Consider the following 72,089-nt stretch of genomic DNA (forward strand, 5'->3'; position numbering starts at 1 on the left):
ATATATATGAACGCATATATGTATATCAGCATATATATATGTATGATATCTATTTTATCGATATATGTATAGGATATTATTATAAGTATGTGAATTATGACATTCGAATGTCACAAAACACACGGTAAATACGGCTCTGTAATACCCAGAACATTTTTATCTGTGGATACATTATAATGATGTATAAACATTATTAATAATTTGTTAAACACTTACTACTATTACACTATTAACACAAATTTTGTTCCTGAATAGCATGTGTTATTTCTTAATTGCTTATGTTGTAAAAGTACAGAAAATGGCCATTATTCCCTTCAAACTTTGCTTTTGTGACCTGGATAATGAAATTTAGAAATTAACTTATTTTCTATATAAAAATGGACAAATTTGCACATTTTCATTTACATAAGGTCTGAATAAAACAACATATGAATCAAGATTTACATGTATTTATACTAAAGTTATACAAAAATGTTTAGAAGTGAGTAGTTTTTCGAGATTTGCGACTGTAATGTAAATCACTTTCACATATCAGCTCCTAAATATAGTCTCCCACCATGTTTTTGTTATATGCTCCCAGATCACAAAAGTAAACTTTGAGAGAAAAATAGGTCTTTTCCATTTACTTTAGGCATAAACAATTGGGAAATAACACTTTCTGTCCAGGAACACGAAAAAGTAAACATTTTATTACATAGTGTTATTACTACAAGTCCTACAACGGACGTAAATATCAGAGGTTCGATTCACCTCGGTGGGCTCAGCAGATAGCCCGATGTGGCTTTGCTATAAAAATACACACACACGCAGCAATCCTTACAATACCTAATTTTGCGACTAAATAAAATACAGTGTCATTTTGTATATACAGAAAAGATTTAAACTAAAAACCAATATAACCATAAAACTCAGTGCACGTGTAACTGACACTTCCTGTAACAAGAATTACGTGCTCTGAACAAAAACGAAGGTGCACAAACTTAGAATATTGGTACGACCGGCTAATACACCATTAAATGTTCCAGATGTATTAGTTTCTGCGTATAATTTCAGTGTTAAACCGAAAAACTGCTGTGTTGCAAGCGCTATGCCAAGGTGTTTACAGTTATAATGTATTGGATTGTAAGTGCTATTCGTATAGATGTCTTTTTTCTATATATACGTGTTTACAATAACTGCGTATTGGTTTACATATGGTATGATGTGCTTTTCATACAGGCCCGGCATGGCCAAGTTAAGGCGTACGACTCCTAATCTGAGGGTCGCGGGTTCGCATCCCCGTCGCGCCAAACATGCTCGCCGTTTCAGCCGTGGGGGGCGTTATAATGTGACGCCCAATCCCACTATTCATTGGTGAAAGAGTAGCCCAAGAGTTGGCGGTGGGTGGTGATGACTAGCTGCCTTCCCTCTTAGTCTTACACTGCTAAATTAGGGACGGCTAGCACAGATAGTCCTAATGTAGTTTTGCGCGAAATTCAAAAACAAACAAGCTTTTGATATTTTTAAGGTTGGTATCTCTACAATAATTACGTATCGCGTACTGTTGCTATTTGCCTTTGTGTGTAAATATTTAGAGGAATTGTGTATTTGATTACAGGTGCTATATGCTTATCAGTGCCTATGTGTCTCTGTGTATGTTTATAGTAAGTGCCTTCATAGGTATCTCTACTATCATAATGCACTGGTTTGCAGATGTTTATTGACTTACATGTCCAATAACTACCTATGTGTTACAGATTCTATATCCCTAAGTGTCTTTGCGCATACTTACAGTCTTAATATATTGAGTTACAAATTCTATACTTCGAAATGGGAACGAGCGTGTTTACAATCATGACGTAATCATGAGTTTTCTCTTTAAAACGGCTCGGCATGGCCAGGCAGTTAGGACCCTCGACTCGTAATTCGAGGGTCGCGGATTCGAATTCTTATCACACCAAATATTCTCGCCCTTTCAGCCGTGGGTGCGTTATAATGTGACGATCAATCCAACTATTTGCTGGTAAAAGATTTGCCCAAGAATTGGCGGTAGGTGATAATAACTAGCTGCCTTCCCTCTAGGTTTACACTACTAAATTAGGGACGGCTGGTGCAGATATCCCTCGTGTAGTTTTGCGCAATATTCACAAGAAAACAAAAAACTCTTTAAAAAATCCAAAACAAAGTAGTTCGAGCTGTAATGTACCACCGAACTATGTACCACCGAATTGCTAGAAATTTTCTTTTATTCTCAATAAGCTCTAATTTACTGGGAAACGTCTACATCATCAGAATAACACTTTTTCGGTTGAAATAAAAAATTGACTTATTGCGTGTCTTTCTTACTTCTTAAAATCAAGAACATTTTCTCCTAAACGTATAAACTACCAATCAAATACGGTTCGTGCAGCAGTAACATTCAGTTCAGCCAATGAGATTAAGATAAATGCTAATATCCGCCTACGATCCCTTAAAAGTTACTTTTAGTCAACGTTTATGACTAATAATATTCATGGCCCTGGATTTGAAGTATTGCCTGAGAAACGACGTGAGCTTTCAAATAACGTATTAAAGGAGTAGTTAAACACATGTTAGATATCCACAACAAATTACGGCCTTAATAGAGACCATTTATATTTTATCAGATGCATCTAAATCCGCTGTTTTTCATGATCGATTAGTTGTAGATAAAGTCTGAAGTGTAGGAAACGCATCTAAACATGAAGATTAAAGCGACACCTGCGTAAATTTTAAATAACACAGATGTTTAAAAAAATTAAAACGTCATTGTATGTTATCTTTATGTAGTTAATTCCGTTTGGATACCGAAACTGTTTTATTTTTAAATATTTAATGTATATCATTAAACGTCGTTTATTAAAGAGTCTGTATTATTAAGTTTCATTAATATTATTATTAGGTAATTTTTAATATATTTCTTAACAAAATTAAAGCGATTTATTGAGCGTTGCAATAAAAATGTTGAATTGTCTTTTACACATGATGTATTTATGTTAGAGTTGCTGTATGATTCGTTGCAATTTTAATAGTCAGAAAACGTTACCACACGTGTTGTTATTTTCTTAGTTTACTTTCTTTTACATGTAGTTTAGGTATAATAGAACAAGCTATTGCGTATGTAATTAGCTTAGTTTCTGTCGTAATAAGGTATTTATTTACTTCATTAACTATTACTTGTTACAGCAGGTCACAAATCCTCTCTGCCTTGACCCTTTCGGTCAACAGGAGGCCGAGGGTACTTCTGCTAATATTGCCGGTGATCAGCTGGTTTCGTGACATCTGTTGTGGCTGTCACGAGAGATACCAAAAGAGTCCTGTCACTGAGAATTCTATCTGCTTCTTCTGAGTGCATGAGAGACTCTTTTTTGATGCTCTGGCGTGCTGACTTCTGTTACAAAAGTGTTATATCTTGAGGAAACAGTGACATTTGGTATGTTAGTTCTGTTGCTGCTGCAAGTTGGTCAGCCTTCTTATTGTACTTGACACTAGCGTGACCTGAGACATACACAAATGTGGGAGATTTATCATGGAGATAAGGTGCAGCCTCTCTCCATCCAACAGGTAAGCCAGCCACTCTGGATTCTCTGCAACACTGCCATGGAGTCGGTGGCAAACACAGTGACATCAGGGGGTTCTCGGACAAGCCATCAAAGAGCTTGCTTGACAGCCTCAAGTTCCATCCTGGTACTACTTGTGTACAGGGTACATGATTCAGACTTCTCAGTTATGGGTGTGACATCCAGAAATGCAGCAATCCCCAACCTGCTCTCATGATCTTTGGTGTGAACGAGCTGTCTGTTGCAATGATGAGATTTCCCTACTGACCAAGTTTCTGGAACATCCCCTGGTATGCTGCTTTCTCTTCACCTTTAGGTCACTCTCTACAATCTCTGTTGAACTTGACATGCACTGCAGGTTGGCACAGCCATTCCTCTTCTGCAAACCAAAGCCATGGAGGTTGATTGGAAAAGGAATATGAATTGCAGATCTTCTTGCAAGCCAGTGCAGGTACTTCAAGCCATGACTTCTTCTTTAGATGAGACCTAGGTGCTACTTCAAGTCTTGTGTGGCGTAGAGAACGTCTTTGTTGGTTGGATGGTTCAGCAGTGAGAGAATACTTCCTTGTAAGAATGTGAAGTCCACGCCTTGGATTTTGCCAAGCCTTGGCAAACAATATGGCTCTTCGTGATGCTTGCCTGTCCTTGATACTTGGGAATCCAGTGAGATGATGGAGTAGTGGCACTGGAGTCGATTTGGTGCAATCTGTGATGATCCTGATACGTGCGTTCTGCAGCCTTTCCAGCTTTCCAAGTTGGTTGTCGCTGAGTTGTGCCAGGGGCAGTGCATAATCAACCACTGAAAGCAGCACAAGGCTTCTGTACAGCATGTTCAAGTGACATTCTTCAGCATGTCTGCCTGCTGCAACATGAAAGACCTTCATTCCTTCTGTGGCCCTAAAAATGAGCTCATCCAAATGCTTGAGAAGATCAGTTGCCTGTCAAACACAATCTCCAGATAGCACAATGAGCCTTCATATGCAATTCTGTGCCTCCGAAGGTTGAAATGGGAATATCTAATGTGTCAGCATGGTTGTTAAGAGTAAAGAACAATGCTTTGGCCTTCTCTGGATTAATAATCATGCCATTATCTTTAATGTGGTCCAGTCTGGGTTGAATCCTACTTGTGATCATTTCTGTAGATGTCCCACTGGTATGAACCAAGATGTCATCAGCAAAGGTTTTGATTCTGATGTGAGGTTTGTCCACGTGTACGTGTGTGTGTATGTGTACGTGCGTAAGTGTGTGTAAATGTACGTGTATATGTGTGTAAAGTGTACGTGTATGTGTGTGTATGTGTACGTGTGTATGTGCGTGTATGTATGTGTGTAAGTGTACGTGTATATTATGTGTAAATGCGTGTATATGTGTGCACGTGTGCATTACGTGTGTAAGTGATGTGTAAGTGTAATGTATATGTGTGTGTATAAGTGTACGATGTACGTGTACGTGTATGTGTGTGTAAATGTACGTGTATGTGTGTAAGTGTACGTGTATATGTGTAACGCGTATATATGTGTGTGTATAACGTGTATGCGTGTATGTGTAAGTGTACGTGTATGTGTGTAATGTGGTGTACGTGTATGTGTGTATATATGTGTACGTGTATATGTGTGTGTAGTGTACGTGTATATATGTGTGTAAGTGTACGTGTATATGTGCGATGTAATGTGTAAGTGTACGTGTAGCAGTGTGTGTGTAAGTGTAGTGTATATATATGTGTGTAAGTGTACGTGTATGTGTGTAAGTGTACGTGTATGTGTGTAAGTGTACGTGTATATGTGTGTGTAAGTGTACGTGTATATGTGTGTGTAAGTGTACGTGTATGTGTGTAAGTCTCCGACGCTATAGATACCTTAAAAACCAAAAAACCGCTTTATAATTCCTAGTGCTAAAATTTCTATTTTTGTATTATTTGTTGCTGCGTAAGGTCTGATGGTAATAACACGTTTGTAATCAACATGGTTTTAAACGAGACATATTTTCTTATTGATGCTACATTAACTTAAGTTTTCGAGCATATTAAAACTACAGACATAATATAGGGTTCACAACATGTTCTATGAGATCTTTCTCTTTTGATCTACTAATACTTTAACAGCATACCAGAATTTTGACCTAAGCGCTACTAATACTTTAACAACATACCAGAATGTCATACTCGGAATGTTCAAACGACTCCTTTGTCAAAACCCGACAAAGCATTATTTATTTTATTGAGTAAAAATTCGTAGACTATTCCTCATCAACGGTAATAATCATACGAAAATTGCCTCGGATTATAATTAATCAAGTGACTTGCATATTGTGTTATACAACACGTAATTCAACATCTACGATATTAGGGTCAGCCCTCTCGTGATACGTAAGCTAGGATACAACCAGATCACATAAGAGCAATGTCTTCGAAGTTCTCTCAGCAACTGAAACAAGTATTTTTCCTTCTTTCTTTCTTTCTTTTACCTTAGTTCTCAATTTTGAATTAAAACGTAATTCTTTGCTTTTCGATTAACGCTACGAAAATTTTCTTTAATTGTGTAAACACTTTGGATAAACATTAAATCTGAACACTTTTATATCGATTCAAGTCGGTATTCACTTAATTACATAGGTGGCTTACTTCTAAGACTGAAGCCTTACAACGTCGAAATTCGGAACTCGATTCCTGTGGTAAATCCAACACAGATGAATCCGAGGTTCGAGTTCCACTATCGCAGAACAATCTGCGCACATTGCGAACAAGGTGCGCTATATCACTGACACCAAAACTCCATTATTCAGTATCAATAAAATTCCACTAATCAAAGTTAGTGATATATGCTTTTAATTACATAGTTACCTTCCTTCTAGTCTATCAGTTCAAAGCCATTGAAACCTACATACAGATAGTTTAGTCTTTGTGTAACTTCGCACGAAATATCTAAACAAAAAACAAAATGAATTTAAATGAAAGTTGTTTAGAATACAAGAAGAAATGCATTAAAATTGTTTGTTATTTAAACATCTGAGAAGTTTAGAATAAAATATGTGGCTGTTAATTTAGCCTGTTGACTGCCAAGTATTTCAGCTGCTATGGCAACTCTGAACCAAGTTAAAAATACAACTCGAATGCTTCTCCATTTTGTAACCTTTTCGTGACGCCATTTTGGATCGAAAGTGAAACAATTTGTAAGTAAGTCAAATGAATGTATGGTACTGACATCTGGCGTTGAAGTTAGGTATTACTGGAACGAATTAACTCGTCCGTGGCACTGTGTTACCAATCGGCTTGACGAGTTATCTCGCCTACGGCACTGAACAGGTTAAATACTTCGTCAAAATGAAATTGTCGGTTGTTGTTTTTTTTTGCTGTGTAGTCACTGTGGCGTAATTTGTTTTAAAACATTCATCTTGAAGTTATCTCTCGAAAATACTTTGGTGGCAAAATTATTCTCATGGACAGAAGTATCTTTAGGAAGTGGAGTCCTATCGTTTGAGTCTATGAGGCTAGTGATATATGCTGCACACTAAAATATTTGTAACAACTTTTTTACTCGCTTCCAATAATAATAAAAGTTACAATACTGATGTAGCATGCTTGTTTAAACTGACGTATCGTATGAGAGTTTTCATTCACTGTTTAATATTTATAGGAATGAGACCTAAAATCTTGCAAAACATGAACCTCAGTTTCTGGGAACAAATGTTTTTTGTTTTTTTTTATCTTAATGGTAGATTGTTTGTTTGTTTGTTTTGAATTTCGCACAAAGCTACTCGAGGGTTATCTGTGCTAGTCGTCCCTAATGTAGCAGTGTAAGACTAGAGTGAAGGCAGCTAGTCATCACCACCCACCGCCAACTCTTGGGCTACTCTTTTACCAACGAATAGTGGGATTAACCGTCACTTATAACGCCCCCACGGATGAAAGGGCGAGCATGTTTGGCGCGACCGGGATGCGAACCCGCGACCCTCAGATTACGAGTAGCACGCCTTAATACGCTTGGCCATGCCGGGCCCTTAATGGTAGAGAGTTGAGCTAACTACGATCGTCTACAACTGACCCCGAAGCTAATGATTAGACGGGCCTCCAAAAATATAAATATTACATATTTTATAAACTGGACTTTTAGGATTCATTCACTCGTGTGTCTCCCTTTCTCGTTTCTGCGCATGTGTCGTAGTAATTTACAACTACGAGTCTTTGTCTCTGGAAGACGCAGTGTATTATAATGCTACCTGAAACACACACACACACAATTGTTTTCTAAATCGCGCAAACACATCATTATCCATGAGATGTCCATAAACCGAGGACAAGACTTCGAAATTATCACAAATAGACTTTCCTTAAGTAGAATATTTATTTTCTGGCACGTTTGGGACATATGACCCACAAAAATATTCTAACTAAACAAACATACTCTGCCAAAACAAAACAAACCTAAGTCTTCAGGTTCCACTGTCTACCTAGTGAATGCAAGAGGAAGATCTTCTATCAAAGTTCTAGATGTCTCGTACTTGGAGTAAAGAATTATAATAAAAACTTAACGTTTTCTTTAATGTAAAACATCAAGAGTTCTTAACTTCTTATCCACAGTAACAATACTTGAAAACCGTATTGAAGTCTCGGTTGTGCCTATTGGAGCAACATTAGATATCTAGATATATTATCTTCTTAAACTCGGGGAACGATATCCAACGTAAGACGGAAGCAGTTCTCTCCACAAGAAACAACATTTAAAAATAATGCCTTTCATGTCTTCCACAGTGAAGAACATGAAATCTTCGAGACCACAAACAACATCGAAAACGATTAAGTGCTTTTTTGTCCCAATTATCCGTAACAAGGATGAATATTGTAATCACGTTGTTATAATTCTTAGCAGAACAAATATAGAGAAAAATGATGACAATCAACTGAAGATTCTATTCTACCCAGTTTATGATGACGACAGTCCACTAAAGGTTGTATTCTTACCAGTCCATGATGACAATCAACTGAAGATTGTATTCTACACATCCCATGATTATAATCAACTGAAGGTTGTATTCTACTCAGCCCATGATGACAATCAACTGAAGGTTGTATTCTACCCAGTACATGATGACAATCAACTGAAGGTTGATTCTACCCAGTGCATGATGACAATCAACTGAAGGTTGTATTCTACCCAGCCCATGATGACAATCAACTGAAGGTTGTATTCTACCCAGCCCATGATGACAATCAACTGAAGGTTGTATTCTACCCAGCCCATGATGACAATCAACTGAAGGTTGTATTCTACCCAGTACATGATGACAATCAACTGAAGGTTGTATTCTACCCAGCCCATGATGACAATCAACTGAAGGTTGTATTCTACCCAGCCCATGATGACAATCAACTGAAGGTTGTATTCTACCCAGCCCATGATGACAATCAACTGAAGGTTGTATTCTACCCAGTACATCATGACAATCAACTGAAGGTTGTATTCTACCCAGCCCATGATGGCAATCAACTGAAGGTTGTATTCTACCCAGCCCATGATGACAATCAACTGAAGGTTGTATTCCACCCAGCCAAAATGATATTAAAATATTGACACTCCAGTCATAGTAACGTATCATAAACATCACATAACAATGTCCCCGGTTTCTGAAAGTGAATGGGACGTAATAGCAGTCATAATTACTTGTATTTTGTTTATGTTTTGTAACAGTAAACCAGAGACAACGGCTGTCAGTGTGAACACGAGATTATAATGGTTTATGCTCTCTGTCCTCTTAATTTACGATTTCTCGTCGGTTGTTTATAAACTACATACTGCATCTTAAGGTGGTCAGGGCGCTTGATTCGCAATCTGAAGGTCGCAGGTTCAAGTCCCCTTCCCACCGTGCTCATCCTCTCAGCCGTGAATGCTTTATAAAGTTACGATTAACCCCACTATTCGTTGATAAAAGAATAACCCAAGATTTGGCAGTGGTGACTAATTCCCTTCGCTCTAGTCGTACAATGCTAAATTAGGGACAGCTAGCTCAGATATCCCTCGTGTAGCTTTACGTGAAATTAAAAAATAAACCCCTTGTACAGCAGAAACTAATTGTCACTAATATCAGATACCTATTACAACTTATCGTTCTTCCGAAATTAAGGTGTTCTACACCCTAACATTTGTTGTCTCATATATGAATGATAGAAATGACTTTTAACTGAATATTTATGTGTTATATACTGATAAGTTCAGATGCTATGTGGAGTGTATTACTGACAACGGCATACAAGAAGAATTATAGTTGAAGCAGTGTCAAGCATTCACTTAACTGTTCATCACCAGTTCAGGATATTATTTTATAGCTCAAATTGTTCATCGCAAGTACAGGAAATTATTTTATATCTCGAATCGTTCACCGTTAGTTCAGGAAATTATTTTATATCTCGAATCGTTCACCGTTAGTTCAGGATATTATTTTACATCTCAGGATATTATTTTATATCTCGAATCGTTCACCGTTAGTTCAGGATATTATTTTATATCTCGAATCGTTCATCTCCAATTGTTCACCTTTAGTTCAGGATATTATTTTATATCTCGAATCGTTCACCGTTAGTTCAGGATATTATTTTATATCTCCAATTGTTCACCTTTAGTTCAGGATATTATTTTATATCTCCAATTGTTCACCTTTAGTTCAGGATATTATTTTATATCTCGAATCGTTCACCGTTAGTTCAGGAAATTATTTCACATTCATAATCAAAAACATTTTTTGCAAATTTAAAGTCATAATTCTTCTTTGTTTTGCCCACAAATGTGAGCCTTAAACATTAAATCTTAATATTTATTGTAAAAGTTACATAATAAAAATGTGTAAGCTGATAAGAAATGAAACTGCTACTTTTACATTTTTTTTATTTCTGTTACAAGATAAGCGAAACCGTTTTTAAACGTAGACAACGAAACCAAACCAATCAACTTTTTGCGAAACTTGTACTTTTGTTTGTTTGCCGGGCCAGTAGAAGTAGTAAGCCAAGAAAGATTGAAATTTGAGGGACTAGAATACAGAGCTTTCTCTGTAGAGTCGCGCCTGGCATGGCCAAGCGTGTTAAGGCGTGCGACTCGTAATCTTAGGTTCGCATCCCGGTCGCGCCAAACATGCTCGCCCTTTCAGCCGTGGGGGCGTTATAAAGTGACGGTGAATCCCACTATTCGTTGGTAAAAGAGTAGCCCAAGAGTTGGGTGGTGATGACTAGCTGCCTTCCCTCTGGTCTTACACTACTGAATTAGGGACGGCTAGCACAGATAGCCCTCGAGTAGCTTTGCGCGAAATTCAAAAACAACCAAACAACAACCAACTGTAGAGTCGATATTTTATATTATACTTTTGCTTAAACATAACACGGTCAACATATTAGCCTAGAGCTTTACCTAAACAGCTCCACAATGGATATCCCCGTCGCACCAAACATGCTCGTCCTTTCAGCCGTGGGGACGTGATAATGTTATGATCAATTCCACTATTCGTTGGTAAAAGAGTAACCCAAAGGTTGGCGGTGGATGGTGATGACTAGCTGCCTTCCCTCTAGTTTTGCACTGCTAAATTAGGGACGGCTGGCGCAGATAGCCCTCGAGTAGCTTTGTGCGAAATTCAAAACAAACCAAACCACAATGGACTATGGGTAAATTATTTTTGAGTTTGCCTTGAATGAATATAATGATTGTTTTCGTTGTCATTTTTGTTTTCCATCAAGAACAATATTCGGATAAGTCGCTCATCTTGTGTTCTAAATTAAAAGAAAGTAGATTACAGCAGATTTCAAAACTATTCGATTATGTTGGAAAACTTACTTCGGACGAAGTTCTTACGGTATTCAGGTGCACGCGCTATTCACGTTCAGTTTCCTAATATTTAAATTTTTAATTGACGATGTTTTGTAAGCCAGATTTGTCAGTAGAAAAAAACAACAACACAAAAGCACAAGTAAATACCACCTTAACATTGCTGTTTCCTTTCTAGCTTCACAGAAAAATTCCTACATCGAGCGCCAACGGATTCGAACTACTTTTTTTGTGTGCAGAATATTGCATGGTTCGTGCTGTACGGATGGTTTTTTTTTCTTCTCGAATTCCATTTGCAAATCTTTTATATTTTTGAGACAGGGTTATTCTGTAGGAGCAGATAAAGAAGTATCCCGTCTGATGGTTAAATTTCATATAAGCAACTAAATCCCTTCGGGGAATCAAAAACCTTTTTATATATTTTTCCCCTCCTCTTTTTTCCATAATATATACTTCATAACGAACACAGAGTATTATTTAATTAAAACGATTCGTAAAAGAAGATTACAGGACTTTCTATTCCACAAAAACATTGTTGTTTATATAAAAATAAAACTTTCGATAGGCGCTAACCAGATAAAGTGAAACTTCTTACTCGGACGGTGGTGAAGATGATGATCGTAACGTCTACAAAACAGAATTTGTGATGAGGATGTGTCATATAAACAGTTTACGTACAGCTGTTTGTTTCGTTCTGCTCAAAAAACTCAATGAACCCAGTGTAATAAAGGCGTAATCCAAACTTTATTACAGGTGAGTAGCTGAGAAGAATTCCCGCAGAGAATCGAATAGAAACACATCACTCTTTGAAACTGACATTAAATTCTTACTTCGTACATAGTACCGGGAAATGTCGTTTTCTAAAACAATAATGTAACACTTACTTTATAAGTCTAGTTACGCATTTGAAAATAGATACGATGGAAGTACACGTAACAAACTAATCAATCACAACAGTGTAGCCGGCATATCGTGAAAAATAAATCGTTGTTTGTTTTAAATTTTGTAAAAAGGTTTATTTCCACTTGCAGTGGTAGACTGCAAGAAAGGCACCAACACCCCACGATAATACTTGTGCTATACTCCTTTACCAACTGAAGGTCAGGTGGTTAAGGCACTCGACTCGTAATCTGAGGGTCGAGGGTTCGAATCCCCGTCATACCAGATATGCTCGCCCTTTCAGCCGTGGGGGCGTTATAATGTGACGTTGATAAAGAGCAACCCCAGAATTGGCGGTGTGTGGTGATGACTAGCTGCCTTCCCTCTAGTCTTATACTGCTAAATTAGGGACGGCTAGCGCAGATAGCCCTCGTGCAGCTTTGCGCGAAAATTCAAAACCAAACCTTTACCAACTAAGACTATATCTGGTGGTGGGAATTCCAACTGTCAGTTTAAACTGATATAGAGTAGTAATTATATGAGGTTTTGTTAATTGAGATTTTGCAAACGGTAAATAAACAGAATGTTCTTCCTCCCAGTAATTCAGCGGTAATCTTGCAGGCTTATAACGCTAAAAACCGGGTTTCGTAACACGTGATGGTTACAGCACAAATAGCTCATTATGTCCTTTGCGCTTAAGAACAAACAAACAAAAAGTATGTAATTCTTTTATACGTTCACCAAATCAAACAGTTTAATACGTTTGTTTTTGTTTTTGGAATTTCGCACAAAGCTACTCGAGGGCTATCTGTGCTAGCCGTCCCTAATTTAGCAGTGTAAGACTAGAGGGAAGGCAGCTAGTCATCACCACCCACCGCCAACTCTTGGGCTACTCTTTTACCAACGAATAGTGGGATTGACCGTCACATTATACACCCCCACGGCTGGGAGGGCGAGCATGTTTAGTCGACGCGGGCGCGAACCCGCGACCCTCGGATTACGAGTCGCACGCCTTACGCGCTTGGTCATGCCAGGTCTAGTTTAATACGACTGGAAATGTAATTGAAAAAAACAGGATTGTGTTAATTTAGTTTATGTTTATAATAAGAGGAAAAATAGAATGAAATAAATACATAACGTGTGGCATTCAGTAACTTGTATTAATTATGATAAAACAGAATATTATTGAATCTTCGAAAACTAGTGTAAGGTAAAGTTACATTAAAAATTACACCGATGAAGATTCCATACATTATATTGCTTGTACTTTTTTTACCTGCTTTTCCAGTGGCTCAGCGGTATGTCTGCGGACTTACAACGCTAAAAACCGGGTTTCGATACCCGTGGTGGGCAGAGCACAGATAGCCCGTTGGGTAGCTTTGTGCTTAATTCAAAACAACAACTTCTTTACCATTGAGTAAAAATTAAGTTTGTCTTACGAAATAGCTCCCGAGTGGCACAGCGGTATTTCTGAGCACTCACACCACTAAAAATCGGGTTTCGATACCTGTGGTGGCCAAAGCGTAGATAGCCATTGTGTAGTTTCTTGCTTAATTCAAAACAAACAAACTTATAAAATAATTCATCCTTTATATTTGCACCTGTCTTCCATACTTTCATTATCCTAACAGCTAAACTAAAACGTGTATTTTACACTAACCATGTCCCCCTCCAGTGGCTCAGAGGTACTAAACTAAAACATGTGCTCTGTATTTTACACTAATCATGGCTCAGAGGTACTAAACTAAAACATGTGTTCTCTATTTTACACTAATCATGGCTCAGAGGCACTAAACTAAAACATGTGTTCTGTATTTTACACTAACCATGTCCCCCTCCAGTGGCTCAGAGGCACTAAACTAAAACATGTATTCTGTATTTTACACTAATCATGGCTCAAAGGCACTAAACTGAAACATGTGTTCTGTATTTGATTACTCATCTTGTACAATAGTTTCCCAACATGTAATGAAATATTACCCATACCCCAATTTCCTAAACTTATACAACCATGATTATTACTTCAACTAAATAACATTGTTCGATAAATCAAGAATCAATAATAATTTCAAAGTAATTTTTCTATTACCTTGAAGATGAACGGCACAACAAAAACAGCGCATCATTTTTATCTCCTATATTAATGTCAGTCACGTTTCTGTAACATTTTGTTTGGATTATTTAATCTCTAAAAGAACAGCTTAAGATATTTCACATTTACATTTTTCTTGTATATGAATTGTTATTGCTGTTAATGGAAATGTTGAATAAAACAAAAACAGCTGTGACAGAGCTACTAAAAACGTTTAGTATATTAAAGAAAAACTAATTAATTTAACCTTCATGGAAAACGGAAAAGTTATGGAACCACGTGACTGATATTTGTTTGTAATTTTGCGCAAAGCTACACGAGGGCTATTTGCGCTAGCCGTCCCTAATTTTGCAATGTAAGACTAGAGGAAAGGCAACTAGTCATCACCACTCACCGCCAACTCTTTTACCAACGAATAGTGGGATTGACCATCACATATTAACGCTCACACGGCTGAAAGGGCAAACATGCTTGGTGCGATGGGGATTCGAAACCGCAGCTCTCAGATTACGAGTCGAACGCCTTAACTCACTTGGCCATGCTGGGCTGTAAAAGATACCCTTGATTACTGAAATCTGTTTTGTCTACCGCAAAGTTACACAAAGAGATACTGTTTTTTTTTTATACAACGTAAACTCGAACCCCAGCTTTTTTTACGTTGAAACTTCGTGAACTTGCCGCTAATCCGCGGAGTGACAATAGGAAACGTAAAAATAAATAATAACATTGAAGTTAGAATAAATTTCAGTAGACAACTATATTTTGATACATTTCGTGATCACTTTAGAATTTTAGTCCAGTTTGTTGCACACTTACCAAATGTTTTCATTTAATGTGAAGGAACCTTCGTTGTAGAAAATAAAGTTCGGAGACGACTTTAATGGGCAATGAAAGAAACTTTATTATAAATGTATATTTCAACACGTTTATGTAACAAAGTTTCTTTCATCACCCATTCAAGCCGTCTCAAAACTTCATTTACCAAATGTTCTATCCCAGTTTATTTCATATAATTTCCCTTTTACTCTATCATAAATTGTTACACTTCATTCGCGTGCTTTTAACAGCCCTGCGAAACCTGAACAACACCGAAAAATTAGTTTTATATTCCTGTTTTGCTTTACGTAAAAATACAGCGTTCAGCACGTGGAACAAACAAAAAATACAACGTTTAGCACGCGGAATACACAAAGCCTTGGGAATATTGCTCTCTCCAGGTGGACTGGTAATGGTACACACTCAACACGTAGGCAGTTTAACGTTGTTTAATCTTGTTTACTTCGTATTAAAATCAAAGTGAGGACACCTTGAAGGCCCTTGGGAGACAAGATTTGACAACAGAAGTCACAACCTAAAAAGAAATGCTGAGATCTGCCCTGTAACACTGCACAACAAAGTTTTTGCTTCTTGAACACTGGTGGGTGTTCCTTATAGATTTTTGGCTGCTGATCACAAAAATCACATCCAAAGTTGCCCATCACGTACCGTTTCATCGAAATCCTCAGTTTCACCAGGACATTGCTACAATGGAAAAACAATATCAGGACAACTGGAATCCGTCAATGCTTGCTGACTACTGTTGGACATTGCAACGTGATGCACCGGACATTGAATACAAACTAAAATCAGGAGCAAAACACTTTTAATTATGTTGAACTTAATAGCATATTAGGAACATAAACGCAATTAAATACGTTATTTCCGGTAAACAGTTAAGTGTCTATTTCTCAGAGTTCCTACGTGACGAAGCAAAACCAAAACTATATTTGTGCATACCCACCAGGTACCTGTCACAATCAGCAAAAACTTTTCAGGAAGCAAAACTTAAAAAAAAAAAATTGTTGTGCAGTGTATAATCGACAGACAAAAGAAAGCTTGTCAAAGTTTACTTATGTCATCGATTTAACTCGTCTACCTAACTTTATTAACTACAAAAGAATATATATTCTCAAAGTTGAGAAACTAAAATACTTAACATTAATTAGATATATACTACTATTATTATATCAGTTTCGGACTAATGTATTTTACTTCTCAGTTAACTTGGTAGCTTAAAAACCTTTAGGGGAAAAATTCCAGATTCAAATCATGTTAGTAAAGTAGGATTTCAGCCCCGCAAAAACTGGTAGAAGAAAGTACGATTAAAATGAATGTGTCTAGTGTACCCATATAAAGCTAAATATTTGTGAAACATAAATATCAATCGTTAAGTCTGGTGTAAAACAAGCCTGAAATATCACTAGACACTTGTCTTTCAGAGTATCACTCCCAAAATAGAATCATATTTAAGTGATGACTTTCGATTTGATTAATTTTGTTATTTACATTTCGTGCAAAGCTACTCGAGGGCTGTCTGCGCTAGCCGTCCCTAATTTAGCAGTGTAAGACTAGAGGGAAGGCAGCTAGTCATCACCACCCACCGCCAACTCTTGGACTACTTTTTTTTACCAACGAATAGTGGGATTGACCGTCACATTATAACGCCCCCACGGCTGGGAGGGCGAGCGTGTTTGGTGCGACCGGGATTCAAACCCGCGACCCTCGGATTACGAGTCGAACGCCTTAACCACCTGGCCATGCCGGGCCCATATTGATTGTTTGTTTGTTTTGAATTTCGCACAAAGCTACTCAAGGGCTATCTGTGCTAGCCGTCCCTAATTTAGCAGCGTAAGACTAGAGGGAAGGCAGCTAGTCATCACCACCCACCGCCAACTCTTGGGCTACTCTTTTACCAACGAATAGTGGGATTGACCGTCACATTTTAACGCTCCCACGGCTGAAAGGGCGAGCATGTTTGGCGCGATGGGGATGCGAACCCGCGACCCTCGAATTACGAGTCGAACGCCTTAACCACCTGGCCATGCCGGGTCCTGATTTGGTCAAAACGATCAATTTAATTTTTATTGTAACTTCTTGCTGAAGCTAACTTTGCTCGTTTGAATTTTGATTTCATTTTTTTTTTTAGTATTCAAGTACTTGTGTATTTTTATACGTGTTGAACCATATGCCTCAGTTTCTCCTTCAGCTGATTAACTTAAGAGAGTTCTTCCGTTTTGGGACAAGGTTACTTAATCTGTACATACATTTCATAAACTACAACAATGGTTTGTTTGTATTACTTTACCTATTCAAAATTCCACACAGTAATGGGAGGGCAAGGCATGGCCAGATGGTGAGGGCGCTCAGCTCGTAATCCGAGGGTCGCGAGTTCGAATCCCGGTCGCACCAAACAATCTCGCCCTTTCAGCCATGGTGTCGTTATAACGTGACGGTCAACCTCACTATTCGTTGGTAAAAGAATAGCCCAAGAGTTGGCGATGGGTGGTGATGGCCAGCTGCCTTCCCTCTAGTATTACACTGCTACATGTATATTGAAGACGTCTGGCACACATAGCCCTTGTGTAGCTTTACGCAAAATTTAAAAAGATATATATAGTAATGGGAGAACTAGCTCCAATGCTATTGGTCCAAGAGATAACAACTACAGGAACATGCAGCCGGAAGCGTTGTTTAAATGATTAAAACAATAATTGTAGGCTAGAGTTATAGAAACATTTCTTGATCATCTGTATAATTGCAGTCATAGATTTGTCAAACTTAATTGTCACTCGTCTCGTAACGAGAGAGCAGTCAGAAACTTAATGAGCGTAATGAACTAAGAGGTGGCAAAGTGAAGGCCAAGTTCATATCCCGTTCAACCGCGCCAGTCGGTTCCGAGCATAAGACAGGTAGAACATTCGGCACCTGTCCTGCGAAAGAGGATTTTCTCGGGGCACTCCACCCCCCCCCTTTCCCTCCACACACAACAAATTCTGAGGCACTTGGATTTATAGATCCCAGCCACTCCGTGGCCCTGATGAGGGGACGATCCACTGATTAGTGTGGGGTTGGTCTTCAGCTTGCTTCTTTTCTGTCGGCGGACTCCGGATTTGTCCACTTCCTTTTTGAGGCCTTTGTCTCGCTCTCCTTTCACACTTGACCTTTTCATACTGACCCTACTTCACTTCATTGCCGCAAAAATTAAAATACAAGAAAACTCCCACGTACAGATATATATTCTTCCACGAGCGGGAAGGTTTGTTTTTTGTTTTTTGAATTTCGCACAAAGCTACTCGAGGGCTGTCTGTGCTAGCCGTCCCTAATTTAGCAGTGTAAGACTAAAGGGAAGGCAGCTAGTCATCACTATCCACCGCCAACTCTTGGGCTACTCTTTTACCAACGAAAGATACTCTGTATTAAGTATCTGTCGTTATTTCTAAAAGAGTACTTTGTAGTGAATACGTCATTATCTTTAAAAGAATACTCTGTATCAAGTATCTGTCATTATTTATAAAAGAATACTCTGTATTGAGTATCTGTCACTATTTATAAAAGAATAGTCTGTATTAAGTATCTGACATTTCTAAAAGAATATTCTGTATTAAGTATTTGTAATTATTTCTGAAAGAATATTCTGTTTTAAGTATCTTTTATGATTTGTCAAAGAATACTCTGTACTAAGTATCTGTTATTATTTGTCAAAGAATACTCTGTACTAAGTATCTGTTATTATTTCTAAAAAATACTCTGTATTAAGTATATGTCATTATTTCTAAAAGAATTATATGTATTAAGTATATATCAGTATTTATAAAATAATTATATGTATTAAGTATATATATCAGTATTTATAAAATAATTATATGTATTAAGTATACATCAGTATTTATAAAATAATTATATGTATTAAGTATATATCAGTATTTATAAAATAATTATATGTATTAAGTATACTCTTCAAAAAAAGAAACGCAAAAGGCAAAATTTGAAACATATTGTTAACAAGTTTATTCCGGGTAGTTCTGTATGACATGTGTGAAACTTTGCACATTCACTACTGAACATCCAAAGTTAACAAAGGCGAAGTCCACGCTCACTAGTTGAAGTTTAACGTTACTCAACGTTGAAAACGAGTATGCCCCCGTGAGCTGAGGTAGAGTCTGTGGTTGAGGTTGTCGCCGTCGCAGACGTCGGTCCAATTCATCCCAAAGATGTTCGATGGGGTTTAAATCTGGTGATCTGGAGGGCCAGGGAAAAACGTTGATGTTGTGGTGTCTCAAGAAGACAGTGGTGAGTCGGGCTGTGTGAGGACGGGCGTTGTCATGTTGAAAAACGTCGTTGACGTTCACCATGATGGGTTGCACATGGGGCCTAAGAATCTCGTCGACATTTGCGTACGGTCTGATCGGAAATTCTACGCAGCCCTGGTATGGTTGAGGCAGTAGACGTCACAGTGGTAGTCCTATCACGAAGGTGACGTAACCGGATGTAGCGATCTTGTGCGGGAGTGGTCACACGAGGTCTGCCAGATCGTGGACGGTCACAAGTTGATCCATGTTGGTGGTGACGATTCCATAGCCTTGTGATGATTCTTGGGTGGACTTTCACAGCTCTGGCAACATCTGATCGAGATTCGCTTGCTTCCAAGCGACCCATGGCGTTGTTGCGTTGTGCTTCAGTCAGTCTTGGCGTAACTGTATTGCGTGTCGGTGGCTTAACACTGAGCTATGGAAACCGAGAACCCGTCACTTGTATAGGGATTTTGCACATGTTGCACTTGCAGAACATGCAAATCTCTCAAACAAATTTATTGAACACGCATGCGTTTTGGCGAAAAATCCGATGTTTTCCTCCGTTTTCAAAGTGCACAACTTTTATTGTCATTTTGGTCTGACAATCAGTGCCTTAACACGTGTAACATCACATACTCTGAGCTTGTAACGGTATTACATGTATTTCTCTCTAAAATAACAAAAATATCCCTTTTGTGTTTTTTGTTTTCAAGAGTATACGTGGTTATAACAAAAACGTTTTTCGGGTGTATGTCCTTCCTTGGGCTTAATGACTAAAATTCTGTACATTCGAAACGTAGCAAGTAAAAATTTTTGTTATAAGCAGTATTTTATCTTCTTCAGAGTACACAAGCTGTTCATAATTTGGGCATATTAACTCTTGAGCCACGCCAAGCTAAAGAACAAATGCTTTATGAAGAACAGACACAGGCTATCAAATCAAGTCCTTTAACTTAACGTAAAACCTATGAAAACATATTTGTGATCGGAAACTGTCCTGAAAATTAATTATAATTAACACTGTTCTTGCAGTAGATTATTACGTGATAGTCCATTAGTGATAGACTATTGTTAATAATAATTAACACAATTATTGCACGAGATAATTATGTGACAGTCTGATATCTCCACAGGATGATTAACCCTAAGTATCTAAACGTAATCTACTATCTGTATTGGACATTTAACCCTAAATTTAATCTGCAATATCAAAACTTTAAGTAGGCCTGGCATGGCCAAGCGTTCGACTCTGTAATTCTTGGGTTCGAATCCCTGTTGCACCAAATATGCTTGCCTTTTCAGCCGTGGGGGCGTTATGATATGACGATTAATCCCACTATTCGTTGGTAAAAGAGTACCCCAAGGGTTGACGGTGGGTGGTGATGACTAGCTGCCTTCTCTCTTGTCTTTCACTGCTAAATTAGGGACGGCTAGCGCAGATAGCCCCTGAGTAGCTTTGCGAAAAATTAAAAAAAAAAAAAAACATTAATTACAAGTCTCATTAATATCTATCTTCCTTCGAAATGTAATTACTAAATGAGCAATTTCTGGTCTTTATTTAAACTTGAGAAAAATACTTTTGAAACAAACAACAACAACAAATTAAATCTATCAGATTATTAAATCAATTCGTGTAAAAGAAATAAAACAAACCTAGAACATTTGAAGTGTTATGTCGATTGTATCAGAGCGACTTAATTATAAAACCAATTACACACAACGTGTATTTAATTTCTATATATTTTTATATGATAGCTTAGTTTTATATCTCGTGTCTAGTGCAAATCTGAGATTAGACGGTTTGCATACCGTTACCTACGAAAACAAAATAAAATGCACTCTCGAACCTTTGAGCCATTAGCGCGTTATAAAAGTGACGGTCAAATTTTATTTTTCTATCCCACAAGGGTAAGCCTGGTTTGGACAGGTAGTTAAAGCACTTAACTCGTAATCCAAGAGTCGCGGATTCGAATCCCATCACACCAAATAATACTCGTCCTTTCAGCCGTGGGGGTGTTATAATGTTATGGTCAATTCCACTATTCGTTGGTAAAAGAGTAGCCCAAGAGTCCACAGAGGGGAATTGAACCCCTGGTTTTGGCGTTGTAAACTGGCAACAAAAATAACAAATGCTACTGTTACTATAATTAACAGCTAAAATCGTATTTCAAAAAAATATAAAATAGGGAAATCATTTTCACATAAAAAGTATAAAATAGGGAAATCATTTTCACATGAAAAGTATAAAATAGGGAAATCATTTTCACATGAAAAATATAAAATTGGGAAATCATTTTTACATGAAAAATATAAAATAGGGAAATCATTTTACATGAAAAATATAAAATAAATTTATCTTAAGAGTGTTTTGTTAAAGAAAAGAAGTACCATGTTTCCGATATAAGTCCCCTAAAAAGTTGTTTATTAAAATTACTTCTTCCCGCTGGCGGTAATTCTTCGGATTTACAACGCAAAAATCAGGGGTTCGATCGCCCCTACATGGACTCAGTTTTTACCTGGGAGAATGCTGTACGGATAACGTTAATTCGTCATTTCTACGTTTATAATAAAATAAAATATGTACGCGACTGGCTGATGCTCTTATATATTTATATTTGTTGATAGATTTTAATTTTGTTTTGATTTAAATTAAATATGCTAAATATATTTCATGCTTACTAACACAAAGACCCGACATGGCCAAGCGTGTTAAGGCGTTCGGCTCGTTATCTGAGGGGCGCGGGTTCGAATCTCAGTCGCACCAAACATGTTCGCCCTTTCAGCCGTGGGGACATTATAATGTATTCGGTGAATCCCACTATTTATTGGTGAAAGAGGATCCCGAAAGGTAGCGGTGGGTGGTGATGACTTACTGCCTTCCTTCTAGTCTTACACTGCTAAATTAGGGATGGCTGGCACAGATAGCCCTCGGGTAGCTTTGTTCAAAATTAGAAAACAAACAAAAGTTCCAGCTCTGACATTGTATTCTAAGATAGGTCTATCTGAGTTCAATTATACCTTGCTTTTTATTTCTCAGGAATCTTTGTTACAGTAATCTTAGTTTACTGAAGCGAATACTTTGTCCTGTCAACATGTACATGTACATTTATTGTTGGTATTTTATTAAAATTTATAGAACTACAGAATCCAAATGGGATTATTTTTTCCAGTCGGTTAGCAACAAAATAGGTTTGATTCTAGTAATAGCTTTAAGAAATATTTAGTGGACGAATTAAAAAAAAAAAAACAAATGAATGACTTATTTGAATGAATATTTTCATCTTCTTTAGGATTACCGTATAAACGTATTATGAAATCGAAATCCGTTATCAGTACAGTAAAAAGCAACAACATTCACTTAAATATGTGTTACATTTTATCCTTTTATTACTGTTATTAATTGTTTAAGTTGTGAAAGAAATGCTAGAAACAACAACAACAAAAAATCCTATCCGGCATAGCCAGGTGGGCAACGTACTCAACTCTTAATCTGAGGGTCGCAGGCTCCAATCCCCGTCGCACCAAACATGTTCGCCCTTTCAGCCTTGGGGGCGTCATAATGTGACGGTCAATCCAACTGTTCGCTGATAAAAGAGTAGCCCAAGCGTTGGCGGTGGGTGGTGATGACTAGCTGCCTTCCTTCTAGTCTTACACTGCTAAATTAGGGATGGTTAACACAGATAACCCTCGAGTAGCTTTGCGCAAAATTAAAAAAAAAAAGTTATTTTTACTTATCGTTATTTATGTTTCTACGTTTAGCCCCCCCGCTGGTACAGCGGTATGTCTCCGGATTTACAACGCTAAAATCAGGGATTCGATTCTCCTCGGTAGGCTGAGCAGATAGCCCGATGTGGCTTTGCTATAAGAAAAACACACAGAGTTTCTACGTTTTGGTTTCTTTTTTGTTTTCGAATTTCGCACAAAGCTACTCGAGAGCTATGTGTTAGCCGTTCCTAATTTAGCAGTGTAAGACAAGAGGGAAGGCAGCTAGTCATCACAACCCATCGCCAACTCTTGGGTTACTCTTTTACCAACGATTAGTGGAATTTACCATCACTTTATAACGCCTCCACGGTTGAAAATACAAGCATATTTGGTGCGACCGGGATTCGAACCCGCGATCCTCAGATTACTAGTCGAACGCCTTAACCAACCTGGCGATGCCGGGCCCACTTACGTTTTGGTACTAACAACCAAGAAACACACGTTATGACTGGTTATGTTTTATAACAAGCTATGAGAAAAAGAGGCCGCTATCTAAATATTGCTATAGAAACTACATAACTCTCTGGACTTAAAAGTGCATATCTTCCATTGTTGTATAGATTAGTGTAATATACAATAAACTAATATTTGAGTTGGGGGGTAATTCCCTAATTTGAAATGTTGACTTTGAAGATAAAAATATTTTCAATTAGATTATCGAATTTTATCTCATTTCCAGTTCTTTAGCCCCAACTAGCGGCTGAATGGCGCTATTGTCAAGGTTCGTTCGATGCTAAGTGCATAACTACATCGTAGGGTATATATGTAATTTGTCCATAACAAGGATCAAACCCGAGTTCTTATCGCTGACCTGCTGAGGGTAAAATTTTCAAGAACTAAAAATGAGGTCACTCAGTAAATAAAGATGTTTTGTTTTTATTTATCGCCATCATCTTTTCACTGTTTTGAAGACGTTGAGTTATTCAAATAACGAACGAAGACCGAATATGGAGTCAACTCCCACCTCTTTAATGTTTATAATGTGGCACCAGATATGTTTGAAAGACGTGTGCGTGCGTGTACATTAGTCATTCGATAAAAACTCATATTCAACAGATACGAGGAGCAAAGAAAAGTCCCGAACAAACAAAATATTACTTACTGTCATGAACGTTTGTTTTTCTCTATAATTTATACATAGAAATTATTTGAAAATCGAAGAGATATTTCTACTAGCAACGAGCATGAGAGTTAGCTGTCCAATCAATGCCCCTTTAAAACAAAAGAAAGTCATAACTAGTATTTGCATACAGCAAAGAATGATTTATGTGAAAAAATGCATTCCTTGTGTCGAACTTTATTTTGCAATAAAAATTGGAAAACGATCATTTTGTGTTCAACAGGAGAATATGGACTTTTTATAGAAGAGTTTGTTTGTTTGTTTTGGAATTTCGCACAAAGCTACACGAGGGCTATCTGTGCTAGCCGTCCCTAATTTAGCAGTGTAAGGCTAGAGGGAAGGCAGTTAGTCATCACCACCCACCGCCAACTCTTGGGCTACTCTTTTACCAACGAATAGTGGGATTGATCGTTACATTACAACGCCACCACGGCTGGGAGGGCGAGCATGTTTGGCGCGACGCGGGCGCGAACCCGCGACCCTCAGATTACGAGTCGCACGCCTTACGCGCTTCGCGCAAAGCTACTGGAGGGCTATCTGGACTAACCGTCCCTAATTTAGCAATGTAAGACTAGAGGGAAGGCAACTAGTCATTACCAACCACCGCCAACTCTTGGGATAGCCCTTTACCAACGAATAGTTGGTAACATTATAACGCCCCCACGACTGAAAGGGCGAGCATATTTGGTGCGACCGGGATTCGAACCCGCGACCCTCAGATTACGAGTCGAACGCCTTAACCTACCTGGCCATGCCGGGCTTATAGAAATGTCTCAAAGCTTTAAATACTCAGAAAATGGCTTTGATTAAAACAAAAACAATAAGGTATTATTTCCAGATATATTACTCAAAACGTTTCTCTGACAGTAACTTAGAAGTACATTTCAGTATGTAATGTATAAAATATTTCACTGGACACTTTCGGTTTTTGTGACCCAATTATTTTCATGATTATAGTATATATTCCTTAATATTCAGAATAAAATGCATATGTAAACAAGCACTCTTCAATGCAACAACATAAGATTTTATCGATTCAGAATAGAATTCAGTAACAGTATCTGCATATCTTTTATTTTATTTTTTTCATATATAGTAATCTTCACTAATAATGTATGGAAAATCAATCACGCACGATTGTAATCCTTGTTCTCCATTCGTTCATTTCAGGTTTCCTTGTGACAGCCGAAACCGGATTGTACCCACAGAGTTATTAGCGAATAAAACGTCTCCAAACCCTGCGCAAACAAAGAAACAAGAATGTCCTCTGTGAACGAGAGTACTTTTTTTCAAGCAGCTATGTCGTGATGAATTATGAATAGGTCACTTTTTCAAAATCATTCTTCGTTATATTATGTTAAACTGTTGACGTTGGTCGTCTGAATTGTATATACAATTTAAGTTTAAATTATCGCTTCCCACCCGTTTTCGCTGAAACTAGTAAGAGTTCGATGATTGATCAGAATTTCATAAACGGTTATTTTAAGAAAGGTTTTTCTAGTGTATTAGCATTTTAAGACGATGCATCCTGTATTTAAATGTCAAAGCTCATTTCGTGGCATTTTCTTTTTTCATATTTAACAAACTGCTTAAGCCAGTAAACACGACGTAATTATTTTGAGTTACTGCTTGGCTGAGCGATTAAAGTTCGTTATCGAAATTCCTCCGAATAAAACGAAAATAGGATATTGTTGCTTTTCTTGTTAAAATAAAACTTTGAATCTCTAGTCCCTAAAAAAAAAACAAACTCGAACGTTCTTTTTCTCTTATTTCAAAAGATTAAAATGTCATTAATCTGTAATAGAAAATGACAAAAAACGGTTTTACTTGAATTGGGTATTTGCTTTACTAGTAAAATGTTACCTCATTAAACCTTAAAGTTTGTAACTGAACAAAAATGTTTATTCGTGGTGCCATTGTTTTGTGAAACACGTTTCAACGATATTATGTTTTGTTTGTTTGTGGAATTTCGCGCAAAGCTACACAAAGGCAATCTTCGATGGCCGTCCCTAATTTAGAAGCGTAAAGTTAGAGTGAAGTCAGCTAGTCATCACCACCCACTACCAGCTCCTAACTTGCTCTTTCCCCAACGAATAGTAGGATTGACTCTCACATTATAATGCCCCACGGGTGACTCTCACATTATAAAAAAGGTGAGTATACTTAGCGCGACGCGGGAATTCGAGCCCACGACCCTCCGATTATGAGTCGCACGCCTTAACCACCTGACCATACTGGGCCGATAATATTCAAACAGTAAGAACACTTATAGACCATAACTTCAAAACCAAATGATACAAATATATTTATTTGCTAAATAATTAGTTTCTATTAATGTCTATAATATTTTGATACTCTATTAACGTGTCCAGCATCTAGACGAAAATAAATCAAATTATTTTCACCAATAGCTTGAACTGTCTAAAAGTTTTAATGAGTGCGAATTAATTTTTTTTTTTCCTTTCTTACACACATTCTCAGCTAGTCTATTTCTGTGAGCCCTGGAGAATACCTGAGGCCGAGAGTAAACACAGTACAGTTATCCTTGAAACACAGGCCTTTGTTTCCGAGACATCGCTGTCGTTGACTCTAAAATCTGTTCTCCTGTCTCTAAATAACAAAGAAAAGATGAGTCATCCTCCGTTCGCTGGGAACACCAGAAGACGGATAAAGCACAATATACCAGCTTCGCTTTGCATTTCTGGTTGGCTGGAGGCAACCTCAATACATAATACTGCTCTACTGTCTTCTTGTCTTCCACTTCACAACAACTTCTTCCAGTGAATGGATCATTGCTATCTGGTGTTCACTTTCGATGTTTTCAATGGCACTTACTTGTAGGGCGACACGTCAAAACTGCTGACTAGGCGGGTGTTATCAGACATACGAGAAAACGACTTCCCATTTACTCTACAATTTTTAGAATGTGTCGTTTTGACTATCAAACTACTGGGAGACACTAACCTATGTTGTTTAGAATGCGAAATGGCCGTCGGCCAAGCATGAACATCGAGTTATCTTATCAGCATAGTAAGTTCACGTCCATACTAGACAACTGAATAGATTGATCTTTTAAAGAGGTGGAATTCTGTATGCCGGTGAAAAGCGAAAGATCTGATGTTGGAGGAATCGCTTTGTGAGTTTTATGGTTGGACGTCACCTGTACCGATTGGCACAGGAAATATAAGTGTTCGACGCAGTTACGACAAGCTTTCTTAAATTATCGCGTATTTACTGGATCGTGTATCAAATAATAACAGTACTTACACCGCTGAAAATGGTCAAGGTAAAAACCATTATCTTGCACTTGGCAAAAGAACCTGTACCATCACCAGTTGAGAACCGTACAGCTGGGTTTGTTTGGTAAGAGTTTACATGGTCTTCAACTGTAGGTCACGCTATAGATTTTGTTGCTAAAAGTGATCCATGTTGTCATCCAATAAAAACTAAACAAAGGGGAGCAATACATAAGTGTGGAATTTTGGGCATCTTCACCTAGTATTTAATAAATACAGAGGTCAAAGTTTGGTCTATAAAGATAAACTGACTGAAATACAGAAGCTAAAGGTTGGTTTATAAAGATAAACTGACTGAAATACAGAGGTCAAAGGTTGGTCTATAAAGATAAGCTGACTGAAATACAGAGGTCAAAGGTTGGTCTATAAAGATAAACTGACTGAAATACAGAGGTCAAAGGTTGGTCTATAAAGATAAGCTGACTGAAATACAGAGGTCAAAGGTTGGTCTATAAAGATAAACTGACTGAAATACAGAGGCTAAAGGTTGGTTTATAAAGATAAACTGACTGAAATACAGAGGTCAAAGGTTGTTCTATAAAGATATACTGACTGAAATACAGAGGTCAAAGGTTGGTCTATAAAGATAAGCTGACTGAAACACAGAGGTCAAAGGTTGGTCTATAAAGATAAGCTGACTGAAATACAGAGGTCAAAGGTTGGTCTATAAAAATAAACTGACTGAAATACAGAGGCTAAAGGTTGGTTTATAAAGATAAGCTGACTGAAATACAGAGGCCAAAGGTTCGTCTATAAAAATAAGCTGACTGAAATACAGAGGCAAAAGGTTGGTTTATAAAGATAAGCTGACTGAAATACAGAGGCCAAAGGTTGGTTTACAAAGATAAGCTGACTGAAATACAGAGGCAAAAGGTTGGTTTATAAAGATAAACTGACTGAAATACAGAGGTCAAAGGTTGGTCTATAAAGATAAGCTGACTGAAATACAGAGGTCAAAGGTTGGTCTATAAAGATATACTGATTGAAATACAGAGGTTAAAGGTTGGTCTATAAAGATAAACTGACTGAAATACAGAGGTCAAAGGTTGGTCTATAAAGATAAGCTGACTGAAATACAGAGGTCAAAGGTTGGTCTATAAAGATAAACTGACTGAAATACAGAGGCTAAAGGTTGGTTTATAAAGATAAGCTGACTGAAATACAGAGGTCAAAGGTTGGTCTATAAAGATATACTTACTGAAATACAGAGGTCAAAGGTTGGTCTATAAAGATAAGCTGACTAAAATACAGAGGTCAAAGGTTGGTCTATAAAGATAAGCTGACTGAAATACAGAGGTCAAAGGTTGTTCTATAAAGACATACTGACTGAAATACAGAGGTCAAAGGTTGGTCTATAAAGATAAGCTGACTGAAATACAGAGGCCAAAGGTTCGTCTATAAAAATAAGCTGACTGAAATACAGAGGCCAAAGGTTGGTTTACAAAGATAAGCTGACTGAAATACAGAGGCCAAAGGTTCGTCTATAAAAATAAGCTGACTGAAATACAGAGGCCAAAGGTTCGTCTATAAAAATAAGCTGACTGAAATACAGAGGCCAAAGGTTGGTTTACAAAGATAAGCTGACTGAAATACAGAGGCAAAAGGTTGGTTTATAAAGATAAACTGACTGAAATACAGAGGTCAAAGGTTGGTCTATAAAGATAAGCTGACTGAAATACAGAGGTCAAAGGTTGATCTATAAAGATATACTGATTGAAATACAGAGGTTAAAGGTTGGTCTATAAAGATAAACTGACTGAAATACAGAGGTCAAAGGTTGGTCTATAAAGATAAGCTGACTGAAATACAGAGGTCAAAGGTTGGTCTATAAAGATATACTGATTGAAATACAGAGGTTAAAGGTTGGTCTATAAAGATAAACTGACTGAAATACAGAGGTCAAAGGTTGGTCTATAAAGATAAGCTGACTGAAATACAGAGGTCAAAGGTTGGTCTATAAAGATAAACTGACTGAAATACAGAGGCTAAAGGTTGGTTTATAAAGATAAACTGACTGAAATACAGAGGTCAAAGGTTGGTCTATAAAGATATACTTACTGAAATACAGAGGTCAAAGGTTGGTCTATAAAGATAAGCTGACTAAAATACAGAGGTCAAAGGTTGGTCTATAAAGATAAGCTGACTGAAATACAGAGGTCAAAGGTTGTTCTATAAAGACATACTGACTGAAATACAGAGGTCAAAGGTTGGTCTATAAAGATAAGCTGACTGAAATACAGAGGCCAAAGGTTCGTCTATAAAAATAAGCTGACTGAAATACAGAGGCCAAAGGTTGGTTTACAAAGATAAGCTGACTGAAATACAGAGGCCAAAGGTTCGTCTATAAAAATAAGCTGACTGAAATACAGAGGCCAAAGGTTCGTCTATAAAAATAAGCTGACTGAAATACAGAGGCCAAAGGTTGGTTTACAAAGATAAGCTGACTGAAATACAGAGGGCAAAGGTTGGTTTATAAAGATAAACTGACTGAAATACAGAGGTCAAAGGTTGGTCTATAAAGATAAGCTGACTGAAATACAGAGGTCAAAGGTTGATCTATAAAGATATACTGATTGAAATACAGAGGTTAAAGGTTGGTCTATAAAGATAAACTGACTGAAATACAGAGGTCAAAGGTTGGTCTATAAAGATAAGCTGACTGAAATACAGAGGTCAAAGGTTGGTCTATAAAGATAAACTGACTGAAATACAGAGGCTAAAGGTTGGTTTATAAAGATAAACTGACTGAAATACAGAGGTTAAAGGTTGGTCTATAAAGATAAGCTGACTGAAATAGAGGTCAAAGGTTGGTCTATAAAGATACACTGACTGAAATACAGAGGTCAAAGGTTGGCCTATAAAGATAAGCTGACTGAAATACAGAGGTCAAAGGTTGGTCTATAAAGATAAACTGACTGAAATACAGAGGTCAAAGGTTGGTCTATAAAGATAAGCTGACTAAAATACAGAGGTCAAAGGTTGGTCTATAAAGATAAGCTGACTGAAATACAGAGGCCAAAGGTTGGTCTATAAAGATAAACTGACTGAAATACAGAGGCTAAAGGTTGGTTTATAAAGATAAGCTGACTGAAATACAGAGGCCAAAGGTTCGTCTATAAAAATAAGCTGACTGGGTACTTAATTTGCACATTGATAATATCAAAAGATTGTAATTATAATTAATTAAGTACAACAGAATGATATTTCATCTGCAAACATTCTAATTAATATTGATTTGTATAGTTAAAATTATAAGGTTTTCTCGAGATACATTTAATTGATTTTCTGAGCCACTAACAGAGGGCGATAGTTGTAATGTTTTACGATTTTAAGTAATTTGTAATTAAGCAGTAAGCTACACAGTAGCCTGTTTGTGTGTGCTCTGCCCACTACGAGTATCGAAACCCGGTTTATAACGGAATGCCACTGAAGCGCTCTAGCAATATGCTACAATTCACTTTTCTCTTATTCTAATATTGATAAATTAGAATTTGCTTTTGAATACTAATATTCATTTATGTACCTGTAATATTTCTTTTAGTGGGCCGAGGTTGCCGTTCAGAAATTTTGCGCAAAGCTGCACATAAGCTAGGTCCACATAGCCATACTTAATTCTAAACTGACCACACTGCAAACTTCTGCTGTCTGGTGTCCACCACGGCGTAAAGGTGGATCGTTTTTCTGATATAGTGAAATACGAAAAATAAATCCTCGGACGTACTGTTCAGACACGATATTGTAAAAAGTATCTTACATAAATAGTTTGAGTTAACATGATAAAAGCTAGCGATTAATCGTACGTGCTTGAAAGTGAAACAGTTCTCTCCGGAAGTGGCATCATACTTGTCATAAAATATATTTGTTGCTAATTTTCATTAGAAACAATAAAAACAAAGGTACAAGAGATACGAGAGGTATTATACAGCGATACCTCCAAAACGTCAATAAATTACCTATCTGATTGATCAGTGTAGCATGGACTTATTTCTTGGCCTGATGGTTAGGTCGTTGGAGTCGCTATCTGAGGGTCGCCAAATATGCTCACTCTTTTACCAGTGGCCCAGAATGTTATAATATGACGGTCAATCCTACTATTCCATGGTAAAAATAAGCCTAATGTAGTGTTAATTAGCCGCCTTCCTTATGGTCTATCACTTCGATTTAGGAAATGCTATAGTGTTGATTAGCTGTCTTCCCTGTAGTCTTTCACTTTAGGTTTAGGAAATGCTATAGTGTTGACTAGCTGTCTTCCCTGTAGTCTTTCACTTTAGGTTTAGGAAATGCTGTAGTGTTGACTAGCTGTCTTCCCTGTAGTCTTTCACTTCAGGTTTAGGAAATGCTATAGCGTTGACTAGCTGTCTTCCCTGTAGTCTTTCACTTCAGGTTTAGGAAATGCTATAGTGTTGACTAGCTGTCTTCCCTGTAGTTCTTTCACTTCAGGTTTAGGAAATGCTATAGTGTTGACTAGCTGTCCTCCCTGTAGTCTATCACTTCAGGTGTAGGAAATGCTATAGTGTTGACTAGCTGTCTTCCCTGTAGTCTTTCACTTCAGATTTAGGAAATGCTGTAGCGTTGACTAGCTGTCTTCCCTGTAGTCTTTCACTTCAGGTTTAGGAAATGCTATAGTGTTGACTAGCTGTCTTCCCTGTAGTCTTTCACTTCAGGTTTAGGAAATGCTATAGTGTTGACTAGCTGTCTTCCCTGTCGTCTATCACTTCAGATTTAAGAACTGCTATTGTAAGTAGTCGTCAAGCAGCTTTGCACGAAATTCAGAAACACGAACAATATTATCTGTTTGCGAACAAACAGATCGATGATTGTTTCGAAGGGTTTCATACGTGAAGAAGCTGATATACGTGCCTATTTCTAACGTATCGATACCTAATACAATTTACAAGATCCATAAATCTTAGCTTCATGTCACCAACTTTTCTAGATTTTCCAAACCAATGATAGCAAGCACCATGATGCAATATGTGCTTGTTAACTTTACTCAGTTTGTCATTACCAAAGTGGCCTCTAGTGTCAGGAAAACAAAGAAAAGACGGTTTTTCATGATGTTTTCAATAATCTCCGTTTTGTGTTTTAAATTTCGCGCAAAGCTACACAAGGGCTATCTGCGTTGGCCGTCCCTAAGTTAGCAGTGTAAGACTAGAGGAAAGGCAGCTAATCATTACCACCCACCGCCAACTCTTGGACTACTGTTTTACAAACGAATAGTGGGATTGACCATCACGTTATAACGATCTCACGGCTGAAAGGGCTAGCATGTTTGGTGCGAAAGAGATTTGAACCCGCGACCCTCAGATTACAAGTCGAACGTCTTAACCACTTGGCTATGCCGGACCCGCAAGTTGTACATTGGGGCCAGTGGTTGTCTATATCAAGGAATTCTGTTCATTGACACCACGAACGTTCAATATTTTATTATCATTGTTAACGTCATCTTAGACCCCATACGTTCACTGTGAATGTTATTGAAACTATTGGTCTCCCCTCCTTTAGGGACACACAAAACACGTCAATTATTATTTTGTAAATCTCGTCTGTCACCAACACAACTAAAATTGTCGTTTGACGGACAATAATTCTTCATACCAAAATTAATTTATATAAATCAATCCAATTAATTTATAAATTTCTTTGCCCCAAATATCTAATAAGCTTTATCTACATTTCTCAACTCAGTTAATAAAGGCAGTAATTTTATTCCTTCCTTACGTAACGTTTTTTGTGCTGTTTTCCTTTTTTTCAGATGTCTGGTTCGACGTCGTTCAGTGGTTGGTGTACCCGCCTTGTAAGTGTCATGGCTGATGGTTCGCGTCCCGTTACGAAACAAATGCATTCCACATTTTTGAGGCTACAAAAATAATGATCAAATACCTCTATTTGTTTAAACAAGAGTGCTCTAACAGTTGGCGGTGAGCACTGTAAATTAATTTCCTTTTCTTTATAATCTTATTATTTCAAAATTAACGACCGCTATATCCAAATAGACAACAGGTGTATTTTTGTTTTTTACAAAACCTGTGGAACAAACGAATCTAGATTCACGTGGCACTACTAACGTAACATTTAACACTTTATTTTCTTATCTTTGGTTGCAATAGGCTTGCCAAAATCATGACATTATTAATTACAATGTGTCTTCAGCGATAGATACAATGCGGTATCAACTATTCTGAGCCGAAATTTATTACTACGACTTTATACTGAAACGCTGTTTTGAGAATAAGGTGCGGTTCTAATTCAGTATTAATTCTGCAATACAAGAATCGGGAAATCACGTGCCCAAGTTACTGGTTGTTTTTTTTTCTAAATGCTTTTGTTTAATTTTGCGCAAAGCTACTCGAGGGCTGTCTGCGCTAGCCGTCCCTAATTTAGCACTGTAAGACTAGAGGGTAGGCAGATAGTCATCACCACCCACCGCCAACTCTTGGGCTACTCTTTTACCAACTAATAGTGGGATTGACCGTCACATTATAACTCCCCCACGGCTGAAAGAGCGAACATGTTTGGTGCGACTGGGATGCGAACCCGCGACCCTCAGATTACGAGTCGCACGCCCTAACCCACCTGGCCATGCCGGGCCCCTTTGTAAATGCAGTAAGGGTATTTCTAGTTTAGAATAAAACTAAAATGATACAACCATAGTTTATTTATAAGAAGAAAAAAAAAACTGATTTTACTTTTCTCTGTCTTGTGTAATTACGACCATCCTTCTGGTTTTCCCAGAAAGTCTCGTTTCTCTATGTAAAATGTAATGGTTAAATTTCACAGTTGTGAGACTACAACGACTTACTTGCTTTCGTTAATAAACATTTTACTGCATGTTTTAGTGGCTTAAAGACAGTTCGGAAATACAATGTGGTAGCCAGAACAAAACAGTTTTACAGCGCTTCCAGCCTGGAATGCAATCTTTCCTTTATTTTGATGGTCGATAATGCTACTAGAATTGTACCATTAATGTTATTTATGTAAACTGCAAACAATCCTGCCTGTCTCAGATTGCAGCGTTACAAATTGTTGTCATTCAAAGAACTCAAGAAATGATTCTTTATTACCCTCTCTAGCCTGCAGGCTAGATCAATTACTCAGTATTGTATATGTATTAAGAGAGAATGGACCATAACGAATTTCCAATAACGAACAAAACTACAAGTAATACGACGAATCGTTCTCCATGAGAAGACTAGATTTGTTGGAGGGTGACTTACTTCGATGCATGTCATCACACAGTATAACCACAGTGAGTCGCATAAAACCCAGGAGATAATTAGCATCCATCGCAGCTTTATTGAAGCTATAGCCTACCTTGTATATGAATATACGCACGAATACATAAATATTGTGTGAACCTTACTAGTTTCTACTGTTCTTCAGAATCTCGTGATAATGTTCAGGTTTTCATTGCTTTTAAAGTTATGCTCGGTTTTTGTTTTGTTTGTATTAGTTCCTCGCGTTTATGTATTTAAAGTTTCCACAGTTTAATCACAGAGCTTTTCAGAACAGCGTCGAAAGGAAAGTTTGCCCAGCTATACAATGAAAAGGAATCGTTATTAATTTATCTTTATATCAGCGATGTATCTATATACACTCGTCTACATTAGTTTAAAAATAACAGAGAACTTTAATTATATCAACTGAACTGTTTGTTCATAGGACGAGTAATGAAAACTTTATGGACTTCTATGATTCCACTTGATCTTCAAAGTTCATTCTGTTAACAGACTGTGTGCACAGCCCTTGGGAATATAATTAACCAAACCTCATCGCATTCGGTATAAATCCAAACTCTTTTAACTCTGGTTATCCGTACATCACATGCCCTTATCAAAAAAACAGTTAATAGTGTGTTTTACTGGGAAACCATCTTATGTTGTTTTTTTTCAGGTCTTACGTACTGTTAAAAGTTGTGGTTCGTGTTAAAACTATGTCATCCCGAAAGTTCAATCTCAAATATTAATTTCTATGCTGTAAAAAAAAAATACGCAGGTAATCTTCGGATATAACAATGTAGCTTTTTGTTTAAAATATATTCACACAGAAATGCTGATACGAGGTTCCAATGTTGCTTCTTGTTTAAAATATATTCGCACAGAAATGCTGATATAAGTTTCCAATGTTGCTTTTTGTTTAAAATATATTCACACAGAAATGCTGATACAAGGTTCCAATGTTGCTTTTTGTTTAAAATATATTCGCACAGAAATGCTGATACAAGGTTCCAATGTTGCTTTTTGTTTAAAATATATTCACACAGAAATTCTGATACAAGGTTCCCCACAAGTTTCCCTCTGTGATCGAGATAATAGAATGTAAACATATTTAAGGTTAGGTTATTCACGATTTGTTTTTCTGCTTGGAATTGAGCAAAAAGCTACACGAAGAGCTATCTGTGCTCTGCCCGCTGTGCCACTGGGGAGCGTTATTCGCAAAAGCCTTAATTTTTAAAATTTTGAATTTGAACGTTTTTATGTCAATAAGTAGTGAAAATTCACAAACACAAAACTTTCTAGGTAGATTGTTTAATACGTAATATTATAGAACTGCATCTGTTACTTCACGCATACCGCTTGTTTTCTAACTTATTTTAACGTATTTCTAAAGTGTTTCGCTTATTTTAAGCCTAATGGTTCCATGAACCAAGCGGACAAAAAAGATATTAAGTTTAATTAGTTCCAGTATGCCCTCCCCCATTGGCTCAACATTAAATTAATAAGCTTCTGACACCCGAAAACTAATTTTGATACCCGTTGTGGGCAGCGCACAGATAGTTCATTGTGTAATTTTCTAGTTAAGAAACAGGATGAATAAACAAGGAGCAATAGTCCTACCCAGATACAGCTTTAGAGTAATGAACAAGGAGCAGCAGTCCTACACAGATATCGCTTTAGATAAATGAACAAGGAGCATCAGTCCTACACAGATACAGCTTTAGAGTAATGAACAAGGAGCAGCAGTCCTACACAGATACAGCTTTAGATAAATGAACAAGGAGCAGCAGTCCTACACAGATACAGCTTTAGATAAATGAACAAGGAGCAGCAGTCCTACACAGATACAGCTTTAGATAAATGAACAAGGAGCAGCAGTCCTACAAGGAGCAGATACAGCTTTAGAGTAATGAACAAGGAGCAGCAGTCCTACACAGATATCGCTTTAGATAAATGAACAAGGAGCATCAGTCCTACACAGATACAGCTTTAGAGTAATGAACAAGGAGCAGCAGTCCTACACAGATACAGCTTTAGATAAATGAACAAGGAGCAGCAGTCCTACACAGATACAGCTTTAGATAAATGAACAAGGAGCAGCAGTCCTACACAGATACAGCTTTAGATAAATGAACAAGGAGCAGCAGTCCTACACAGATACAGCTTTAGATAAATGAACAAGGAGCAGCAGTCCTACACAGATACAGCTCTGAATGAACGACTCAAGAGTGGTCCCACACTGAGCTACGGATTCGAAAGAATGAATCAGTAGCAGTCTTACTCAAACACAGTTTTACATGATTAAATAAGGGCTAATCCTACGCCTAGTTAGAGCTTTGTATTATCGAATCAAAAGTAGTCCTAGTACACCTTTGAATGAATGAATCAGTCCAGAACAAAAAAAACAACAACTTTATATCGGGAGTCAAGAGCAAATCTAAGCCTAAACAAAGCTTTGAATGAACCATGTAGCGGCACCGTGCATCCACTGTAGGACAGTTCAGACAGAGTAATTTAGTGCTAAGGGATATTTCTATGTTCAGAAACACAAATATCAGCAGATAGTCTCTTATCCGAGAGTTGAGATTTTAGCTAATTAAGAATCTTGATTTGCTTCTAGGTAATAATAATTTAAGAACATCCTCGCGTCTAAAAATATAAATATTTATGAATTAAGCCCCGAAACAAGAAATGTGGTAAGTCAGTAATATATACAATTCTAGAGTTGTACTGCGAAACAAATTACTTTACAGTTAAGCCTTTATTCAAAACTTACCTCTATATTATTGGGAATTAATCAGCATATAGGTTACCGAATTCCACCTGGAGGGGTCACCTGTTTTAACGACTCGCACCAGTGTACAGTAATGTGTTGTCTGTCAGAAGACACTAAAATGACGCCACATAATAGTATATTGGTTTGTTTTGAATTTCGCGCAACGCTCCACAAGGGCTAGATGTGCTAGCCGTCCCTAATTTAGCAGTGTGAGACTAGAGGAAAGGCAGCTAGTCATCACTATCCATCGCCAACTCTTGGGCTACTCTTTTACCAATGAATAGTGCGATTGACCGTCACGTTATAACGCCCCCACGGCTGAAAGGGCGAGCATGTTTGTTATGACGGTGATTCGAACCTGCGACCTTCGGCTTACGAGTCGAGTGCCTTAACCACCTGGCCATGCCAGGCCCGCCACATGAGGGACGCTTAACGTTGCAATTTGTACACTCCTAACGTTAGTAACACATGCGCATGCCATGAATCACGAGAAGAACTATGCACTCTGAGGGCTACAGCACAGCATGACATATGAACTTTAGAAAAATAAAAATATCTGTTATTCCTAATTTTTGTTTCATTTATCCTTGAAACAACACTTTAACAACACTTTGTACGTCCCTAGGGACGTACAACTATTTGTCGCCTTATTTTGTTCACATGTGAATAAAGAATATTACTGATATTTTACACCACAGATAACTCTAAAACCGTCTATTGTATGTCATTAACGAAACACTCTAACGTCTGGAAACAGCATTAATACATTTTACAGCTTAAATTGATTTTTTTTTTTAATTAATGGATTTTCTACAACAGCTAAGCGATAAAAAATTACACTATTAATACAATATTAGCACAGCTATTCAAAAGCGATTTAGTTTCCACCCAGCAGGAAAAAACAAAAAAAAAACAATTTATCTTTGTCTAATGTCTTCCTTTGTTTAACTTTTATTTGTTTTACTCTAAGACGGATGTCTTAAAGAAAACACCTGAGATGGAAGACTTATTGAGAAAAACCATATAAAAAATACACCTAAAGTATGTTGATCATTTGATAGATGACGTTACAAAATGAAAACAAGATAAAAGACGAATGATTAATGTGTGCAACTACTAAGTCCTAGTTTGTTTGTTTTTTGTAGAAAAGCAACTTTAACACGTGTATAGCGAAAGTATTTATAAAAATACATTCCACACACACTTCTCCGCAATCTGGCAACATATTTACTTCAATAGACGTTGAGCATAGAACATTCGTTGTGCTTTTCGTATTTCCAAACATAATCTATTTTAAACAACAACTCCACAGCTGTTGTAGAATATGCGTTAACTCCATACAGTAAATATGACACGGTCGCACTTCTTTCTTCGGCGCAACATTCTTCTTAAATGAGAGAAAAATTCCTGTGAAACGGCTCAAACGTGTACTAATTCTGTTGAAGTGTTCGCATGATTTTATCAAACATTTTATGATTTTATCATGATTTTATTTTTTATTTATTTCCAACCAGTTGAAATACTCGAGGTAAGGCTGTAAACGTTGTATTTATACGTTGTGAAATATACGTTAAGCGATTGGAAAATGAGTATTGAGTATTTTGACAAAATCTACACACGTTGTGCATAACTTATTGCACATGCGTTTTGTTTTTTCTAAACGTGGAGATACGTCGCTAGAATGTATCTCAATGGAAACGTGGGCCCAGGCATGGCCACGTGGTTAGAGCACTCGACTCGTAATTTGAGGATTACGAGTTTTAATTCCCGTCACACCAAACATGCTCGCTCTTTCATCCGTGGAGGCGTTATAATATGACGGTCAATCCCATTATTCGTTGGTGAAATATTAGCCCAAGAGTTGACTAGTTGCCTTCTCTCTAGTCTTTCACTGCTAAATTAGGGACGGCTACCGCAAATAGCCCTCGTGTAGCTTTGTGCGAAATTGAAAACAATATAATCCGGGGCTCGATTCCCCCGCGTTGGACGCAGCAGATAGCCATATGTGATTTTTCTCTAAAACGGACTATTTCCTAACTCGTAGTTATATTACTCACATGTACGCAAATAATTTCCATTTTTATTATTTAATTTTTTTAAATGCTGTTACTACTTTCTCGAGAGAGTTTCAAATAACCAAACAGTTATGTTTTTGAAGCGCTCATTAAAATTTTAAATAATAAAGACTAAACGTTATGATCAAGCAATGGAAGTAACATTTAAGAACGGTTTGTTGACACGAAGGCTCCAACCACGTCTAACGCCCTTCGGCTTCAGACTGACATTGCAAAGACGACGGTCCACGTGAGGTAACAATTTCAATTTCGCCATCAGTTGAAAATCACGGTCCTCAGCAACACACGTGCTGCTCAGCTATTGGGATGTGTGCTAAGTGTTTTCTAACAGCACCAGAGTTACATTTCTACATTTCGTCAGTAAAATAGCCTTGTTACGGAAACACTCAAATAGAACAGAAACATATAAGCATTGTCATTTTTACTCTGTCAGTATAAAATGCATTATACAGGCCGAAATTTAAAGAGAATTCTACTCGATTTATATAACAGTAGAATAAACTACCTGCATTTTATCCTTCGAAAATATCTAAGAGAAAAGTTTTCTTTACCTTGTTATAGTAAAGTTGACAGGTGAAACAGCATATCATGGCTTGTTACAGAACTCAGTATAAAGTCGAAATTGAGTATTACCTATAAAGATGCTGTATTTTAGCTAAAGCGTATTTTAGTCAAAGCGTATTTCTCAGATTGTTAGAATTAAGATTTTCATTACTAATACCAAAATTTGTATTCAAATGAATCTGTTTCTATATGTCATTACTATTTATTTCTAAAAATAACATAGGTTGGATCCATAACGCTATGTAACACATATTTTGTTCCCGGATAGTATGTGTTATTTTTTAATTGCTTATGTTGTAAAAGTACAGAAAATGGCCATTATTCCCTTCAAACTTTGCTTTTCTGACCTGGATAATGAAATTTATAAATTAACCTATTTTCTATATAAAAACGGACAAATTTGTACATTTTAATTTACATAAGGTCTGAATAAAACAACATATGAATCAAGATTTACATGTATTTATACTAAAGTTATACAAAAATGTTTAGAAGTGCGTAGTTTGGAGATTTGCGACTGTTAGGTACATCACTTTCGCGTATCAGCCCCAAATATGGTCTCCCATCATGTTTTGTTATACGCACCCAGGTCACAAAAGCAAAGTTTGAGAGAAAAATAGGTCTTTTCCATTTACTTTAGGCATAAGTAATTGGGAAATAACACTTTCTGCCCAGGAATAAGAAGTAGTAAACGTTTTGTTACACAGTGTAATCTGAACCGTAATTAGGACAACTTTTATGTAAATGAACGTATTTATAACACTATGTATTAAAACATGCTATGAAACTAACAATTACTGTTCGTATTTCCCAAAAGCAGTTGGGAAAGAGATGAAACACAATTACTTTTTGGCATTTTAATATATGATCAAAATTTAATGAAATGGTTGCCCCCTTCCTGGATCCATAAAGGAATTCTTTAGGTATAACCTTAGATGAACTACCCGATTTCTTTAAAGGAACGCATTTTCGAACGGTCTGTTCATGTCTTCCAATGCCAATCTTACCACTGGTCTGGCGTCCACTATTGGCTCAAGCTTCTAGAAACCTTTTTTGCTAACCATTATAAAAAAATTTCATTCTCCGTAGATCGATATTTTGTGCTATGTTGAAAACCGCTGACATGAAATTGCCATTTTCAGTTTCAATCGACTTCAAAATAAAGAAAATCGGCAGAAAAAAAAAGTATATGATTTTATACGATCTTTCAAAGTGAGTTTATTATACTTGAAGATTGTTTGTTTTGTTTATTTTGTATTTGGCGCAAAGCTACTTCGAGGGCTATCTGCACTAGCCGTACCGAATTTAGCAGTGTAACACTTGAGGGAAGGCAGCTAGTCATCACCACCCACCGCCAACTCTTGGGCTACTCTTTTTTACCAACGAATAGTGGGATTGACCGTCACGTTATAACGCCCCCCTCTGCTGAAAGGACGAGCATGTTTGGTGCGACCGCGATTCGAACCCGCGACCCTCGGATTACGAGTCGAACGCCTTAACACACTTGGCCATGCCGGGCCACACTTGAAGATGCGTCTTTCTCTATGCGAAATAATTTAGTCGTCAAATGTTTTAAATCAACACCAACCAGTTCGTTTTATCTGCATTTCGAATTTCACTGAGCTTACCCCATCAAATGTCTTCCACTATTTGCTATCCTTTAGCGGTAAATAATGACTCTAGGTATAAAGAATTTGCTTAAAACAATCGCTTGAAGCCTGCAGTGCGTTCAAGTAGCGTTGTTAAATGTACTTCATCCTTTACGTTAAAACGTGTTCTTCTCCCTAGAGGGCGTTATCCATCAGTTTTGACGATTTCCTATTAAATATTTAACTGTATATGGCTCATCATTATTATATTTTCAAAGTAAGATAAACACTTTGAAATATATAATTCACAAAATGTGTTTGTGATTTCGTTTTAAACCCACTTATTCTGTACTATTTAACAACGTATTTAACAGTAATGGGTATTTTGGTCTCAAATCTCACTATCATGATAGTTATTGGTTAACAGCTTATTTTACATATTCATGATTCTATATTAAGTAAATGCCACTTGAAATCTCTGTTCAGTGAAGCTCCATCAATCTTTTAAGGAATTTTTTTTAATAGTGAGAGCTGCAGCTCTTCTGTGATCCGTGAAGTGATTTCTGAGGGAGTCGCCATAACAAAAATTCTGTATTGATATTCTTTCAAGTAAACAAAAACCCAATAAAAATCAGTTTGAAATGACTAACATACAAGACTGTTTCATATATTTAACTGCTCATCAGTCTAGAAATGTAATACAAAAAATAACTAGTTGCTAATGGTCTAATTATAACACACATAAATTCATGAGAAAAGGCCACAATAATACCTAACTTCAACACTAGATGTCAGCACCATAAATGCATTTGACCTACGTACAAATTGTTTCACTTTCGATCCAAAATGGCGTCACGAAAAAGTTACAAAATGAAGAAGCATTAGAGTTGTATTGTAGCAGCTGAAATACTTGGCAGTCAACGGGTTAAACATACAATTTAATAGTAAAAGTACTTCGTAAATATTATCAAACTTCATTAGTAATTATAATTTTGAAACTGATAAATCACATTTTAAGGCATTTTTATAGACTGAAAGGGACTCACACTAAATCGCATCTAACTAACAAATTTCATTAAAAAAAATGGAACTATCTCAATTTCCTTTTTACATTTTTCTCTATAAATCTGCACAAAACTATAAGGAATGTTCTGGAACTCTTACAAGTTACACATGCAACCGTACGGGTTATCTCCTTAAAAGAATCGGTGTGACAACGGTGTTTCATGAAAAGTGGTTAAAGTTTAAATAAACCGCCGTTAAACAAATTTTAATTAAATCCAGAATTTGGAACGTGGATGCTAAGGTACAAAAACATTATTGTAGTTATTATTTTTATGCGAAATTGATTTTGTTTCTGCATCTTATGTCATGTTCTAATAAAGTTATATAGTTCACACACACACACACATTAACCAATTATACTTCCTTAGACGATACCTAACTTTTTAAGCAAAATAACATTAATGTTAAGATTGCAGGTACTGTAGAACGGACACTTCTCTAATCTTCTCCATAGTACAGCGGTATGTCTCCGGATTTACAATGCTAAAATCAGGGGTTCGATTCCCCTCGGTGAGTTCAGCAGATAGCCTGATGTGGATTTGCTCTAAGAAAACACACAAACACTAATCTTCTCCATACCATTTAAGGTTGGGTGTGGCCTAAATATCAGCGTACTGAACAGCAAATCTAAGGGTTCGTTGTTCGTGTTCCTTTGTGATAAAAACGTGTTCTCCACTTTTAGACCGTGGATGCGTTATAAGTGTGACACTCATATACCTCTATTCGATTGGAAGTGACCTCTTGCTTTAACTCTAGACTATCTCTCCAAACTTAGCGATGGATAGAAAAGACAGCCTTTGTTAGCCCAGCGTGAACTCATGAAAGAAATAAAAAAAAATAATACCTCACCATTTGCATTTTCTTGTAGCGTAGGACCAGATACAGTGAAGAAGAAATATAGTCCGAAAAACGTATGGCGAAATTTATTATTTATATTACTTTAAAGAAAAACATTATCTTGAATTTACTTAGTCACTTGATATTTAAAAAAGTATTCGATTCCAATAAGTATAACTTACTACTTTTGAAACTTTTGACAGTGTTAATAAAATTATTTTTCCCCTTTTAATATAAAGTACATTTTAATTACTGGATAACACTTAACTGAATGTGAATTATTTATAATTGTTGTTGTTTTTTAATGAATCGACAGAAAGGTTTTGTTTCATTATTTTCGGTAGCTGAGTAATCCCTAAAACTGTGAGTTTTGTGAACTTACAAGGCATAATATTTTATCTTCTCAGATAAACTACATTTGCTACAACAAGGAGCTTTATTAGTTCAGTTTGAACCCGCTGAATAATGCTGTTTACAACAGGAGAATAAGGAATAACCACATCTATTTCTAACCTGATTTCTTACTATGGGACTGTTTATATGGTGTAAGTCTAGAATTATGGGAACTTAACGATGCTTTCGTTCACAACAATCGTAAAGCTCTGACATTTTGTAACAGTTGCAGATTATGACAGTCGTCTCGGAAGGCCGAGTCCCCATCCAATACATGATGAATGGCTTATATATCACTGCTTACACTGCTACTAAATATCAGGATTTTGGTCGTCATGATACCACATGAAAGCGAAACTCAATCTACCGTGTAAGTTGAGCTGTTATTATTATAGCCAGCAGCACGTGCACAACTGATATTTTTTATGGAACGTAAGCCGAACACATTTTCAATTTTTACCGACTTACACTTTACCTGTACGATAGAATTTGTAATCTTGTAAAAGAAAAAAAAACAACAGCTTTTCACCTATTAAAAATTATATCTAAGAAGCGTAATAAGCCATGTATTTATTAAACAAAACATCAAAATTTACTTTACAAGTTTGGTATGTATGTGTTTTCTTACAGCAAAGTCACATCGCGTCATCTGCTGAGCCCACAAAGGGGAATCGAATCCTTAATTGTAGTATTGTAAATCCGTAGATACCACTGTACTAGCGAGCGAGTATAACAAATTATAGATATTTTGTAAATTCCAAAATGGTAGTTACTTTAGGTTTTTCACACAGATAACCGGGTATCGTTTGTTGTGTGTGTGTGTGTATATATATACACTGTTTATTTATATATTTTCCCTCTCTGCATTTTTCGTTTTAATTTTCCTTACTTCACTTTAATGACGTCCCCTCAGAATCACAGCAGAATGTCTGCGGATTTACAACGCTAAAAACTGGGTTTTTTACCCGTGGCGGGTTGCGCACATATAACCCATTGTATAGATTAGTTTGTTTGTTCTGAATTTCGCGCAAAGCTACACGAGGACTATCTGCGCTAGCCGTCCCTGATTTAGCAGTGTAACACTAGAAGGAAGGCAGATAGTCATCATCACCCACCGCCAAATCTTGGGATACTCTTTTACCAACGAATAGTGGGATTGACCGTCACGTTATAACGCCCCCACGGCTGAAATGGCGAGTATGTTGAGTTGTGACGGAGATTCAAACCCGCCTCTTTCGGATTACGATTCGAGTACCTTAACCACCTGGCCATGCTGGGCCCCCACTGCATAGATTTGCGCTTAACAAAAAAACACTGTACTCGCTTTTAAAATATAAATATTGTTTATCATTTCATACGTTATTCATTTCCTCATCTATCTGTCTGGTTAACTACCTGTTTCTGTTTTTTTATCTATTGAGCAGAGAGTGACCTATATGTTATCGTTCCAGACTATGAATTTGAAGGTCCATAGTTTGTGTTTTGCTGCCATGAAATCGCGATCCGTACTTATATTGGGCCCCTAGGTGTGTCATGAGGGTCACGGTTAAATTACAATATCCAATTAGACTAGCCCTCCAGTTGAAGATAAGTGTTTATGATACGTTGTCTTCCTTCTAGTCTAGCAGTTCAAATTTAGGAGTGGCTAGCGCAGATAGCTTTCTTATAGCTAAGAATCATCACCGAGAAACACTAAACAAAATATGTGTGGTAAATTAGGATTTAGGTTGATGTAATGTAAGCATTGGTAAGTGTTGTGATAATTTCTTAGCTATTCAGTATTTATGCAACACAATCAACTTTACCCACTGTTTGAGCTAAAGCAGGATTTTATCATTTTTGGTTTCTCTTAAGTTTGAATTGATTTAGACAGTTCTGTGTGTTACATCAACACATAACACTTACATTACTCTTCAACTGGCATTTTACAAGTAATAAGCAAACAAAGATATTGCTAGCATTACGCGCATTACCAAGTACAATATATTGGATTGGAAAGTGTGTCATTTTCAAGGATGACAACACGTGAGAAAGGTCTTAAAACAGCAGCGACACCAGATGCCAATCTCATTCTGAACTGAGCTGTGCAAAAGAAATTCTAGGAAAGACAATAGTTTTATTTTTATAAAATATACCTTCTTTCTTACAGGTAGCATAAGTGTCATTTTATCAGAAATAAATATTTATTTATGTAAAGACCTCAGGTAGATAGCTTACAGTAATCAGAAATAAATATTTATTTATGTAAAGACCACAGATAGATAGTTTACAGTAATCAGAAATAAATATTTATTAATGTAAAGTCCTCAGATAAATAGTTACAGTTATCAGAAACAAATAGTTATTTATGTAAATACCTCAGGTTGATAGTTTACAGTAATCAGAAATAAATATTTATTAATGTAAAGTCCTCAGATAAATAGTTACAGTTATCAGAAATAAATATTTATTTATGTAAATACCTCAGGTAGATAGTTTACAGTAATCAGAAATAAATATTTATTTATGTAAAGACCACAGATAGATAGTTTACAGCTATCAGAAATAAATATTTATTAATGTAAAGTCCTCAGAAAAATAGTTACAGTTATCAGAAATAAATATTTTTTTATGTAAAGGCCTCATATAGATAGTATACAGTTATCAAATATAAATATTTATTTATGTAAAGATTTCAAATTGTTTACAGTTATCAGAAATAAATATTTATTTATGTAAAGGCCTCAGATAGATAGTTTACAGCGATCAGAAATAAATATTTATTGATTAAAGACCTCAGATGGGAAGTTACAGTTATCAGAAATAAATATTTATTTATGTAAAGCCTTCAGATTGATAATTACAGATATCAGAAATAAATATTGATTTATGTAAAGGACTCAGATAGATACTTACAGTGATCAGAAATAAATATTTATTGATGTAAAGGCCTCAGATAGATCAGTTCTCAGAAATAAATATATATTTATGTAAAGGCCTCAGATAGATAGTTACAATTACTAGAATAAATATTTATTAATGTAAAAGTATCAGATAGATATTTACAATTATCAGAAATAAAAATATATGTAAAGACCTCAGACAGATATTTACAATTATCAGAAATAAAAATATATGTAAAGGCCTCAGATAGATAGTTACAGTTATGAAAAATAAATAATTATTTATTTAAAGGCCTCAGATAGATTACAGTTATCAGAAATATATATTTATTTATGTAAAGGCCTCAGATAGGTAGTTACAGTTATGAAAAATAAGTAATTCTTTATGTAAAGATTTCAAATTCATTACAGTTATCAGAAATAAATATTTATTTATGTAAAGGCCTCAGATAGATAGTTTACAGTTATCAGAAATAAATATTTATTGATTAAAGACTTCAGATTGGTAGTTACAGTTATCAGAAATAAATATTTATGTAAAGAACTTAGGTAAATTGTTACATTTATAAGAAATAAATATTTATTAATGTAAAGTCCAAAGATAGGTAGCTTACAGTTATCACAAATAAATTATTATTCATATATGTAAAGGCCACATATAGATAGTTACAGTTATCAGATATAAATCTTTATTTATCTAAAGGCCTCAGATAGATAGTTACAGTTATCAGATATAAATATTTATTCATGTAAAGGACTCAGATAAATTGTAACAGTGATCAGAAATAACTATTTATTTATGTAAAGGCCTCAGATAGATAGTTGACAGTTATCAGAAATAGATATTTATTTACGTAAAGGCTCCAGAGAGATAGTTACAGTGACCAGAAATAAATATTTATTTATGTAAAGGTCTCAGATAGATATTTACAATTATTAGAAATAAAAATATATGTAAAGGCCTCAGATAGATAGTTACAGTTATGAAAAATAAATAATTATTTATTTAAAGGCCTCAGATAGGTAGTTACACTTATCAGAAATAAATATTTATTCATGTAAAGGCATCAAATAGATGGTTTACAGTTATCAGAAATAAATATTTATTTATGTAAAACCTCACATACATAGTTACAGCTATCAGAAATAGATATTTATTAATGTAAAGTCCTCAGATAAATAGTTACAGTTATCAGAAATAAATATTTTTTTTTTATTTAAAGGCCTCAGATAGATAGTTACAAGTATCAGAAATAAATATTTATACAAAGGCCTCACATAAATAGTTACAGTTATCAGAAATAAATATTTATTCATGTAAAGGCCTCAAATAGTTTACAGTTATCACAAATAAATATTTATCTATGTAAAGCTTTCAAATTGTTTACAGTTATCAGAAATAAATATTTATTGATTAAAGACCTCAGATCGATAACTACAGATATCAGAAATAAATATTGATTTATGTAAAGGACTCAGATAGATACTTACAGTAATCAGAAATAACTATTTATTGATGTAAAGGACTCAGATAGATCAGTTATCAGAAATAAATATTTATGTAAAGGCCTTAGATAGATAGTTGACAGTTATCAGAAATAGATATTTATTTACGTAAAGGCACCAGAGAGATAGTTACAGTGACCAGAAATAAATATTTATTTATGTAAAGGTCTCAGATAGATATTTACAATTATCAGAAATAAAAATATATGTAAAGGCCTCAGATAGATAGTTACAGTTATGAAAAATAAATAATTCTTTATTTAAAGGCCTCAGATAGATAGTTACAGTTATGAAAAATAAATAATTATTTATTTAAAGGCCTCAGATAGATTACAGTTATCAGAAATAAATATTTATTCATGTAAAGGCCTCAAATAGATGGTTTACCGTTATCAGAAATATATATTTGTATATGTAAAGGCCTCAGATAGATAGTTACAGTTATCAGAAATAACTATTTATTGATGTAAAGGCCTCAGATAGATAGTTACAGTTATGAAAAATAAATATTTATATATGTAAAAAACCTCAGATAGAATACAGGTATAAGAAATAAATATTTCTTTATGTAAAGGCCTCAGATATATAGTTACAGTTATCAGAAATAAATATTTATTTATGTAAAGGCCTCAGATAGATAGTAAATTATCAGAAAATATTTATGTAAAGGCCTTAAGTAAATTGTTACAGTTATCAGAAATAAATATTTTTTTTATTTAAAGGCCTCAGATAGATAGTTACAAGTATCAGAAATAAATATTTATACAAAGGCCTCACATAAATAGTTACAGTTATCAGAAATAAATATTTATTCATGTAAAGGCTTCAAATAGTTTACAGTTATCACAAATAAATATTTATCTACGTAAAGATTTCAAATTGTTTACAGTTATCAGAAATAAATATTTATTTATGTAAAGGCCTCAGATAGATAGTTTACAGTTATCAGAAATAAATATTTATTTACGTAAAGGCCTCAGATATATAGTTACAGTGATTATAAATAAATATTTATTGATGTAAAGGCATCAGATAGACAGTTACAGTTATGAAAAAATAAATATTTATATATGTAAAACCTCAGATAGAATACAGGTATAAGAAATAAATATTTATTTATGTAAAGGCCTCAGATATATAGTTACAGTTATCAGAAATAAATATTTATTTATGTAAAGGCCTTAGATAGATTCTTCCAGTGATCAGAAATAAATATTTATTTATGTAAAGGCCTCAGATAGATAGTTACAAGTATCAGAAATAAATATTTATTTACGTAAAGACCTCAGATAGGTAGTTACAGTTATCAGAAATAAATATTTATTTATGTAAAGGTCTCAGATAGATAGTTTACAGGTTGAATTTCTTGCTTCATGTCGCTAGCGCTACAATTCAACGTTATAAATAACGCGAGAAATAAACTAAGGAGTCGCTAGCCGTGATCGCTTGGTACTCGCGTGTAACGTGCTTTGTCCAGTGTTCTCTACTGTACTTGATCTTCTTACTTTTCAGATGTTTTTTTCTACATGTGAAATTCAGATGATTGTGGATGTCATTGCAGAAATGTTTTATTTATTTTTGACGATTTGTTTGTTCGTAGTTAAGAAAAAGCTACACGATAAGCTATCTGTGCTCTGCCCACCAAGAGTATAAATACCCGTTTTCTAGCATTGTAAGTACGCAGACATACCGCTGTGACACTGGTTGGGGTGATATTTTTGAGTATCAAAGTTTGTAAAAATATACGCACAGATCATTATTTTTCACATCTATACCAGGTGAATAAAGTACTCGACTGGTACTCCGTGGGTCACGGGTTCGAATCCCCGTCATGCTCGCTCTTTCAGCCGTGGGGCGTTATAATGTGACGTTCAATCCCACTCTTCCTTGGTAAAAGAGTAGCCCAAGAGTTGGCAGTTGGTGGTTATGACTACCTGCCTTCCCTCTAGTTTTACACTGCTAAATTAGGGACTGGCTAGCACAGATAGCCCTCGTGTAGCTTTGCGCGAAATTCAAAAACAAACAATCAGTATATGCGAATTGTAATTACACATAAAATACATTAAAACTTCTGTTCCAAAACGATTAAAACCTAACTTATGCAAAACTGACTATTATCAAAAATATAAATAAAGGAAAAAATATATTCAAAATAAAGAAGTAACAAATTATATTCAATTTCCTTTTTTTTACCAGTATGGTTAATTAGATTAGAAGTCTGTGAACACTTACATTGAAAAACTATTTCGATTTTACTCGGGAAAAAAAAAATAATTGTTTAGCTCTTTAAACAGAAAATGGTTTGCTTCAAAGATGTGTGAATATACTTAATAAGAATAGCTTTTTGTTTAGCCCACCAATGTCTCAGCGATATGTCTGCGATTTACAACGCTACACACCGAGTTTCGATACCGGTGGTGAGCAGAGATAGCCCATTTTTTACCTTCACGTGGTATTGTGTTTGAGAATTAAATAACAGCAGTTTCTAGTTTGAGGGTTTACTAAATGGAATTTTGTTCACCTTTATATGGTATACTGTTGGAAGGTTAAATAACAACCACAACCAGAGTTTTTGTTTCTCAAATTATGCACTTTATTCTTTACAGTTTAACATTTGTTTATCCGTTTGTTTTAACATTTCAAAGAGTTAATCGATTATGCTACTAATAAAATAGACTAAAGATATGAAAACAGCTATCTTCAGGTTGTATATACTTTATGTACGTACATATCTATTGATATTCTTGTTGTATGTAATTTTCTCTTGAAAATGACGGGAGTTTATTTCCTGTACTTGATTTATTGTTTCAGGTTTAATAATAGGAGTTTGTTTCTTGTACTTGATTTATTGTTTCAGGTTTAATAATAGGAGTTTGTTTTTAGTACTTGATTTATTGTTTCAGATTTAATAATAGGAATTTATTTTCAGTACTTGATTTATTGTTTGAGGTTCATTAATAGGAGTTTGTTTCTTGTACTTGATTTATTGTTTAAGGTTTAATAATAGGAATTTGTTTTTAGTACTTGATTTATTGTTTCAGGTTTATTAATAGGAATTTATTTTCAGTACTTGATTTATTGTTTGAGGTTCATTAATAGGAGTTTGTTTTCAGTACTTGATTTATTGTTTCAGGTTTAATAATAGGAATTTCTTTTTAGTACTTGATTTATTGTTTGAGGTTCATTAATAGGAGTTTGTTTCTTGTACTTGATTTATTGTTTCAGGTTTAATAATAGGAATTTGTTTTTAGTACTTGATTTATTGTTTCAGATTTAATAATAGGAATTTATTTTCAGTACTTGATTTATTGTTTGAGGTTCATTAATAGGAGTTTGTTTCTTGTACTTGATTTATTGTTTCAGGTTTAATAATAGGAATTTGTTTTTAGTACTTGATTTATTGTTTCAGGTTTAATAATAGGAATTTATTTTCAGTACTTGATTTATTGTTTGAGGTTCATTAATAGGAATTTGTTTCTTGTACTTGATTTATTGTTTCAGGTTTATTAATAGGAATTTGTTTCTTGTACTTGACTTATTGTTTCAAGTTTATTAATAGGAGTTTGTTTCTTGTACTTGATTTATTGTTTCAGGTTTAATAATAGGAGTATATTTCCTGTGCTTAATTTATTATTTCAGGTTTATTAATAGGAGTTTATTTCCGGTACTTGATTTATTGTTTCAGGTTTATTAATAGGAGTTTGTTTCTTGTACTTGATTTATTGTTTCAGGTTTAATAATAGGAATTTATTTTCAGTACTTGATTTATTGTTTGAGGTTCATTAATAGGAGTTTGTTTTCAGTACTTGATTTATTGTTTCAGGTTTATTAATAGGAATTTGTTTCTTGTACTTGATTTATTGTTTCAGGTTTAATAATAGGAATTTATTTTCAGTACTTGATTTATTGTTTGAGGTTCATTAATAGGAGTTTGTTTTCAGTACTTGATTTATTGTTTCAGGTTTATTAATAGGAGTTTGTTTCTTGTACTTGATTTATTGTTTCAGGTTTATTAATAGAATTTGTTTCTTGTACTTGATTTATTGTTTCAGGTTTATTAATAGAATTTATTTCCTGTGCTTAATTTATTGTTTCAGGTTTATCAATAGAAATTTGTTTCTTGTACTTGATTTATTGTTTCAGGTTTATTAATAGGAATTTATTTCCTGTGCTTAATTTATTGTTTCAGGTTTATTAATAGGAGTTTGTTTTCAGTACTTGATTTATTGTTTCAGGTTTATTAATAGGAATTTATTTCCTGTGCTTAATTTATTGTTTCAGGTTTATTAATAGGAGTTTGTTTCTTGTCTTGATTTATTGTTTCAAGTTTATTAATAGGAGTTTGTTTCTTGTACTTGATTTATTGTTTCAGGTTTAATAATAGGAGTTTATTTCCTCTACTTAATTTATTATTTCAGGTTTATTAATAGGAGTTTATTTCCGGTACTTGATTTATTGTTTCAGGTTTATTAATAGGAATTTGTTTCTTGTACTTGATTTATTGTTTCAGGTTTATTAATAGGAATTTATTTCCTATGCTTAATTTATTGTTTCAGGTTTATTAATAGGAATTTGTTTCTTGTACTTGATTTATTGTTTCAGGTTTATTAATAGGAATTTATTTCCTGTGCTTAATTTATTGTTTCAGGTTTATTAATAGGAGTTTGTTTCTTGTACTTGATTTATTGTTTCAGGTTTATTAATAGGAGTTTATTTCCTGTGCTTAATTTATTGTTTCAGGTTTATTAATAGGAGTTTATTTCCGGTACTTGATTTATTGTTTCAGGTTTATTAATAGGAGTTTGTTTCTTGTACTTGATTTATTGTTTCAGGTTTAATAATAGGAATTTATTTTCAGTACTTGATTTATTGTTTGAGGTTCATTAATAGGAGTTTGTTTTCAGTACTTGATTTATTGTTTCAGGTTTATTAATAGGAGTTTGTTTCATGTACTTGATTTATTGTTTCAGGTTTATTAATAGGAATTTGTTTCTTGTACTTGATTTATTGTTTCAGGTTTATTAATAGGAATTTATTTCCTGTGCTTAATTTATTGTTTCAGGTTTATTAATAGGAGTTTGTTTTCAGTACTTGATTTATTGTTTCAGGTTTATTAATAGGAATTTATTTCCTGTGCTTAATTTATTGTTTCAGGTTTATAAATAGGAGTTTGTTTCTTGTCTTGATTTATTGTTTCAAGTTTATTAATAGGAGTTTGTTTCTTGTACTTGATTTATTGTTTCAGGTTTAATAATAGGAGTTTATTTCCTCTGCTTAATTTATTATTTCAGGTTTATTAATAGGAGTTTATTTCCGGTACTTGATTTATTGTTTCAAGTTTATTAATAGGAGTTTGTTTCTTATACTTGATTTATTGTTTCAGGTTTAATAATAGGAGTTTGTTTCTTATACTTGATTTATTGTTTCAGGTTTAATAATAGGAGTTTATTTCCTGTGCTTAATTTAATATTTCAGGTTTATTAATAGGAGTTTATTTCCGGTACTTGATTTATTGTTTCAGGTTTATTAATAGGAGTTTGTTTCTTGTACTTGATTTATTGTTTCAGGTTTAATAATAGGAATTTATTTTCAGTACTTGATTTATTGTTTGAGGTTCATTAATAGGAGTTTGTTTTCAGTACTTGATTTATTGTTTCAGGTTTATTAATAGGAGTTTGTTTCTTGTACTTGATTTATTGTTTCAGGTTTATTAATAGGAATTTGTTTCTTGTACTTGATTTATTGTTTCAGGTTTATTAATAGGAATTTATTTCCTGTGCTTAATTTATTGTTTCAGGTTTATTAATAGGAATTTGTTTCTTGTACTTGATTTATTGTTTCAGGTTTATTAATAGGAATTTATTTCCGTGCTTAATTTATTGTTTCAGGTTTATTAATAGGAGTTTGTTTCAGTACTTGATTTATTGTTTCAGGTTTATTAATAGGAATTTATTTCCTGTGCTTAATTTATTGTTTCAGGTTTATTAATAGGAGTTTGTTTCTTGTACTTGATTTATTGTTTCAAGTTTATTAATAGGAGTTTGTTTCTTGTACTTGATTTATTGTTTCAGGTTTAATAATAGGAGTTTATTACCTGTGCTTAATTTATTATTTCAGGTTTATTAATAGGAGTTTATTTCGGTACTTGATTTATTGTTTCAAGTTTATTAATAGGAGTTTGTTTCTTGTACTTGATTTATTGTTTCAGGTTTAATAATAGGAGTTTATTTCCTGTGCTTAATTTATTATTTCAGGTTTATTAATAGGAGTTTATTTCCGGTACTTGATTTATTGTTTCAGGTTTATTAATAGGAGTTTGTTTCTTGTACTTGATTTATTGTTTCAGGTTTATTAATAGGAATTTATTTCCTGTACTTGATTTATTGTTTCAGGTTTATTAATAGGAGTTTGTTTCTTGTACTTGATTTATTGTTTCAGGTTTATTAATAGGAGTTTGTTTTTCAGTACTTGATTTATTGTTTCAGGTTTATTAATAGGAGTTTGTTTTCAGTACTTAATTTATTATTTCAGGTTTATTAATAGGAGTTTATTTCCGGTACTTGATTTATTGTTTCAGGTTTATTAATAGGAGTTTGTTTCCGGTACTTGATTTATTGTTTCAGGTTTATTAATAGGAATTTATTTCCTGTGCTTAATTTATTGTTTCAGGTTTATTAATAGGAGTTTGTTTCAGTACTTGATTTATTGTTTCAGGTTTATTAATAGAATTTATTTCCTGTGCTTAATTTATTGTTTCAGGTTTATAAATAGGAGTTTGTTTCTTGTCTTGATTTATTGTTTCAAGTTTATTAATAGGAGTTTGTTTCTTGTACTTGATTTATTGTTTCAGGTTTAATAATAGGAGTTTATTTCCTCTGCTTAATTTATTATTTCAGGTTTATTAATAGGAGTTTATTTCCGGTACTTGATTTATTGTTTCAAGTTTATTAATAGGAGTTTGTTTCTTATACTTGATTTATTGTTTCAGGTTTAATAATAGGAGTTTATTTCCTGTGCTTAATTTAATGTTTCAGGTTTATTAATAGGAGTTTATTTCCGGTACTTGATTTATTGTTTCAGGTTTATTAATAGGAGTTTGTTTCTTGTACTTGATTTATTGTTTCAGGTTTATTAATAGGAATTTATTTTCAGTACTTGATTTATTGTTTGAGGTTTATTAATAGGAGTTTGTTTTCAGTACTTGATTTATTGTTTCAGGTTTATTAATAGGAGTTTGTTTCTTGTACTTGATTTATTGTTTCAGGTTTATTAATAGGAATTTGTTTCTTGTACTTGATTTATTGTTTCAGGTTTATTAATAGGAATTTATTTCTTGTGCTTGATTTATTGTTTCAGGTTTATTAATAGGAATTTGTTTCTTGTACTTGATTTATTGTTTCAGGTTTATTAATAGGAGTTTTTTCAGTACTTGCCAGGTTTATTGTTTCAGGTTTATTAATAGGAATTTGTTTCCTGTACTTAATTTATTGTTTCAGGTTTATTAATAGGAGTTTGTTTCTTTACTTGATTTATTGTTTCAAGTTTATTAATAGGAGTTTGTTTCTTGTACTTGATTTATTGTTTCAGGTTTATTAATAGGAATTTATTTCCTGTGCTTAATTTATTGTTTCAGGTTTATTAATAGGAGTTTATTTCCGGTACTTGATTTATTGTTTCAGGTTTATTAATAGGAGTTTGTTTCTTGTACTTGATTTATTGTTTCAGGTTTATTAATAGGAGTTTATTTCTTGTGCTTAATTTATTGTTTCAGGTTTATTAATAGGAGTTTGTTTCTTGTACTTGATTTATTGTTTCAGGTTTATTAATAGGAGTTTGTTTTCAGTACTTGATTTATTGTTTCAGGTTTATTAATAGGAGTTTGTTTCAGTACTTGATTTATTGTTTCAGGTTTATTAATAGGAGTTTGTTTCTTGTACTTGATTTATTGTTTCAGGTTTATTAATAGGAGTTTGTTTCTTGTACTTGATTTATTGTTTCAGGTTTATTAATAGGAATTTATTTCCTGTGCTTAATTTATTGTTTCAAGTTTATTAATAAGAGTTTGTTTTCAGTACTTGATTTATTGTTTCAGGTTTATTAATAGGAGTTTATTTCAGGTACTTGATTTATTGTTTCAGGTTTATTAATAGGAGTTTGTTTCTTGTACTTGATTTATTGTTTCAGGTTTTTAATTAATAGGAGTTTGTTTCTTGTACTTGATTTATTGTTTCAGGTTTATTAATAGGAGTTTGTTTCTTGTACTTGATTTATTGTTTCAGGTTTATTAATAGGAATTTGTTTTTTGTACTTGATTTATTGTTTCAGGTTTAATAATAGGAATTTACTTTTAAGTACTTGATTTATTGTTTCAGGTTTATTAATAGGAGTTTGTTTTCAGTATTTTGATTTATTTTTTCAGGTTTATTAATAGGAGTTTATTTCCTGTACTTGATTTATTGTTTCAGGTTTATTAATAGGAGTTTGTTTCTTGTACTTGATTTATTGTTTCAGGTTTATTAATAGGAGTTTATTTCCTGTGCTTGATTTATTGTTTCAGGTTTATTAATAGGAGTTTATTTCCGGTACTTGATTTATTGTTTCAGGTTTATTAATAGGAGTTTGTTTCTTGTACTTGATTTATTGTTTCAGGTTTATTAATAGGAGTTTATTTCCTGTGCTTGATTTATTGTTTCAGGTTTATTAATAGGAGTTTGTTTTCAGTACTTGATTTATTGTTTCAGGTTTATTAATAGGAGTTTATTTCCTGTGCTTAATTTATTGTTTCAGGTTTATTAATAGGAGTTTGTTTCTTGTCTTGATTTATTGTTTCAAGTTTATTAATAGGAGTTTGTTTCTTGTACTTGATTTATTGTTTCAGGTTTATTAATAGGAGTTTATTTCCTCTACTTAATTTATTGTTTCAGGTTTATTAATAGGAGTTTATTTCGGTACTTGATTTATTGTTTCAAGTTTATTAATAGGAGTTTGTTTCTTGTACTTGATTTATTGTTTCAGGTTTAATAATAGGAGTTTATTTCCTGTGCTTAATTTATTATTTCAGGTTTATTAATAGGAGTTTATTTCGGTACTTGATTTATTGTTTCAGGTTTATTAATAGGAGTTTGTTTCTTGTACTTGATTTATTGTTTCAGGTTTAATAATAGGAATTTATTTTTTTCAGTACTTGATTTATTGTTTCAGGTTTATTAATAGGAGTTTGTTTTCAGTACTTGATTTATTGTTTCAGGTTTATTAATAGGAGTTTGTTTCTTGTACTTGATTTATTGTTTCAGGTTTATTAATAGGAATTTGTTTCTTGTACTTGATTTATTGTTTCAGGTTTATTAATAGGAATTTATTTCCTGTGCTTAATTTATTGTTTCAGGTTTATTAATAGGAATTTGTTTCTTGTACTTGATTTATTGTTTCAGGTTTATTAATAGGTTTGTTTTCAGTACTTGATTTATTGTTTCAGGTTTATTAATAGGAATTTATTTCCTGTACTTAATTTTTATTGTTTCAGGTTTATTAATAGGAGTTTGTTTCTTGTACTTGATTTATTGTTTCAAGTTTATTAATAGGAGTTTGTTTCTTGTACTTGATTTATTGTTTCAGGTTTAATAATAGGAGTTTATTTCCTGTGCTTAATTTATTATTTCAGGTTTATTAATAGGAGTTTATTTCCGGTACTTGATTTATTGTTTCAAGTTTATTAATAGGAGTTTGTTTCTTGTACTTGATTTATTGTTTCAGGTTTAATAATAGGAGTTTATTTCCTGTGCTTAATTTGTTGTCAGGTTTATTAATAGGAGTTTGTTTCTTGTACTTGATTTATTGTTTCAGGTTTATTAATAGGAGTTTGTTTTCAGTACTTGATTTATTGTTTCAGGTTTATTAATAGGAATTTGTTTCTGTACTTAATTTATTGTTTCAGGTTTATTAATAGGAGTTTGTTTCCGGTACTTGATTTATTGTTTCAGGTTTATTAATAGGAGTTTGTTTCTTGTACTTGATTTATTGTTTCAGGTTTATTAATAGGAATTTATTTCCTGTGCTTAATTTATTGTTTCAGGTTTATTAATAGGAGTTTGTTTTCAGTACTTGATTTATTGTTTCAGGTTTATTAATAGGAGTTTATTTCTTGTACTTGATTTATTGTTTCAGGTTTATTAATAGGAGTTTGTTTCTTGTACTTGATTTATTGTTTCAGGTTTAATAATATAGAATTTTTTTTCAGTACTTGATTTATTGTTTCAGGTTTCATTAATAGGAGTTTGTTTTCAGTACTTGATTTATTGTTTCAGGTTTATTAATAGGTTTGTTTCATGTACTTGATTTATTGTTTCAGGTTTATTAATAGAATTTGTTTCTTGTACTTGATTTATTGTTTCAGGTTTATTAATAGGAATTTATTTTCAGTACTTGATTTATTGTTTGAGGTTTATTAATAGGAGTTTGTTTTCAGTACTTGATTTATTTTTTCAGGTTTATTAATAGGAGTTTGTTTCTTGTACTTGATTTATTGTTTCAGGTTTATTAATAGGAATTTGTTTCTTGTACTTGATTTATTGTTTCAGGTTTATTAATAGGAATTTATTCCCTGTGCTTAATTTATTGTTTCAGGTTTATCAATAGAAATTTGTTTCTTGTACTTGATTTATTGTTTCAGGTTTATTAATAGGAATTTATTTCCTGTGCTTAATTTATTGTTTCAGGTTTATTAATAGGAGTTTGTTTTCAGTACTTGATTTATTGTTTCAGGTTTATTAATAGGAATTTATTTCCTGTGCTTAATTTATTGTTTCAGGTTTATTAATAGGAGTTTGTTTCTTGTACTTGACTTATTGTTTCAAGTTTATTAATAGGAGTTTGTTTCTTGTACTTGATTTATTGTTTCAGGTTTATAATAGGAGTTTATTTCCTCTGCTTAATTTATTATTTCAGGTTTATTAATAGGAGTTCTGTACTTGATTTATTGTTTCAAGTTTATTAATAGGAGTTTGTTTCTTGTACTTGATTTATTGTTTCAGGTTTAATAATAGGAGTTTATTTTCTGTGCTTAATTTATTATTTCAGGTTTATTAATAGGAGTTTATTTCGGTACTTGATTTATTGTTTCAGGTTTATTAATAGGAGTTTGTTTCTTGTACTTGATTTATTGTTTCAGGTTTAATAATAGGAATTTATTTTCAGTACTTGATTTATTGTTTCAGGTTCATTAATAGGAGTTTGTTTTCAGTACTTGATTTATTGTTTCAGGTTTATTAATAGGAGTTTGTTTCTTGTACTTGATTTATTGTTTCAGGTTTATTAATAGGAATTTGTTTCTTGTACTTGATTTATTGTTTCAGGTTTATTAATAGGAATTTATTTCCTGTGCTTAATTTATTGTTTCAGGTTTATTAATAGGAGTTTGTTTCTTGTACTTGATTTATTGTTTCAAGTTTATTAATAGGAGTTTGTTTCTTGTACTTGATTTATTGTTTCAGGTTTAATAATAGGAGTTTATTTCCTGTGCTTGATTTATTATTTCAGGTTTATTAATAGGAGTTTATTTCCGGTACTTGATTTATTGTTTCAAGTTTATTAATAGGAGTTTGTTTCTTGTACTTGATTTATTGTTTCAGGTTTATTAATAGGAGTTTATTTCCTGTGCTTAATTTATTGTTTCAGGTTTATTAATAGGAGTTTGTTTCTTGTACTTGATTTATTGTTTCAGGTTTATTAATAGGAGTTTGTTTTCAGTACTTGATTTATTGTTTCAGGTTTATTAATAGGAATTTGTTTTCAGTACTTAATTTATTATTTCAGGTTTATTAATAGGAGTTTATTTCCTGTACTTGATTTATTGTTTCAGGTTTATTAATAGGAGTTTGTTTCCGGTACTTGATTTATTGTTTCAGGTTTATTAATAGGAGTTTGTTTCTTGTACTTGATTTATTGTTTCAGGTTTATTAATAGGAATTTATTTCCTGTGCTTAATTTATTGTTTCAAGTTTATTAATAAGAGTTTGTTTTCAGTACTTGATTTATTGTTTCAGGTTTATTAATAGGAGTTTATTTCGGTACTTGATTTATTGTTTCAGGTTTATTAATAGGAGTTTGTTTCTTGTACTTGATTTATTGTTTTCAGGTTTAATAATAGGAATTTGTTTTTTAGTACTTGATTTATTGTTTGAGGTTTATTAATAGGAGTTTGTTTCTTGTACTTGATTTATTGTTTCAGGTTTAATAATAGGAATTTGTTTTTAGTACTTGATTTATTGTTTCAGGTTTATTAATAGGAGTTTGTTTTCAGTACTTGATTTATTTTTCAGGTTTATTAATAGGAGTTTGTTTCTTGTACTTGATTTATTGTTTCAGGTTTATTAATAGGAATTTGTTTCTTGTACTTGATTTATTGTTTCAGGTTTATTAATAGAATTTATTTCCAGTGCTTAATTTATTGTTTCAGGTTTATTAATAGGAGTTTGTTTCAGTACTTGATTTATTGTTTCAGGTTTATTAATAGGAATTTATTTCCTGTGCTTAATTTATTGTTTCAGGTTTATTAATAGGAGTTTGTTTCTTGTACTTGATTTATTGTTTCAAGTTTATTAATAGAGTTTGTTTCTTGTACTTGATTTATTGTTTCAGGTTTAATAATAGGAGTTTATTTCCTGTGCTTAATTTATTATTTCAGGTTTATTAATAGGAGTTTATTTCCTGTACTTGATTTATTGTTTCAGGTTTATTAATAGGAGTTTGTTTCTTGTACTTGATTTATTGTTTCAGGTTTAATAATAGGAATTTATTTTCAGTACTTGATTTATTGTTTGAGGTTCATTAATAGGAGTTTGTTTCAGTACTTGATTTATTGTTTCAGGTTTATTAATAGGAGTTTGTTTCTTGTACTTGATTTATTGTTTCAGGTTTATTAATAGAATTTGTTTCTTGTACTTGATTTATTGTTTCAGGTTTAATAATAGGAATTTATTTTCAGTACTTGATTTATTGTTTGAGGTTCATTAATAGGAGTTTGTTTTCAGTACTTGATTTATTGTTTCAGGTTTATTAATAGGAGTTTGTTTCTTGTACTTGATTTATTGTTTCAGGTTTATTAATAGGAATTTGTTTCTTGTATTTGATTTATTGTTTCAGGTTTATTAATAGGAATTTATTTCTTGTGCTTAATTTATTGTTTCAGGTTTATTAATAGGAATTTGTTTCTTGTACTTGATTTATTGTTTCAGGTTTATTAATAGAATTTATTTCCTGTGCTTAATTTATTGTTTCAGGTTTATTAATAGGAGTTTGTTTCAGTACTTGATTTATTGTTTCAGGTTTATTAATAGGAATTTATTTCCTGTGCTTAATTTATTGTTTCAGGTTTATTAATAGGAGTTTGTTTCTTGTACTTGATTTATTGTTTCAAGTTTATTAATAGGAGTTTGTTTCTTGTACTTGATTTATTGTTTCAGGTTTAATAATAGGAGTTTATTTCCTCTGCTTAATTTATTATTTCAGGTTTATTAATAGGAGTTTATTTCCGGTACTTGATTTATTGTTTCAAGTTTATTAATAGGAGTTTGTTTCTTGTACTTGATTTATTGTTTCAGGTTTAATAATAGGAGTTTATTTCCTGTGCTTAATTTATTATTTCAGGTTTATTAATAGGAGTTTATTTCTTGTACTTGATTTATTGTTTCAGGTTTATTAATAGGAGTTTGTTTCTTGTACTTGATTTATTGTTTCAGGTTTAATAATAGGAATTTATTTTCAGTACTTGATTTATTGTTTGAGGTTCATTAATAGGAGTTTGTTTTCAGTACTTGATTTATTGTTTCAGGTTTATTAATAGGAGTTTGTTTCTTGTACTTGATTTATTGTTTCAGGTTTATTAATAGGAATTTGTTTCTTGTACTTGATTTATTGTTTCAGGTTTATTAATAGGAATTTATTTCCTGTGCTTAATTTATTGTTTTCAGGTTTATTAATAGGAATTTGTTTCTTGTACTTGATTTATTGTTTCAGGTTTATTAATAGGAGTTTGTTTTCTGTGTACTTGATTTATTGTTTCAGGTTTATTAATAGGAATTTATTTCCTGTGCTTAAATTGTTGTTTCAGGTTTATTAATAGGAGTTTGTTTCTTGTACTTGATTTATTGTTTCAAGTTTATTAATAGGAGTTTGTTTCTTGTACTTGATTTATTGTTTCAGATTTAATAATAGGAGTTTATTTCCTGTGCTTAATTTATTATTTCAGGTTTATTAATAGGAGTTTATTTCCGGTACTTGATTTATTGTTTCAAGTTTATTAATAGGAGTTTGTTTCTTGTACTTGATTTATTGTTTCAGGTTTAATAATAGGAGTTTATTTCCTGTGCTTAATTTATTGTTTCAGGTTTATTAATAGGAGTTTGTTTCTTGTACTTGATTTATTGTTTCAGGTTTATTAATAGGAGTTTGTTTTCAGTACTTGATTTATTGTTTCAGGTTTATTAATAGGAGTTTGTTTTCAGTACTTAATTTATTATTTCAGGTTTATTAATAGGAGTTTATTTCCGGTACTTGATTTATTGTTTCAGGTTTATTAATAGGAGTTTGTTTCCGGTACTTGATTTATTGTTTCAGGTTTATTAATAGGAGTTTGTTTCTTGTACTTGATTTATTGTTTCAGGTTTATTAATAGGAATTTATTTCCTGTGCTTAATTTATTGTTTCAAGTTTATTAATAAGAGTTTGTTTTCAGTACTTGATTTATTATTTCAGGTTTATTAATAGGAGTTTATTTCCGGTACTTGATTTATTGTTTCAGGTTTATTAATAGGAGTTTGTTTCTTTTACTTGATTTATTATTTCAGGTTTAATAATAGGAATTTGTTTTTAGTACTTGATTTATTGTTTGAGGTTCATTAATAGGAGTTTGTTTCTTGTACTTGATTTATTGTTTCAGGTTTAATAATAGGAATTTGTTTTTAGTACTTGATTTATTGTTTCAGATTTAATAATAGGAATTTACTTTCAGTACTTGATTTATTGTTTGAGGTTCATTAATAGGAGTTTGTTTTCAGTACTTGATTTATTTTTTCAGGTTTATTAATAGGAGTTTGTTTCTTGTACTTGATTTATTGTTTCAGGTTTATTAATAGGAATTTGTTTCTTGTACTTGATTTATTGTTTCAGGTTTATTAATAGGAATTTATTTCCTGTGCTTAATTTATTCTTTCAGGTTTATTAATAGGAGTTTGTTTTCAGTACTTGATTTATTGTTTCAGGTTTATTAATAGAATTTATTTCCTGTGCTTAATTGTGTTTCAGGTTTATTAATAGGAGTTTGTTTCTTGTACTTGACTTATTGTTTCAAGTTTATTAATAGGAGTTTGTTTCTTGTACTTGATTTATTGTTTCAGGTTTAATAATAGGAGTTTATTTCCCTGCTTAATTTATTATTTTTCAGGTTTATTAATAGGAGTTTATTTCCGGTACTTGATTTATTGTTTCAGGTTTATTAATAGGAGTTTGTTTCTTGTACTTGATTTATTGTTTCAGGTTTAATAATAGAATTTATTTTCAGTACTTGATTTATTGTTTGAGGTTCATTAATAGGAGTTTGTTTTCAGTACTTGATTTATTGTTTCAGGTTTATTAATAGGAGTTTGTTTCTTGTACTTGATTTATTGTTTCAGGTTTATTAATAGGAATTTGTTTCTTGTACTTGATTTATTTTTCAGGTTTAATAATATTTCCTGTGAATTTATTTTCAGTACTTGATTTATTGTTTCAAGTTTATTAATAGGAGTTTGTTTCTTGTACTTGATTTATTGTTTCAGGTTTAATAATAGGAGTTTATTTCCTGTGCTTAATTTATTATTTTCAGGTTTATTAATAGGAGTTTATTTTCAGTACTTGATTTATTGTTTCAGGTTTATTAATAGGAGTTTGTTTCTTGTACTTGATTTATTGTTTCAGGTTTATTAATAGGAATTTATTTTCAGTACTTGATTTATTGTTTGAGGTTCATTAATAGGAGTTTGTTTCAGTACTTGATTTATTGTTTCAGGTTTATTAATAGGAGTTTGTTTCTTGTACTTGATTTATTGTTTCAGGTTTATTAATAGGAGTTTGTTTCTTGTACTTGATTTATTGTTTCAGGTTTATTAATAGGAATTTATTTCATGTACTTAATTTATTGTTTCAGGTTTATTAATAGGAATTTGTTTCTTGTACTTGATTTATTGTTTCAGGTTTAATAATAGGGAATTTATTTCCGTGCTTGATTTATTGTTTCAGGTTTATTAATAGGAATTTATTTCCTGTGCTTAATTTATTGTTTCAGGTTTTTTAATAGGAGTTTGTTTCTTGTACTTGATTTATTGTTTCAAATTTATTAATAGTAGTTTGTTTCTTGTACTTGATTTATTGTTTCAGGTTTAATAATAGGAGTTTATTTCCTCTGCTTAATTTATTGTTTCAGGTTTATTAATAGGAGTTTATTTCTCGGTACTTGATTTATTGTTTCAGGTTTATTAATAGGAGTTTGTTTCTTGTACTTGATTTATTGTTTCAGGTTTAATAATAGGAGTTTATTTCCTGTGCTTAATTTATTATTTCAGGTTTATTAATAGGAGTTTATTTCCTGTACTTGATTTATTGTTTCAGGTTTATTAATAGGAGTTTGTTTCTTGCACTTGATTTATTGTTTCAGGTTTATTAATAGGAATTTATTTCCTGTGCTTAATTTATTGTTTCAGGTTTATTAATAGGAGTTTGTTTCTTGTACTTGATTTATTGTTTCAGGTTTCTTAATAGGAGTTTGTTTTCAGTACTTGATTTATTGTTTCAGGTTTATTAATAGGAGTTTGTTTTCAGTACTCAATTTATTATTTCAGGTTTATTAATAGGAGTTAATTTCCGGTACTTGATATATTGTTTCAGGTTTATTAATAAGATTTGTTTCTTGTACTTGATTTATTGTTTCAGGTTTATTAATAGGAATTTATTTCTTGTACTTGACTTATTGTTTCAGGTTTATTAATAGGAGTTTGTTTCTTGTACTTGATTTATTGTTTCAGGTTTCTTAATAGGTTTGTTTTCAGTGTTTGATTTATTGTTTCAGGTTTATTAATAGGAGTTTGTTTTCAGTACTCAATTTATTATTTCAGGTTTATTAATAGGAGTTAATTTCCGGTACTTGATTTATTGTTTCAGGTTTATTAATAGGAATTTGTTTCTTGTACTTGATTTATTGTTTCAGGTTTATTAATAGGAATTTATTTCCTGTGCTTAATTTATTGTTTCAGGTTTATTAATAGGAATTTGTTTCTTGTACTTGATTTATTGTTTCAGGTTTATTAATAGGAATTTATTTCCCGTGCTTAATTTATTGTTTCAGGTTTATTAATAGGAGTTTGTTTTCAGTACTTGATTTATTGTTTCAGGTTTATTAATAGGAATTTATTTCCTGTGCTTAATATATTGTTTCAGGTTTATTAATAGGAGTTTGTTTCTTGTACTTGATTTATTGTTTCAGGTTTATTAATAGTTTGTTTCTTGTATTTGATTTATTGTTTCAGATTTAATAATAGGAGTTTATTTCTCTGTGCTTAATTTATTGTTTCAGGTTTATTAATAGGAGTTTATTTCCGGTACTTGATTTATTGTTTCAGGTTTATTAATAGGTTTGTTTTCTTGTACTTGATTTATTGTTTCAGGTTTAATAATAGGAGTTTATTTCCTGTTGCTTAATTTATTGTTTCAGGTTTATTAATAGGAGTTTGTTTCTTGTACTTGATTTATTGTTTCAGGTTTATTAATAGGAGTTTGTTTCAGTACTTGATTTATTGTTTCAGGTTTATTAATAGGAGTTTGTTTTCAGTACTTAATTTATTGTTTCAGGTTTATTAATAGGAGTTTATTTCCGGTACTTGATTTATTGTTTCAGGTTTATTAATAGGAGTTTGTTCTCGGTACTTGATTTATTGTTTCAGGTTTATTAATAGGAGTTTGTTTCTTGTACTTGATTTATTGTTTCAGGTTTATTAGGAATTTATTTCCTGTGCTTAATTTATTGTTTCAAGTTTATTAATAAGAGTTTGTTTTCAGTACTTGATTTATTATTTCAGGTTTATTAATAGGAGTTTATTTCCGGTACTTGATTTATTGTTTCAGGTTTATTAATAGGAGTTTGTTTCTTGTACTTGATTTATTGTTTCAGGTTTAATAGGAATTTGTTTTAGTACTTGATTTATTGTTTGAGGTTTATTAATAGGAGTTTGTTTCTTGTACTTGATTTATTGTTTCAGGTTTTAATAGGAATTTGTTTTTTAGTACTTGATTTATTGTTTCAGATTTAATAATAGGAATTTACTTTCAGTACTTGATTTATTGTTTGAGGTTTATTAATAGGAGTTTGTTTCAGTACTTGATTTATTGTTTCAGGTTTATTAATAGGAGTTTGTTTCTTGTACTTGATTTATTGTTTCAGGTTTATTAATAGGAATTTGTTTCTTGTACTTGATTTATTGTTTCAGGTTTATTAATAGAATTTATTTCTGTGCTTAATTTATTGTTTCAGGTTTATTAATAGGAATTTGTTTCTTGTACTTGATTTATTGTTTCAGGTTTATTAATAGGAATTTATTTCCGTGCTTAAATTATTGTTTCAGGTTTATTAATAGGAATTTATTTCCTGTGCTTAATTTATTGTTTCAGGTTTATTAATAGAAGTTTGTTTTCAGTACTTGATTTATTGTTTCAAATTTATTAATAGTAGTTTGTTTCTTGTACTTGATTTATTGTTTCAGGTTTATTAATAGGAGTTTATTTCCTCTACTTAATTTATTGTTTCAGGTTTATTAATAGGAGTTTATTTCGGTACTTGATTTATTGTTTCAGGTTTATTAATAGGAGTTTGTTTCTTGTACTTGATTTATTGTTTCAGGTTTAATAATAGGAGTTTATTTCTGTGCTTAATTTATTGTTTCAGGTTTATTAATAGAGTTTATTTCCTGTACTTGATTTATTGTTTCAGGTTTATTAATAGAGTTTGTTTCTTGTACTTGATTTATTGTTTCAGGTTTATTAATAGGAATTTATTTCCTGTGCTTAATTTATTGTTTCAGGTTTATTAATAGGAGTTTGTTTCTTGTACTTGATTTATTGTTTCAGGTTTATTAATAGGAGTTTGTTTTCAGTACTTGATTTATTGTTTCAGGTTTATTAATAGGTTTGTTTTCAGTACTCAATTTATTATTTCAGGTTTATTAATAGGAGTTTGTTTCCGGTACTTGATTTATTGTTTCAGGTTTATTAATAGGAATTTGTTTCTTGTACTTGATTTATTGTTTCAGGTTTATTAATAGGATTTATTTCTGTGCTTAATTTATTGTTTCAGGTTTATTAATAGGAGTTTGTTTCTTGTACTTGATTTATTGTTTCAGGTTTATTAATAGGAGTTTGTTTTCAGTGCTTGATTTATTGTTTCAGGTTTATTAATAGGAGTTTGTTTTCAGTACTTGATTTATTGTTTCAGGTTTATTAATAGGAGTTTGTTTCGGTACTTGATTTATTGTTTCAGGTTTATTAATAGAATTTGTTTCTTGTACTTGATTTATTGTTTCAGGTTTATTAATAGAATTTATTTCCTGTTTGATTTATTGTTTCAGGTTTATTAATAGGAGTTTGTTTCCGGTACTTGATTTATTGTTTCAGGTTTATTAATAGGAGTTTGTTTCTGGTACTTGATTTATTGTTTCAGGTTTATTAATAGGAGTTTGTTTCTTTGTACTTGATTTATTGTTTCAGGTTTATTAATAGGAATTTATTTCCTGTGCTTAATTTATTGTTTCAGGTTTATTAATAGGAGTTTTTTTCAGTACTTGATTTATTGTTTCAGGTTTATTAATAGGAGTTTGTTTCCGGTACTTGATTTATTGTTTCAGGTTTATTAATAGGAGTTTGTTTCTTGTACTTGATTTATTATTTCAGGTTTAATAATAGAATTTGTTTTTTAGTACTTGATTTATTGTTTCAGGTTTATTAATAGAGTTTGTTTCTTGTACTTGATTTATTGTTTCAGGTTTATTAATAGGAATTTGTTTTTAGTACTTGATTTATTGTTTCAGGTTTATTAATAGGAATTTACTTTCTGTGTTGATTGTTATTGTTTCAGGTTTATTAATAGGAGTTTGTTTTCAGTACTTGATTTATTTTTTCAGGTTTATTAATAGGAGTTTGTTTCTTGTACTTGATTTATTGTTTCAGGTTTATTAATAGGAATTTGTTTCTTGTACTTGATTTATTGTTTCAGGTTTATTAATAGGAATTTATTTCCTGTGCTTGATTTATTCTTTCAGGTTTATTAATAGGAGTTTGTTTTCTGTACTTGATTTATTGTTTCAGGTTTATTAATAGGAATTTATTTCCTGTGCTTAATTTATTGTTTCAGGTTTATTAATAGGAGTTTGTTTCTTGTACTTGACTTATTGTTTCAAGTTTATTAATAGGAGTTTGTTTCTTGTACTTGACTTATTGTTTCAAGTTTATTAATAGGAGTTTATTTCCTCTGCTTAATTTATTATTTGGTTTATTAATAGGAGTTTATTTCCGGTGCTTGATTTATTGTTTCAGGTTTATTAATAGGAGTTTGTTTCTTGTACTTGATTTATTGTTTCAGGTTTAATAATAGGAATTTATTTTCAGTACTTGATTTATTGTTTCAGGTTTATTAATAGGAGTTTGTTTTCAGTACTTGATTTATTGTTTCAGGTTTATTAATAGGAGTTTGTTTCTTGTACTTGATTTATTGTTTCAGGTTTATAATAGGAATTTGTTTCTTGTACTTGATTTATTGTTTCAGGTTTATTAATAGGAATTTATTTTCAGTACTTGATTTATTGTTTCAGGTTTATTAATAGGAGTTTGTTTCTTGTACTTGATTTATTGTTTCAGGTTTATTAATAGGAGTTTATTTCCTGTGCTTAATTTATTATTTCAGGTTTATTAATAGGAGTTTATTTCTCGGTACTTGATTTATTGTTTCAGGTTTATTAATAGGAGTTTGTTTCTTGTACTTGATTTATTGTTTCAGGTTTAATAATAGGAATTTATTTTCAGTACTTGATTTATTGTTTCAGGTTCATTAATAGGAGTTTGTTTTCAGTACTTGATTTATTGTTTCAGGTTTATTAATAGGAGTTTGTTTCTTGTACTTGATTTATTGTTTCAGGTTTATTAATAGGAATTATTTCCTGTACTTAATTTATTGTTTCAGGTTTATTAATAGGAGTTTGTTTCAGTACTTGATTTATTGTTTCAGGTTTATTAATAGAGAGTTTGTTTCTTGTACTTGATTTATTGTTTCAGGTTTATTAATAGGAATTTTGTTTTCAGTACTTGATTTATTGTTTCAGGTTTATTAATAGGAATTTATTTCCTGTGCTTAATTTATTGTTTCAGGTTTATTAATAGGAGTTTGTTTCTTGTACTTGATTTATTGTTTCAGGTTTATTAATAGGTTTGTTTCTTGTACTTGATTTATTGTTTCAGGTTTATATAGGAAGTTTATTTCCTGTACTTAATTTATTGTTTCAGGTTTATTAATAGGAATTTATTTCCTGTGCTTAATTTATTGTTTCAGGTTTATTAATAGGAGTTTGTTTCTTGTACTTGATTTATTGTTTCAGGTTTATTAATAGGAGTTTATTTCCTGTGCTTGATTTATTGTTTCAGGTTTAATAATAGGAGTTTATTTCCTGTGCTTGATTTATTTCAGGTTTATTAATAGGAGTTTGTTTCTTGTACTTGATTTATTGTTTCAGGTTTATTAATAGGAATTTATTTCCTGTACTTGATTTATTTCAGGTTTATTAATAGGAGTTTGTTTCTTGTACTTGATTTATTGTTTCAGGTTTATTAATAGGTTTGTTTCAGTACTTGATTTATTATTTCAGGTTTATTAATAGGGTTTGTTTCAGTACTTGATTTATTGTTTCAGGTTTATGTAGGAGTTTATTTCTGTACTTGATTTATTGTTTCAGGTTTATTAATAGGAGTTTGTTTCTTGTAATTTGATTTATTGTTTCAGGTTTATTAATAGGAGTTTGTTTCCTGTACTTAATTTATTGTTTCAGGTTTATTAATAGGAATTTATTTCCTGTGCTTGTATTTATTGTTTCAGGTTTATAATAGTTTGTTTCTTGTACTTGATTTATTGTTTCAGGTTTATTAATAGGAGTTTGTTTTCTTGTACTTGATTTATTGTTTCAGGTTTATTAATAGGAATTTATTTCCCTGTGCTTAATTTATTGTTTCAGGTTTATTAATAGGAGTTTGTTTCTTGTACTTGATTTATTGTTTCAGGTTTATTAATAGGAGTTTGTTTTCAGTACTTGATTTATTGTTTCAGGTTTATTAATAGGAGTTTGTTCTCAGTACTTGATTTATTGTTTCAGGTTTATTAATAGGAGTTTATTTCCTGTGTACTTGATTTATTGTTTCAGGTTTATTAATAGGAATTTGTTTCTTGTACTTGATTTATTGTTTCAGGTTTATTAATAGGAATTTAGTTCTGTGCTTACTTGATTGTTTCAGGTTTATTAATAGGAGTTTGTTCTTCCTGTACTCCTTATTTATTGTTTCCAGGTTTTTTTTAATAGGAGTTTGTTTCAGTACTTGATTTATTGTTTCAGGTTTATTAATAGGAGTTTGTTTTCAGTACTTAATTTATTGTTTCAGGTTTATTAATAGGAGTTTGTTTCGTAAATTTTGATTTATTGTTTCAGGTTTATTAATAGGAATTTGTTTCTTTGTACTTGATTTATTGTTTCAGGTTTATTAATAGGAGTTTGTTTCCCTGTACTTAATTTATTGTTTCAGGTTTATTAATAGGAATTTATTTCCTGTGCTTAATTTATTGTTTCAGGTTTATTAATAGAGTTTGTTTCTTGTACTTGATTTATTGTTTCAGGTTTATTAATAGGAGTTTGTTTTCAGTACTTGATTTATTGTTTCAGGTTTATTAATAGGAGTTTATTTCGGTACTTGATTTATTGTTTCAGGTTTATTAATAGGTTTGTTTCTTGTACTTGATTTATTGTTGGGTTTATTAATAGAATTTGTTTTTGTACTTGATTTATTGTTTCAGGTTTATTAATAGGAGTTTGTTTCTTGTACTTGATTTATTGTTTCAGGTTTAATAATAGAATTTGTTTTTGTACTTGATTTATTGTTTCAGGTTTATTAATAGGAATTTGTTTTCAGTACTTGATTTATTGTTTCAGGTTTATTAATAGGAGTTTGTTTTCTGTACTTGATTTATTGTTTCAGGTTTATTAATAGGAGTTTGTTTCTTGTACTTGATTTATTGTTTCAGGTTTATTAATAGGAATTTGTTTCTTGTACTTGATTTATTGTTTCAGGTTTATTAATAGGAATTTATTTCCTGTACTTGATTTATTGTTTCAGGTTTATTAATAGGAGTTTGTTTCAGTACTTGATTTATTGTTTCAGGTTTATTAATAGGAGTTTATTTCCTGTGCTTAATTTATTGTTTCAGGTTTATTAATAGGAGTTTGTTTCTTGT

The sequence above is a fragment of the Tachypleus tridentatus genome, unplaced genomic scaffold (assembly GCF_004210375.1).
Source record: "Tachypleus tridentatus isolate NWPU-2018 unplaced genomic scaffold, ASM421037v1 Hic_cluster_2, whole genome shotgun sequence".
Taxonomy (NCBI): Eukaryota; Metazoa; Arthropoda; class Merostomata; order Xiphosura; family Limulidae; genus Tachypleus; species Tachypleus tridentatus.